The 72089-nt window shown below is 46.9% G+C and overlaps 1 protein-coding gene across 1 annotated transcript; it reads right to left on the reverse strand.

Moving 5' to 3' along the window:
- Nucleotides 1-2891: 2891 nt before the first annotated feature.
- On the reverse strand, nucleotides 2892-36294 carry LOC139278112 (lamin tail domain-containing protein 1-like). The gene is made up of 7 exons (XM_070896768.1): nucleotides 35990-36294; nucleotides 21224-21410; nucleotides 20014-20133; nucleotides 18928-19118; nucleotides 12475-12644; nucleotides 9805-9896; nucleotides 2892-3041 (listed from the first exon to the last, which is right to left on the reverse strand). The coding sequence occupies exons 1-7, from the start codon at nucleotides 36292-36294 to the stop codon at nucleotides 2892-2894; spliced, it is 1215 nt and encodes a 404-aa protein (XP_070752869.1).
- Nucleotides 36295-72089: the final 35795 nt, after the last annotated feature.

A 72089-nucleotide genomic window follows, 5' to 3' on the forward strand; every position in this document is an offset into this window, starting at 1 on the left:
TGAGATGTTAAACAGAGGTTCCGTCTTCCCTCTCAGCTGGATGTAAAAGATCCCATGGCACTTTTCGAAGAAGAGCAGGAGAGACATCCCCGGTGACCTGACCAATATTTATCCCTCAATCAACACAACAAAAACAGATTATCTGTGTGCATTGCAACAGCGACTACACTTCAAAAAGCTTCTTATTGGCTGTAAAACGCTTTGGGACATGTTGAGCTGATGAAAGGCGCTATAGAAATGCAAGTCTTTCTTTTTTCTTTCAAATAATAGTGAAATCCTGTTAATTGAATGACATATTTAGCACAATGAGATGTTTACTTGTTAAAAAACAACTCCAAACTAACAGAAGTTCACATAAGAAATCAGAAGAACATAAGAATTAGAAGCAGGAGTAGGCCATTCTGCCCCTCGAGCCTGCTCCACCATTCAATGAGATCATGGCTGATCTTCTACCTCAACTCCACTTTCCTACACTATCCCCATATCCCTTAATTCACTTAATATCCAAAAATCTATCGATCTCTGACTTGAATATACTCAACGACTGATCCTCCACAGCCCTCTGGGGCCGAGAATTCCAAAGATTCACCACCCTCAGAGTGAAGAAATTTCTCCTCATCTCAGTCCTAAATGGCCGACCCCTTATGATACGTCCTTACTATACAGTACAAATGCACACGAGGCCCATACTAGAGAGAAGGTTACTCTGTGACCAGTAACCTTTATTAGCCAGCACTGAAGATGAGAAGTTGGGTGGAGCTTCCCCTTTTATACCTGAACTCCAGGTTAGGAGTGTCTCCCACAGGTTCACCACCGAGTGGTCAGTGTTCTCACGGTGTACAACTTAGGTCAGCTTATACATGAATTACAATGACAGTTGAATACATGACACCTTATTCAGAGACTGTGACCTCTGGTTCCAGACTCCCCAGCCAGGGGGAAACATCCTCCCTGCATCTACCCTGTCAAGCCCTGTAAGTATCTTGTATGTTTCAATGAAATCACCTCTCATTCTTCTAAACTCTAGAGAATATAGGCCTAATCTACTCAAACTCTCCTCATAGGACAATCCCCCCATCCCAGGAATCAATCTGGTGAATCTTCGTTGCACTCCCTCAATGGCAAGTATATCCTTCCTTAGATAATGCCATCGCCTGAACACTGCCCAGTAGGCGTTAAAATGAATGTATCTCCTTTCAGTGTGGTGTGAAATTGATCACCTCTTGGGATAACCAGAGCGCCTTGTCTCGACCTGATGGTTTCCCGCGTGCCACTCGGTGACAGAACCATTGCATCTTTGTGCAGGTAACATGAGTTAGAAGATGCAGGTGTAACGCGGTCCATTGTCAAACCCCTGCCTGGGTGTAAAACCGATCCTGTGGCTCGACCACCCGTTACACAAACTGCCCGATTTGCTGTACCGCTGGTTTGAAGCGAAATTGAAATCGGGATGTGTCTCTGGAACAGGCCGGCGATCTGCAACGCCAGCTTTACGCCCGGCGCTGAGGTGGAATCTAAAACCTACGTATTGGCGGCCTGTTGGTAGATTTCTGTCCTTGCTCGGCATCATGAAGCTAAGAGTCTCAAGCTGACTCCACGGCTCGCTCACAAATGTACTTGGGTCAAGAAGGCCTGGTGAATTTACATAGGTGTGACCCAGAGCTTCCGGGTGTCTGTCACTATAATTCTCCGCTCCACTCCCACTCTGACCTCTCTGTCCTCGGCCTCCTGCACTGTTCCAATGAAGCTCAACGCAAGCTCGAGGAACAGCACCTCATCTTTTGTTTAGGCACTTTACAGCCTTCTGGATGCAACATCGAGTTCAACAATTTCAGACCGTGACCTCTGCCCCTATTTCCCCCCTTTTTTTTCTCTTTCCCGTGGCAGCTGGTGATCATTCTACCATTCACACCCCATCTAGACTCATCTTTTGTTTCCTAACTTGTGCCATTACCATCTCATTTTTGTTCATCATCCCTTTTGTCTCTCTAATCTCTCCTGTCTTCCACCCGATCACAGACCTTCCCTTTTGTTCTTTCCTCCCCTCCCCCTTTCCCTACCCCGGCATGTCGTTGGACTTTTCCAGTTCTGAGAAAGGGTCACAGACCTGAAACGTTAACACTGTTTTTCTCCACAGATGCTGCCTGACCTGCTGAGATTTCCAGCATTTTTTTCACTTAACCCTTGCTGGCCTGACTTCAAGATGGCAGCACATGAAGAAGGGTAAAAAGCAAAAGCCATGACTAAAGCACCTTATTTGCTTCTAATGATCGGCACTAAAAATAAATACAATACCAGCAAAGGGCTCAATATCGAAGGTGGGGTGAGAATTTTGCTCTACGGTTTCGGTTTAGAACTATACATGGGTATCCAAAAGTGGAGTTCAGCTGTAAGCTACTGAGAAAACATTTGCACAGTTTAAGTAGCGTCTGATTGGAACAAATGCGGCATAATTTTATGTGTAAACCTGGGGACATGGGTTCAAATCCCACGGCAGCTGGGGAATTTAAATTCAATTAAATAAATCTGGAATTTAAAAATGAAAGCTAGTATCAGTAATGCTGAGCATGAAACTACCGGATTGTCAGAAAACCCAGCTGGTTCACTAATGTCCTTTTAAGGAGGGAAATCTGCGGCCCTTACCCGGTCTGGCCTACATGTGACTCCAGACCCACAGCAATGTGGTTGAATCTTCACTGCCCTCTGAAATGGCCCAGCGAGCCACTCCGTTCTTCAAGGGCAAGTAGGGATGGGCAATAAATGCTGCCCTTGCCAGCGACGCCCACCTCCCGTGAATGAGTAAAAAAATATATATATATTTCTCTCTCTCCCAGATATATGTGTACAATTTTTAAATATCTTAAAGCCTGACCTGCATTCATGATGGAAGTTCACCAGGATGCGACTGGGGGAGGACGAGGCAGTGGGGGCTGGAATGCCAAGTTCTGCATGGATTGTAAATGCTGCAAGTCTGTGCAGCTTTGCTGAACTTGGGACGGCAATGTCCTCGGAGCAAAGCCTTTCAGTTGCCCTGAACTATTCTGTAAATAATAAGACAACACTTGTAAAAATCCTCTAGCGCAAATTCAACTGAACGTCTTAAGATCACAGTGAGGGGTTTTTCCAGATGATCATGGAGTGGTACAGTACAGAAGGAGGCCATTCGGCCCATCCCATGTTTGCAGTATAAAGGAGGAAAGAAGATTTGGGTTTAGTTCCAAAAATAAATCTGGTAGTGGGTAGGTTGGAATGAAGGCAAAAGTATTGGAAGATTTACTTCCCATCTGCCTTCACTTAGGAAGGGAATGTTCGCCCCACCAGATATGGAGAAGGGTCACCCGGCTCTCCCTGGGGTAGCCTGGCTCATAGGAATCACAGTCCGGGGAGTTTGGTCTAACAATGTCTCCCTGTCTCCAACCAGTGCTCCTTTCAAGTGTGGCGTGCTTGCTTGGAGGGCAGGGCCATGGATGAGCCCGCAGGTTTACGGGAGTGGTAGAGGAGGAGCTTGAAAGTAACAGTGGATTTGGCAGTACAAAGGTTGGGCACTTAAAGTAATGGAGATACCCGTTCTGGACACCCTGCACCCACGAGCCTTAAAGGATTGAAATTAGTGAACATTTAACTTGAAAGTTAGCTAAATTAAGGAAAGAGTTCTAAAGTTTGGAAAACAACTAATATAACTACACTATTCAAACCAGAGATAAAGCAAATCGGGCGGTTTGTGTAACGGGTGGTCGAACCACAGCATCGGTTTTACACCCGGGCAGGGGGTTGACAATGGACCGCGTTACACTTGCAGCTTTTAACTCATGTTACCTGCACAAAGGTACAATGGTTCTGTCACCGAGAGGCACGCAGGAAACCATCGAGTCGAGACAAGGCATTCTGGTTATCTCAAGAGGTGATCAATTTCACACCACACTGAAAGGAGATACATTCATTTTAACGTCTATTGGGCAATGTTCAGGTGATGGTATTACCTAAGGGGGGATACACTTGTCCAATGAAGGTTCACCAGACTGATTCCTGGGATGGGGGGATTGTCCAATGAGGAAAGATTGAGTAGACTAGGCCTATATTCTGTAGAGTTTAGAAGAATGAGAGGTGATTTCATTGAAACGTACAAAATTCTTACAGGGTTTGACAGGATAGATGCAGGGAGGATGTTTCCCTCTGGCTGGGGAGTCTGGAACCAGGGGTCACAGTCTCAGAATAAGAGGTCGGCCATTTAGGACTGACTTGAAGAGAAATGTCTTCACTCAGAGGGTGGTGAATCTTCGGAATTCTCTGCCCCAGAGGGTTGTGCAGGTTCAGTCTTTTATATATTCAAGACAGAGATCGATAGATTTTTGGATATTAAGGGAATCAAGGGATATGGGGACAGTGCAGGAAAGTGGAGTTGAGGTAGAAGATCAGCCATGATCTTATTGAATGGCGAAGCAGGCTCGAGGGATTGAAGGCCTACTCCTGCTCCTAATTCTTATGTTCTTATGATTTCTTATGTGATTTTCTCAGTCACCCTCAAATGGTCCATTGCATGACTCCCACCACTTACTATATTTTTGGTCTCCTTGTAACTTTTAAAATATTTGCCCCTTAGGCGAGTTTTGAGTTCAATGCCAAGTTATGATGTCATGTTATATGGGTGCAACACAATAGAAAGAGAAGGGGTTTGTTTAAGCCCCATTGATGATTGAGCAAGTTTCTTCAGTATGTAGTTGAAGGATACAGTGGGGCCGAAATTGCCCCCCGCCGAAAACGCAGCGCACCTAACGTGTTTCCAATGTTTTCACCGTCGCGGTGGATGTGATGGCCTCTTGTGCGAATTCCGTTCTTTGGCTTTTTTTTCTAAGCGACCCGGAGGTTGATCATAATGGGGGCGAAAGTTCGGTCAGTGGAGGGGCGGCGGAGTGTCCGGCGCTGATGATGTCATCGCGCTGACGCGTCACCACGTCTCTCCCCTTCATGTAAAGACCGCTGCGAGCTCTGCGATTCTTTAAGTGTAATGGGTCATTTCGTACATCCAGACATTTAAAAAAATAAATGCAGCAATCAGAGAGTTCATTTATGCAGCCCAGCCATCAGTTATCAAAAGTCCAAAACTGGTTCAAAATCAGGCTTATGCCCATCGTACATAGAAACATAGAAACATAGGAAATAGATGCAGGAGTAGGCCATTTGGCCCTTCGAGCTTGCACCACCATTCAGTAAGATCATGGCTGATCATTCACTTTGCTGGTCCGGTCCATTCTCGGTCCCAATTTTCCCGGTACAGTCCCATTCTCGTTCCCCGGGACACACACAGTGCAGTCGGTCACTCTCACTCTCTCTCTCTCACTCTCTCTCTCCTGTGTGTGAACCTGGGACCAGACAGCCTTCAGGTGGGATTGGAGTTAAGTTGCTGCTATGTGTTTTTCAGTTCTCCCAGTGTGTCCGGGCATCTGCTGCGCCAATTTCTGAACAGGAGGAGGCCATCCAGTTCCTCAAGCCTGCTCTGCCATTCAATTAGATCATGGCGAACCAGCTCCTCAACTCCATTTAATCACCTTTGCTCCACATCGCTTGATAACTTTACTTGCGAGTGACCCAGGATGATTCACCGCCAACCTTTAACCTCGCTCCCTGTATACAACAGCCAAGCCTCCCTCCTCCCCTCAGTGGTTTTCCTCCAATGACATGGCTGAGATCTGGAATGTACCATTTCAGAAACCAATGGAGTGCACCATCTCGCAAATAGGGAAGGGAAATTCGAACCGGACTGTTCTTGTGGCGCCCCGGGAGCTGATTACAGATTATAATTGGCAGGGGAATGGGACGAGGTAGTTTCAGCTGAAGAAAGGTGTGTGGTGTGGGAGAAGGTAAGGGACTCAGATAGGCTGGGTCAAGAGCTGGGTCTGTACAGATGGGAGAAGAGTATAGACTCAAGGGTGATTTGAATGAGGTCTATAAAATAACAAAGGGACTCGATTGTGTGAAAGCTGACATTATTTCAATGAGATAGTTTCGGGAGGTCAGGGGTCATGTATATATCATAGGCAGTCCCTCGGAATCGAGGAAAACTTGCTTCCATTCTAAAAATGAGTCCTTAGGTGACTGAACAGTCCAATACGAGAGCCACAGTCCCTGTCACAGGTTGGACAGATAGTCGTTGAGGGTAAGGGTGGGTGGGACTGGTTTGCCACACGCTCTTTCCGCTGCCTGCGCTTGATTTCTGCATGCTCTCGGCAACGAGACTCGAGGTGCTCAGCGCCCTCCCGGATGCACTTCCTCTACTTAGGGCGGTCTTTGGCCAGGGACTCCCAGGTGTCAGTGGGGATGTTGCAGTTTATCAGGGAGGCTTTGAGGGTGTCCTTGTAACGTTTCCTCTTGTCCACCCCTGGCTCGTTTGCCATGAAAGAATTCCGAGTAGAGCGCTTGTTTTGGGAGTCTCGTGTCTGGCATGCGAATAATGGGGCCTGCCCAACGGAGCTGATCAAGTGTGGTCAGTGCTTCGATGCTGGGGATGTTGGCCTGGCCGAGGACGCGAATGTTGGTGCGTCTGTCCTCCCAGCGGATCTGCAGGATCTTGCGGAGACATCGTTGCTGGTATTTCTCCAGCGAGGTCAGGGGTGATGTGTATAGGCTAGATGTTGGACCATTCTTCTTTTCCCAGTGAAGAGTGGAACCATGGAACAAGTTGTGCGATGAGTGCTGATTCAGAGTATGTCTTTAATAGATCACATCACGCAAGAGATAGGTGCCAAATAATATAAGTCCTGGTCAATGAGGACTCTTGGTCTCGTTTCGAGCGCCTAAAGTGATCAGGGAGGAATTTTCCAGATTTTTTTCCCTCCCCATATTAGACTGGAGTTTTTGCCTGGCTTTTCACCTCTCCCGGGAGACCAAAGGGCAAGGGGTCTCGTGACCTGATGCACAAGAGGTTTTTAATTTTTTTTTAATTCAATTTTAAGTGGCTGGAGTAGTATTAGCGGTGCTCAACAACATTCCTGTGTACATAAGAACATAAGAATTAGGAGTAGGAGGAGGCCATTCGGCCCTTCGAGCCTGCTCCCCCATTCAATGGCTGATCTTCGACCTCAACTCCACTTTCCTGCACTATCCCCATATCCATTGATTCCCTTAATATCCAAAAATTTATCGATCTCTGTCTTGAATATACTCAATGACTGATCCTCCACAGCCGTTCGGGGAAGAGAATTCCAAAGATTCACCACCCTCTGAGTGAAGAAGTTTCTCTTCATCTCAGTCCTAAATGCCCGACCACTTATTCTGAGACTGTGACCCCTGGTTCTAGACTCCCTAGCCAGGGGAAACATCCTCCCTGCATCCATCCTGTCAAGCCCTGTAAGAATTTTGTATGTACCAACGAGATCAGGAGACGGAGAGCTGAATATTGCTGCTGTGTCTCTGAATTATATGAATGATTTGTTAGAAGCAAGGTTAGGCTCAGTATAAACCTACAAAACTGGAGTTCTGGTCAGTCACCCAACTCTGAAAATAGCGCTAACGTGGCTGTTAATCGGAGGGAGCTGATCGCCCGCCCATTATCATCATCATCATAGGTAATCCCTCGAAGCAAGGATGACTTGCTTCCAGGCCAAAAAGGGATGAGTTCACAGGTGTTTCAATGAAGGACCTAATATTCCAGGTCCCGAACTACATCTTAAAGGGTGGAAGATGCCTGTGCGTGGATTTTTTTAACGTGTGGTGACCGTTGCACACCAGCCACCACACGGGCTTGACAGAGCTAGGTCTTGGTCCAGTGGCAAGGATTACCCAAGACGACTGGAGACCAGCTCTGCTGCACGGGCCTAGTGCGCACACATATCGCAGTGTGGGCTGACCCGTGCTGCCCCTGGGCCCTCGCCTCTTCTGAGCCCCAAACACACACCTCTTCTGGGCCCCGGTCACTTCCCTCTACAAACTCTTGCCTCAGCACTGCACTGGGGTGGGACTGGAATCCACAACCTTCTGACTGAGAGGCAAGTGTGCTACCCACTGAGCCATGGCTGACACTGTGCAAACACAAAGATTTACGAGGCCGATACCAGAACTGAGGGGTTATATGTAATCGGAAAAGTCTGAACAGGCTGGGTCCCTTTTCTCTAGAAAAGAGAAGGCTGAGGGGTGACCTGATAGGAGCTCTTTAAAATTATGAAAGGGTTCGATAGGGTAGACGTAGAGAAGATGTTTCCACTGACACCAAGCAATAACTTGAGGACAGACTCTTGGGATGACTGACTTACGACACTTGAAAACGGAGACACCTATGCTCGTTGGACTTGTGTCGTTAGATAGAATGTAGTGCACATTCGGCCCAATGAGCCCATATCGGTGTAAATGTTCCACACGAGCCTCCTCCCACCCCTCTTCATTCCACCCTATCAGCATATCCTTCTATTCCTTTCTCCCTCACGTGTTCATCCAGCCTCCCCTTAAATACATCGATACTATTCGCACCAACCACTCCCTTTGGCAGCGAGTTCCACACTCTCACCACTCTCTGGGTAAAGAGGTTTCTCCTGAATTCCCTATTGGATTTATTATTGACTGTCTTATATTGATGGCCCCATAAATGCTGGTCTCCCGTCCCTCCCGAATGTCATTCCCATTGAACATGCGGGAGAGCGGGATGCCCACAGACCCCAGTTCCCAACTGTAAGGGTGGGGTCATTCACAATCCCAGGGTGGGTGGCTGGTGCCCGTAAGGCACCCACATTAATGCCAGCGGGTAAATCAGAGCGATGCCATGCCACTCCGCAACAGCCGAACTGAGGTCCAGGAAGCTGCTGAAGGCAACAGGGTGGCAAATGGTGTAAAATCCACCCGAGGGGGCAAATAGCCACATGTAGCAAGGCAATCGATTCCAGTCTGAGGATCCATCACCTCAGCCAGGAGAAATCTGGTTATAGTCAGACCCTCAAACATTGGTTCTAATGGTGGCACAGTTGGCACCCTGGGATTTCCCCCCCTGGATGAACTCCCAAGATGTGGGGTAACGGCGGGCAGAAGACTCTAATTAGCATTGCCAGAAAGAGTCAGTGTGTGGAGCAGAAAAGGAAGGAAGGTAATCATGGTGGGTCAGGAATATTTGTTTTATTTTGCACTGCAATTTCCAGAAGGAAAGAAGGATCAGAAACGATATTAGTCCTGAGACCGACCCTATCTGCACATCAGTATGGCACAATAATTCTACCATCGACATGTGTGCGAAGAATGTATGCTTGGCCCACATCTTGTTGGAGCTTGGTGTTAAGAGTCAACCTGGCTTGTCACCTATTCGGAGGATGGGACAGGTGAGTTGCGGTTGCTAACCTGGATGTTCTGGTCACTTGACCTGTACTGACATTAGTCGATACCAGGCTGGAGACCGAGGACTAAGGTAGGCCCAAAGTGTGCCCAATGTTGGGCGAGGATGCATAAAAGCAGGAACCTCCTTTTCTGTAAGCTCCACAGACCCTAAGAAAGGGTCTGGATGGTTTTCTAGCAAAGAGTGCCCAATAAATGTTTGTTCAAATATTTTTCCAATTTGGTTGCGCCCAAGAACAAGGGCCTATCTTAGACTAGTGTGGGAGAAGATCACCTCAGCAACCAGGGGGTGAATTTCTTAAATGATAGAGTGATAGGGTGATTATCCCTTTGAGTGAGATCAATTCTAAGATTGTACGTAGAGGCTGATAAATGAGGAAGAATATAACTTGTTGTGACATGGTAAACACATAGTTTAGTGTTGAGATCTCTTGCGGCTCATGTCAAAAATAACCTCCCCTCTGTGAAGAGTTAGCAATTTGAGAGTTTGCTTACTGCTGTAGAGTGTGTTGCCGATTGTTTATCATTTTTATTGGAAGAGTTTCTCCTGCACTGGCTTGACGCAGTAGATCCTGAACGGAGGTTGTCTGTAAGAATGAATGGGAAAAAACATGAAAGGTTATAATGAGATGTTGCTAAAACACATAAAGGTAGGAAAGAACATAGGAACAGGAGAAGGTCATTCAGGCCCTCAAGCCTGTTCTGCCATTCAATTAGATTATGGCTGATTTGTATCTTAACTCTATCTACCCGCCTTGGTTCCATATCCCTTAATACCCTTGACTAACAAAAATCTATCCATCTCAGTTTTGAAATTTTCAATTGACCTCCAGCCTTAACAGCTCAACAGAGAGAGTTCCAGATTGCCATAACCCTTTGTATGAAGAAGTATTTCCTGACATTACCTCTGAATGTCCTAGCACTAATTTTAAGGTTATGCTCCCTTCTTCATTAGGACAGGTTCTGGGGAGGTGGGACCTGTACAAGCCGGACGGGTTGCACCTCAACACGGCCGGGACCAATATCGTCGCGGGGAGGTTTGTTAGGACTGTTGGGGAGGGTTTAAACTAGCATGGCAGGAGTATGGGAACCTGAGCGTAGATTCAGAAGGGAGGGAAGCAACGCTGAAAACGGAAGGCAGAAAATTAGTAAGTGTGTTTGGAAGGCAGAGGAAACAAAGGCTAGAAACTAGACAACAAGGGATTTGGCAGTGCTTAATGGTATTTACTTTAACGCAAGGAGTTTAGTGAATATGGCAGGTGAGCTGAGGGTACAGATAGATACGAGGAAGTATGATATCATAGCTATTACTGGAACATGGCTTAAAGAAGGGCAGGAATGGCAGCTCAGCATTCCTGGATACAGGTTTTCAGACAAGATAGAGAGCAATGCTCCCTTTAAGCTGCACGTCCGCACAGTGCTCTGGAGGTCCCGCGCAGCAGGGGAGCCGGGCTTTAAATGGAGAAACCACGCGGAATTTTGAATGGGCCGGGTGCCCCCCAAATAAATTAGAGGGAACATTGATAGAGGATGTTGCAATATTAGTTCAGGAAACAATTACAGCATTTAGGAGAGATGATATGCTAGAATAATTATCAAATGAGGCCATTTGGGTTGAACTGAAGAACAAAAGAGGGGTGACCACACTGCTGGGAGCATACTATAGACCCCCAAACAGTCCGAGGGAGATAGAAGAGCAAATATGTAGGCGCATTTCTGAGAAGGGCAAAAACAATAGGGCAGTAAAAGTAGGGGATATCACTGAAACAAGTATTAACTGGGCTAACATCAGTGTAAGAGGTACATATACCGCAGAATTCTTAAAATGCATTACCCGGTGTGTCACATGCCCAGCAAGAGAGGGGGTATTTCTAGACGTTTTAGAAAATGAAGCTGGGCAGATATGAATGGGTATCAGTGGGGGTGATTTTTGGTGGTAGTGATCATAATTCTGTTCGATTTAGCCTTGTATGGAAAAGGACAAAGATAGACCAGGCATAAAAGTTCTCAATTGGGGGAAAGCTAATTTTACTAAACTGATGTGATTTTGCCCAGTTAATATTTGTTTCGGTGAAATCCCCTACTATTACCAGTAATAGTAACCGGATGTTTACAAGGAGGTGTGTTTGCAAATGGTTCTAACACCCATGCAACCCGCAGGAGAGAAAGCACAAAAAACTCCTCTGTACGAATGAAATTTGTTCTGAGGCACATCTCGGCAACACAAACTTATTTTATATAAAAAGTTGTTTGATAACTTTCCATGTTTGACAAGGCAGAGGCTGTTAGCACAAGGGAATCAAACTCTGCCACTTCAGGCACTAAGCCTCAAATGCTCCCATACAAGGTACCCCATAGCCAGTTGCAGGCTAAAGCTCAGAATATTTGACCTTAATTAAAGCCTCTTACTGCACCAATGTAGCTTTTTCCACACCCCATGCCGGTCCTCTATGTGACACCTGAGTGTGAACATTGGTTAATACCAATTTAATGTTGTGGGCCCCTTAACTTTTAAAAAATTTGTTCCTGGGATGTGGGCGTCGCTGGCAAGGCCAGCATTTATTGCCCATCCCTAATTGCCCTCGAAAAGGTGGTGGTGAGCCGTCTTCTTGAACTGCTGTAGTCCATGTGGTTAAGGTGTTCCCACAGTGTTGTTAGGGAGGGTGTTCCAGGATTTTGACCTAGCGACGATGAAGGAACGGCAATATATTTCCGTGTCAGGATGGTGTGTGACTTGGAGGGGAACTTACAGGTGATGCTGTTCCCATGCGCCTGCTGCCCTTGTCCTTCTAGGTGTAGCGGGTTTGGGAGGTGCTGTCGATGAATCTGAAGAAACCTAAACTCACCTTACACATGGCCTTTCCAGCGAATGGTTGAGGGGAGGCAATGATTCCATCAGTATCAGCACAGTTAACTTGAGCTGAAGGGCAATTTGCTAAAGCCAGTCCGACAGATTTTTGCTAAACTTGTCTTTGCCTCAAAGAACCTTTTGGTGGTGCCCTAGTGCCACTTTGAGGAAAGAAATCTATCAGAACACGAGGGTTGCGTAGGAATGGGAAAGCTCACTGCAGTCTCTCTAGCCAATCCCAGCACCTAGCAAATATCAGATCCCATAGTCGCTCTCTGTTCAGGTACTTGTGCTTTGTGCAGAAACGTTTGCCTCACCTGGGATGGGGTCGGGCCTACTGGACTGTGAACGAGAGTCCCTGCTCAGACTGCTACCATCGTTGCCCAGGGACAGGGTCCTGAGCATGCTGAAATCCGGGTGTGTAGTCATAGCTGTACTCTGACCCCAAGGACATCGTACAGAAGGATGTACGAAATGAGGCTTCTGTCTGCAAAAACAAAGACGTTTTAGGAACATTAGAAAGTCCAAAGCAAGACACGGCCTGAGGACTACATTCTCTTTAAACATACAGGTTACTCTGATCATTATCATTAGGCACTGCTGAAAGATATGTGCTTCTTTTTCAGTTCACTTTATTTTTCATCTCCTCTCTGTTCTTCCCATTCTGTTTCCCAGTTGATCGGGAAGGCAGCTAACTGATTCCTAGAACTCTAACAATGGGCCGGAACGTTGGCAACGTTTACCTTCATTCCGCCGTTGAAACTGACCGCAACTTTGAAACCACACCTGGAGTATTGCGTACAGTTTTAGTCTCCTTATTTAAGGAGGGATATACTTGCATTGGAGGCAGTTCAGAGAAGGTTCACGGGGTTGGTTCCTGAGATGAGGGGGTTGACTTATGAAGCAAGGTTGAGCAGGTTGGGCCTGTACTCATTGTAGTTTAGAAAGCTGAGAGGTGATCTTATTGAAACATATAAGATTTTGAGGGGGCTTGACAGGGTAGATGCAGAGAGGATGTTTCCCCTCATGGGGGAATCTAGAGCTAAGGGGCATAGTTTCAGAATAAGGAGTCGCCCATTTAAAATGGAAATGGGGAGGAATTTCTTTTCTCAGAGGGTCATGAATTTTTGGAATTCTCTGCCCCAGAGAGCTGTGGAGGCTGAGTCATTGAATATGTTTAAGGTGGAGATAGATAGATTTTTGAATGATAAGGGAGTCAAGGGTTATGGGGAGCGGGCAGGGAAGTGGAGTTGAGCCTAAGGTCAGATCAGCCATGATCTTATTAAATGGCAGAGCAGGCTCGAGGGGCCAAATGGCCGACTCCTGCTCCTATTTCTTATGTTCTTATTTGGCGCATGCGCAGGTGGAAATCCTGAAGTTGTGGTCAGTTACTGACAGTTCTGAAACAGGCTGCGCTGTGCCCCCACCCCACACAGAGCCGGCAATCTGTGTAATCATCCAAATCATTGAAACTGACAAAAACATCGGCTCTTCCGCATTAAGTATGTTGTTAAATTCCTCACTAAGGCCCCAAGTTTCCACACGCTACAAAACGGGTGCCCCTCTGAGCTGGGCGCCCATTTTTCACGCCGGAAAACGGCGCCTGAAAAAAACCGTGCTATTCTCGAGCGCTTTGCAGCTCCATGGCAGCTTGGCGCGGCGCCCAGGGGGGTGGAGCCTACCACTCATGCCGATTTTGTAAGTGGGAGGGGGCGGGTACCATTTAAATTAGTTTTTTTCGTGCCGGCAACCCTGCGCATGCGCGTTGGAGCGTTCGCGCACGCGCAGTGTGAAGGAAACATTGGCACTCGGCCATTTTTGTAGTTCTTTGTAGCTGTTTAATTTTTTAACATTTTTTAATAAAAGCACATTGCCCTTCCATGATCAGCACTGAGGCTTCTTGCAGCAGTGAGAAGGCTGCAGGAAGCCTCAGAAGTTGAGGCAGCCGTTTCCCGACGGCCTCCCACCCTGCCGTCGGGAATGGCTGCCTCAACTTCTGAGGTTTCCTGCAGCCTTCTCATTGCCTCCTCCCCCCCGCTTGCCGTCGGGAACGGCTGCCTCCTCCCTGCCTCCCCCCCGCTGCGGTCGGTCGGGCCCTCACTCCCTTCCCCCCCCCTGCCGTCGGGAACGGCTGCCTCCTCCTCCCTGCCTCCCCCCCCTGCCTCCCCCCCGCTGCGGTCGGTCAGGCCCTCCCTCCCTCCCGTTCGCGGGAACGACGCCACACCGCTGAGCTGACTGAACCTGCCTGAAGCACTTTCACACAGGTAGGAAGATGGTTTATTTAATCTTTTCTTTGCTTATAAATGTTTATTCAGGTTGGATTTATTTGTATAATATTTGTATAAGTATAAATAAGGATTTATTGTAGAATTTAATGACTTCCCTTCCCCCCCTCCCCCCCCCACCTCGTTCTGGACGCCTAATTTGTGACCTGTGCCTGATTTTTTCATGTGTAGACAAGGTTTTTTCAGTTCTACAAAAATCTTCACTTGCTCCATTCTAAGTTAGTTTGGAGTACGTTTTCACTGTGGAAACTTTGAAATCAGGTGTCAGTGGCCGGACACGCCCCCTTTTGAAGGAAAAATTCTGTTCCAAAATGAAACTGTTCTAACTGACTAGAACTGCAGAAAAAAAAATGTGGAGAATTGCGATCTCTAAGATAGTCCGGTCTCCACCAGTTGCTCCTAAAAATCAGGAGCAAATCATGTGGAAACTTGGGGCCTATAAGTTAGACACAAAGGGATTCAGTCTAACTGGGGTTTTAACAGTGTTATTTCTGCTAAACAAATGTAAAAGGCCGGTAAAACTCCTTTTAATTTCATGCAATGTGAAATTTATCCATTTTAATCAAAGTTCACATTTTTAAGAAACTTTTCAAAAAGTAAAAAAACAAATGTTTTTTAAAGCTTGACCATCTTTATTTCAGGTTTTCCCTTCCCCCAGGGGAGAGGCCCAATCTTTGTTTTGCTCTCACTAACATTTTCAAAAAGTTTGAATTTTAAGAGCTCACTTCTGCCTGTTGCCGTCACAGCAGCTCGCACAAGGGAATCCCCACTAACTTCCATTGATTTGAATTGAAGGTTGGAAAAGCCGAAGTTCTTGACACAGGGATTGCGAGATCCTTGTGCAAAGCGTACTTCTGGGCCAGCGCCGTACACCTTCGTTTCGCTGCTGACTGCAAATTCCGGGCCATTACTTCTCTGTAACCTGACATGTGCGGCTTTTATTTTTAAAGCCGGCAGGCTGGCTGTGCGGGACCCCTGGCTTAAAGGGATTGTTGCTCCACTGCAATATTTGGGGAGCGTTGCATTGCCAGAGATTTAACATCTTTCGGATGAGACATTAAACTGAGGCCCTGCCTGCCCTCTCAGATGGATGTAAAAGATCCCATGGCACTATTGTGAAGAGCAGGGGAGTTCTTCCTGGTGTTCTGGTCAATATTTATCCCGCTACCAACATCACCAACATCATTATCTCATTGCTGATTGGAGGAGCTTACTGTGAGCAAATTGGCTGCTGCGTTTCCTACGTTACAACAGTGACTACACTCCAATAGTACTTCATTGGCTGTGAAATGCTTTGGGACGTCCTGGGGTTGTGAAAGGCGCTTTATGAATGTAAATTCTTTAATTTTCCTTTATTTGAGTTTAAAACAAACAACTATTCAGACTGGAGTGTTGAAATGTTTGTGCTGACTGGTTAAGCAACCAAAATTAGGATTGATTGAATTATTAGGTTGTAAAAAGAAAGTAATTTAATATGTATATATATATATATATATATATATGCATATATTTTAAAGAAGCCATTCTTTCTCTCTGATGAAATTGTTTTGTGGGAAGGGGAAATTCACTGACGCATCAACACCAGAATGCAAAGTATAAATGACAACCCCCCTGTCCCATTCCCCACCCTTTGACTCTGGTAACAGACCTCTGTAACTCCCAGCTATCTCCCCTGGCCTGCAAGCACTCTGGTGCATCTGAGTAAGAGAAACAGTGCAAACAGCTTTCAAAGACTTCTGTTCAATGCCATAAATTTGACTTGTGGCCTGTAGCGTAAATAAAGCTTCTCAGCTCAGATAAACTGCGCTCCCTCTTCTATGACGGCTGTGTTGGTGCAGTGCGTATACGAGTGGGATCGACCCTTTAATCTGTGACAACTCTCGTAAAGGCCGTGAGATGCCAGTGGGCAGACAATGGAGGGAGAAATTCAACCTCCCAGCATCCACTGCCCTTTGCGGGAGAGAGTCCCAGACTCCCACTACCCTTTTGTGTGAAAACGTGCTTTCTGATTCACTGCTGAATGGCCTCTCTCCAATTTTAAGACTGGGTTCCCTCATTCTTAATTCCCGGATCTGAGGAAATAGCTTCTCTGTATCCACCCTATTAACATTTAAAACACCTCAATCAGATTGCCCCCTCAACCTTCTAAACTCAAGGGAATCCAGGCCACGTTTATACAACCTGTCCTCATGATTTAACCCACTGAGCCCTGATAATATTCTAGTAATTCTGCACTGCACCCCTTTCAAGGCCAGTATATCCTTCCTGAGGTGTGCTATCCATCATTGAAGATAGTTACATAAAGAAACATAGAAAATAGGTGCAGGAGTAGGCCATTCGGCCCTTCGATCCTGCACTGCGATTCAATGAGTTCATGGCTGAACATGCAACTTCAGTACCCCATTCCTGCTTTCTCACCATACCCCTTGATCCCCCTAGTAGTAAGGACTATATCTAACTCCTTTTTGAATATATTTAGTGAATTGGCCTCAACAACTTTCTGTGGTAGAGAATTCCACAGGTTCACCACTCTCTGGGTGAAGAAGTTTCTCCTCATCTCGGTCCTAAATGGCTTACCCCTTATCCTTAGACTGTGTCCCCTGGTTCTGGACTTCCCCAATATTGGGAACATTCTTCCTGCATCTAACCTGTCTAACCCCGTCAGAATTTTAAATGTTTCTATGAGGTCCCCTCTCACTCTTCTGAACTCCAGTGAATACAAGCCAAGTTGATCCAGTATTTCTTGATATGTCAGTCCCGCCATCCCGGGAATCAGTCTGGTGAACCTTCGCTGCACTCCCTCAATAGCAAGAATATCTTTCCTCAAGTTAGGAGACCAAAACTGTACACAATACTCCAGGTGTGGCCTCACCAAGGCCCTGTACAACTGTAGTAACACCTCCCTGCCCCTGTACTCAAATCGCCTCGCTATAAAGGCCAACATGCCATTTGCCTTTTTAACCGCCTGCTGCACCTGCATGTCAACCTTCAATGACTGATGTACCATGACACCCAGGTCTCGTTGCACCTCCCCTTTTCCTAATCTGTCACCATTCAGATAATAGTCTGTCTCTCTGTTTTTACCACCAAAGTGGATAATCTCACATTTATCCACATTATACTTCATTTGCCATGCATTTGCCCACTCACCTAACCTATCCAAGTCACTCTGCAGCCTCATAGCATCCTCCTCGCAGCTCACACTGCCACCCAACTTAGTGTCATCTGAAAATTTGGAGATACTACATTTAATCCCCTCATCTAAATCATTAATGTACAATGTAAACAGCTGGGGCCCCAGCACAGAACCTTGCGGTACCCCACTAGTCACTGCCTGCTATTCTGAAAAGTACCCATTTACTCCTACTCTTTGCTTCCTGTCTACTAACCAGTTCTCAATCCACGTCAGCACACTACCCGCAATCCCATGTGCTTTAACTTTGCACATTAATCTCTTATGTGGGACCTTGTCGAAAGCCTTCTGAAAGTCCAAATACACCACATCAACTGGTTCCCCCTTGTCCACTCTACTGGAAACATCCTCAAAAAATTCCAGAAGATTTGTCAAGCATGATTTCCCTTTCACAAATCCATGCTGACTTGGACCTATCATGTCACCTCTTTGCAAATGCGCTGCTATGACATCCTTAATAATTGATTCCATCATTTTACCCACTACCGATGTCAGTCTGACCGGTCTATAATTCCCTGTTTTCTCTCTCCCTCCTTTTTTAAAAAGTGGTGTTACATTGGCTACCCTCCACTCGATAGGAACTGATCCAGTGTCTATGGAATGTTGGAAAATGACTGTCAATGCATCTGCTATTTCCAAGGCCACCTCCTTAAGTTCTCTGGGATGCAGACCATCAGGCCCTGGGGATTTATTGGCCTTCAATCCCATCAATTTCCCCAACACAATTTTCCGACTAATAAGGATTTCCCTCAGTTCCGCCTTCTCACTAGACCCTCTGACCCCTTTTATATCCGGAAGGTTGTTTGTGTCCTCCTTAGTGAATACCGAACCAAAGTACTTGTTCAATTGGTCTGCCATTTCTTTGTTCCCAGTTATGACTTTCCCTGATTCTGACTGCAGGGGAGCTACATTTGTCTTTACTAACCTTTTTCTCTTTACATATCTATAGAAGCTTTTGCAGTCCATTTTAATTTTCCCTGCAAGCTTTCTCTCGTACTCTATTTTCCCTGCCCTTACTCCCGATGGGAACTGACCAAAGCTCTGTACAACTCAAGCATAACTTCCTCCCCTTTGCATTCCAGCCCCCTTGAGATAAAGGACAACATTCCATTAGCCTTTTTGATGACTTTTGTACCTGCGCTCTAGCTTTTAGGGAGTTGTGTTCAGTGTAACGGTCCAGTGACTACAGTGTCATGAATATCACCTCCTTATCTCAGAGACACCTTTGAGCCAGCGGTATTGGTGTCACTTCAGGTAAGTAGGGCACGATGCTCATTGTCACATATACTTACTTTATTGATAAAACTGATGGCGAAAAGTAGCACATGTTCGAAGTAGTCTGATCCTTTTCCTTGTCTAGTTGAAGATTTACTCGACAATCATTGGTGGAGACCTGATGATCGCAGGTTGTGAACTGTTTTCCATCTTTGCATGGGTCCTTTAACTTTGAGTTCCCAGGAGCAGGAGTGAACCAAGCAATAGCCTAAGGGAAGGTCACAAGTCAGTAAGAGGTGATTACCCTGTTCTCATTTATGTTCACCTGTTCAATATATGATCCAAAATAGCCAAGCCCAACAAGTGCCCCCATCAGTGGGGTGACATTTGGTGAAGTCTACACTCATTATCAACATACTGCAAGGCCCTGTGACACTTTGCACCACAACCTATCCGCATTAATAGACTTCACTGCCATCAAACCACTCCAGAGCAATCGCAACGCATATCTCTCTTTATTGAAACAATCCACGTGATATAAAGATTATGCAAAGGCGGCACAAGCTTTTGTTCCCACTATCTGCCACTGCTCTTACTGCTGGGGTACAAGTCCACGGCCCACAGTTTGCCGCGTAAGTAGACGTTCTTCTTGTCTGCTGGTCTGGACAGGGTTTCTTTGGCAGGCTATTTGATTCTGAAGGCCATTGCAATCGTGACCCATCCTCTCCTCACTTGTGCGAGGGATAGAGGGGAAGGTTATTCCCTCTTGTTGCTGTGTGCAGTGACAGTGTAAACAAGTACAAGGAGATTTCCTCTGGCCAGTATGTCTAGTGAAATCACACACCTGGCTCTTTGAAGACACAACTACAATTTCACTTGAATCAACCAGAGGAAGATCTTCTGTGAACTATAGACGGGTCAGCTTAAAGTCAGTGATAGGGAACTTCCAAAAGGAACTGGATAAAGAGTTGAAGTGGAAACATTTGCAGGACTATGGGGAAAGAGCAGGAGAGTGAGACTAATTGGGTAGCTCTTTCAAAGCGCTGGCACAGGGACGGTGGGCCAAAGGGATTCATTCTGTGCTGTATCATTCTATGAAAATAGCCAGCTGTACGAATGCCATTAATACTTGGAATATTCAATGTAAAATCACAACCACTTGCCTGTCCATTGGGCTTACACAAGATCGTTATACATTCAGCACCCGTTCCAAACTTATTACATTCCTTCCATAAAAAGTCTTTTGGCGGATTATGAGGGACTTTTGCTCCAGCTGCCCAAACCTATAATGCAATGATTCACACTGTGTTAATGACTGAATTACAGAGTGATTTAAAAATACATATTCTTGGGGTGTGGGCGTCGCTGGCAAGGCCGGCATTTATTGCCCATCCCTAGTTGTCATGAGATAGTGGTGGTGAGCCGCCTTCTCCTTGAACCACTGCAGTCTGTGTGGTGAAGGCACTCCCACAGCGCTGTTAGGAAGGGAGTTCCAGGATGTTTGTGCCACTTTGGTCCGGGAACAATTGACAGTAACCCAACTGTAATCCTGGCAAAGGTCACTGATTGAGCACAGACCGGGGGGACAATTCTAGCATGGCGATGAAAGAATGACAATTTATGTCCCAGTCAGGCTGCCGTGCGACTTGGAGTGGAGCCATACACATGGTTTGGGGTTAAACATTGTGACATGGGCTGGATTTCCGGTCCGTTGCACTCCGTTTTCCACCCCGGAGCGGCGGCAATGGCAGGGGTGAGGTGTTCTGGGCGGGCGGTCAGCCTCCTGCGCCCCGCAGCGATCCTCAGGTCTGGTTTAGTGGCAGTGTGGAGCAGCATCACCAGGAAGAGCTGCCCTGGGTGTGCAACGCCCCTGGTTGTGACACCAGCGCGAGTTTTGATTCTTGACCAACCTATACACCGCAAAGCATGCCTTGCAACGACCGCCTGGGAAATCAGGGCAGACCAACCATCACATTGGCGAAGAGGTAAGGAATGGACTCCGAAGGTAAGTGAGATTGTTTTCTCTTTTAATTGTTTTTGCGATTTGTCTTGTGGTTGCGTGGGCAATGTCTTGGGAATGTTTTTGTGGTACTTTGTTAAAGTTTTCTTCCCCCACCCCAGACGTTATTCGGAGCACTCCTGGCCCGACTCTTTAGCTCGGGAGTTTCCCATCCTAACACCCCGAGAAAGGTGTACAACGCCTTCCTTAGCGCTGCGCCCCCTGACTCAGGGCCCAGCTGCCCAAACTTACCTACTGAGGCACAAACTATTCCTGGCCACTAACTTTCCCATCCTGCCGCCATTATCACTCCAAAAACATAAACGTCGATGAAACAGCCCAAGGAACGGAGTCTGTCGTTGATCTTTTCTTACCGTCACAACAGATCCTGCATTCACTCGTGTCCTGGGGGGGAAGGTGTACACTGTTACAGGATGGCCGCCAATATTCTGCTGCAGAATATGGTTTCCAATATCCTCCTCGGTGTCAACTGAAACATTTGAGAGTCGAACAAAGTGACCATTTGCAGCGACCTCGACTATTTTGATGTTCCCCAAGGAGCTGGAATAAAGAAAGAGTTTTGTGTTGTCACTTTTCCAGTAAATTTGGAGACGACGTTAAAAGTTGCAGATAATAATCAGTTGGTTTGTGGAAGGTTCTCCATTTTGGTGCATATTTCAGAAACAGGCAGCCATTTACAACCAGAGGATGGTTGCACGTACATAACAATGAATGTGCATCTCCATCGACATTTAAGCTGAAATCTTAAGTGGTCCATCTTTTCCATCAGTTAATATCTCTAAATTGCTACGGAAAAAATTCTGCAATTTAAAATGAATGAAAAGATAGAATATGGATCTTTAGTCATTGTTCTTCAAGTTAAGGTATATGTTGCAAACCGTTTCATATAGTATTGCATCAAAGGAAAGGGTACATTAACTTCTGTTATTTCCAATTCTAATTTTAAAATGACAACACATATACCATTCGCATGTAAACAACATGTAGGTGGATAGAGGATTGGCTAACGAACAGAAAACAGAGAGTCGGGATAAATGGGCCATTTTCCGGTTGGCAAATAGTGACTAGTGGGGTGCCGAAGGGATCGGTGCTGGGTCCTCAACTATGGATGAAGGGACCGAGTGTGATGTAACCAAGTTTGCTGATGATAGAAAGATGGGTGGGAAAGCAAATTGTGAGGAGGACACAAAAAACCTACAAAGGGATATAGACAGGCTAAGTGAGTGGGCAAAAATTTGGCAGATGGGGTATAATGTGGGAAAATGTGAGGTTATTCACTTTGGCAGAAATAATAGAAAGGCAAATTATAATTTAAATGGAGAAAAATTGCAAAGTGCTGCAGTACAGAGGGACCTGGGGGTCTTGTGCATGAAACACAAAAAGTTAGTATGCAGGTACAGCAAGTAATCAGGAAGATGAATGGAATGTTGGCCTTTATTGTAAGGGGGATAGTGTATAAAAGTAGAGAAGTCCTGCTACAACTGTACAGGGTATTGCTGAGGCCACACCTGGAGTACTGCGTGCAGTTTTGGTCTCCGTATTTAAGGAGGGATATACTTGCATTGGAGGCTGTTCAGAGAAGGTTTACTAGGTTGATTCCGGAGATGAGGAGGTTGACTTATGAGGATAGGTTGAGCAGGTTGGGCCTATACACATTGGACTTCAGAAGAATGAAAGGTGATCATATTGAAACTTAAAAGATAATAAGGGGGCTCGACAAGGTGGATGCAGAGAGGATATTTCCACTCATAGGGGAAATTAAAACTAGGGGACCTAGTCTCAGAATAAGGGGCCAGCTATTTAAAACTGAGATGAGGAGGAATTTCTTCTCTCAGAGGGTTGTAAATCTATGGAATTCTCTGCCCCAGAGAGCTGTGGAAGCTGGGTTATTGAATATAATTAAGGCGGAGATAGACAGATTTTTGAGCGATAAGGGAGTCGAGGGTTATGGAGAATGGGCAGGGAAGTGGAGTTGAGGCCAGGATCAGATCAGCCATGATCTTATTGAATGGCGGAGCAGGTTTGAGGGGCCAAAAGACCGACTGCTCCTATTTCTTATGTTCTTAAGTTCTGTTACTGAGTGAAGAAGATCCAGTGTCCATCTAGAGATAGTCTTCAATTCACTTTCATGGCAGCTTTTTTACCCAATGTCTCCAACACAGCTGGCTCCTGCTTCGCTGAAGAACAGAAATAAAATACCGCACAGTTCATTTGCTTCATTCCCCGCCCCCTTCATTCCCCGCCCCTTCATTCCCTGCCCCCTTCATTCCCCGCCCCTTCATTCCCTGCCCCCTTCATTCCCCGCCCCCTTCATTCCCCGCCCCCTTCATTCCCCGTGTTAAGTCCTGACTCTAATGTATTGACGAGACACATGCTGAAGTCAAGGTCACTCAGGACCTGCACCTTTAATTCCAGCTCTCCAGTGCTGCACTTGCCTGAGACCTCCCTTTATATACCACAGTGGGACAGGTATGGAGTGTCTCCTGCAAGTGCACCCCTGGTGGTAAGGTATGCTTATTGTTACAGGTCATATCCAGTTACAGTCATGTATAGCATGGTAAGATACAGTTATATACAGTAATGTGAGATACATGACATCACCCTCCCCCAAGGTCTTATTGTCTTTATAGATTCAGTCTCTCAGGCGGTCTGTGCTCTCGCGTGGAGCGTCTTAGTTGTGGTTCAGTTGTTTGCCTTGGTGTCTGTTTTTCGTTCGGTGTGATTGCTGTTATCTCGCCTGGGCTGTCTGTTGAGATTGCCCTTTCCTCATGTTGTTCCACCTGTCTGTCCACCAGGTGTGGTGTGAGTTCCACATTGTAGTCTGCCTCTGGTTCTTCAGTGTTATCAGTGAATCTACGTTTTACTTGGTCTACATGCCTTCCGCAGGTTTGGCCATTGTCTATTTGTACAACCAGTAGCCTGTTTCTCTTTTTGTCTGTTACTGTCCCTGCAAGCCATTTGGGACCCCGGCCATAGTTTAGCACAAACACGTTGTCCCCTATCTCATTCCACCTCCCCCTCGAATTTCGGTCATGGTACCCAGTTACTTTTGACGCTTAGCCTCAACAATTTCATGCATGTCTGGGAGGATTAACGAGAGCCTGGTCTTTAAGGTTTGTTTCATCAATAGTTGCGCGGGGGGAATCCCAGTCAACGAAAGCGGACGAGATCTGTATGCCAGCAGCAGTCGCGACAGGCAGCTCTGCAGCATGGGACCTTGGATTCTGAGCATGCCTTGTTTAATGATCTGCACTGCTCGCTCCGCCTGGCCATTGGAGGCCGGCTTGAAAGGTCCGTCTTAACGTGATTTATACCGTGGTCAACTATAAAATCGTGAAATTCTGCGCTGGTGAAGCACGGACCATTATCACTGACCAATATGTCAGAAATGCTGTGCGTTGCAAACATGGTTGCAAGGCTCTCCACAGTGGTGGAGGTGGTGCTCGAGTTTAAAATGGTGCACTCGATCCATTTTGAAAATGCATCAACGACTACGAGGAACATTTTGCCCATGAATGAGCCCGCATAGTCTACATGCACCCGCGACCATGGTTTGGTGGGCCAGGGCCAGGGGCTTAGGGGGGCCTCCCTGGGGGCATTACTGAGTTGGGCACAAATGGTGCACTGACGGATGCAGAGCTCCAAGTCCTTGTCAATGCCAGGCCACCAGACATGAGATCTGGCTATGGCCTTCATAAGAATGATCCCCAGGTGCTCACGGTGGAGCTCCCGGACAAACGCCTCCCTGTCTCATGAGGGCATAACTACTCGGCTGCCCCACATCAGGCAGTCTGCCTGTAGTGAGAGTTCATGCATGCGCCTATGGAAGGGTTTGACCTCCTCGGGGCAGGCATCGCAAGCCTCTGCCCAGTCACCGGTTAAAACGCATCTTTTAACTAGAGATAACGTGGGGTCGCTGGTCGTCCAGGCTCTGATTTGGCGAGCCGTCATGGGCGAATCTGTGGATTCAAAGGCATTGATTGCCATGACCATCTCACAGTCCTGTTTGTCGGACCCTTCTGTGGTCGCCAGGGGTAGCCTGCTAAGCGCGTCGGCACAGTTGTCTGTGCCTTATCGTGTAGTCGTAAGCCGCCAGCATGAGTGCCCACCGCTGAATGCGCGCCAAGGCGTTGGCATTGATTGCCTTGCACTCGGATAGTAGGGACGTGAGGGGTTTGTGGTCAGTTTCTAATGCAAACTTGGCCCTGAAAAGGTATTGGTGCATCTTTTTGACACCGTACACGCACGTGAGCGCCTCCATCTCAACCATACCGTACCCGCGCCCTGCCCGCGAAAGTGACCTGGAGGCATAAGCAACGGGCTGCAATTTACCCGCATCATTGATGTGCTGTAAAACGCACCTGACCCTGTACGGTGATGCATCACATGTAAGGACTAACTTTTTACCTGAGTCAAAAAAGACTAAAACACTGTTGGAACACAGAAGGTTGCGTGCCTTATTGAAGGCGCATTCTTGGGCCTCCCCCCAAAACCAATCGCACCCCTTTCTGAGTAGCACATGGAGAGGCTCCAGCAGCGTGCTCAAGTTCTGCATAAAGTTCCCAAAGTAATTGAGTAGCCCGAGAAAGGCGCGCAGTTCTGAGACATTCTGGGGCCTGGGTGCCAGGCGAATTGCTTCGGTTTTGGATTCGGATGGGCGGGTTCCATCAGCGGCAATCCTTCTGCCCAAAAATTCAACCTCAGGCGCGAGAAACAGACACTTGGATTTCTTAACTCTTAGGCCTACCTGACCCAATCGACTTAATACTTCCTCAAGATTGTGGAGATGAGAGTCGGTGTCCCTGCCCGAGATGAATATGTTATCTTGAAACACAACCATCCCCGGAATGGACTTGAGCAGACTTTCCATGTTGCGCTGGAATATAGCAGCTGCCGACGTGATGCCGAATGGGCATCGATTGTACATGAAAAGGCCTCGATGTGTGTTGATGGTGGTGAGTAGCTTCGACTCATCGGTCAGTTCTTGCGTCATATACGCAGATGTGAGGTAAAGTTTCAAGAAAAGTTTTCCTCCAGCCAACATGGCAAATAGGTCCTCCGCTCTGGGCAGCGGGTATTGGTCCTGTAGGGAGACTCTGTTTATGGCAGACTTGTAATCTCCACAGATTCGCACGGATCCATCAGGCTTCATGACGGGGTCGATGGGGCTTGCCCAGTCGCTGAATTCCACGGGAGAAATTATGCCTTCCCGCAGAAGCCGGTCCAGTTCGTTTTCAATCTTTTCCCTCATCACATAAGGCACAGCTCTAGCCTTGTGATGGACCGGTCTGGCATTCTGTGTGATGTAGATTCTAACTTTAGCCCCTTTGACGGTGCCCACACCTGGCTGAAAAAGATGTTCAAAATGGCTTAGAACTGTTGAGCAGGAGGTCCGTTCCTCTGATGACATGGGGTGAACATCATCCCATTTCCAATTTAGTTCTGCTAGCCAGCTTCTCCCCAACAGGGCTGGGAGAATCCGGGGACAATCCACAGGGAAAGTCGGTGCACCATCACTTTGTGTGTGACTGAGAGCATGGCGTTGCCAAGGACTGGGACGATTTCTTTAGTATAGGTCCTTAGTTTGGTGTCGATCTTTGTGAGTTTTGGTCTGTTGCTTTTGTGCGGCCACAGCTGTTCAAATTGTTGAACGCTCATGAGGGATTGACTGGCCCCCGTGTCCAGTTCCATGTTGATGGGTATCCCGTTGAGTAGAACCCTCATCATAATTGGAGGCGTCTTGGTGTAAGAACAGTGGACATTGATCATGTTAACCCGCTGTACCTCGGCATCCCGTGCACTGTTCCAATCGTCTTCTGGTCCGCTTTCCGATCCTTCCGATTCGTATATCAGCCGAGCTGCTGTTTTTCTGCACATGCGAGCCAGATGCCCTGTGTAGTTGCAGTTTCTGCAAACGGCATGCTGAAATCGACATACCCTGGTTGAGTGCCTTCCCCCACATCTCCAACACAGACCGTTTCCATTGTTTCTGAAGGATGAGGGGCGTCTGGCTGATCTCCCTTGAGCTTCTCTCAATCTGTTGTTGATTGCTCGCATTGTGGGTTGATGAGATGTGATCGGCCGTTCATGTGGCCCTTGATTTTGATGGCTTCTGGTGCCACTGTCTGCTGTTGAAGGCCTGCTCTCCTGCCTTTGTCTGTGTGTGGTAGCGGTTTGTTTCACAATGTGAACCCCTTGTTCCGATGCCTCTTGGTTGTCGTACCCGAAGTATAGATCTGCCTCATTTCTTCTTCGCCTGCCAAGAACGTCTGTGCGACCAGTGCTGCTGCTTCTAGAGTCAAGTTCTTAGTCTCTATAAGCTTTCGGAATATGCCCGCGTGGCCTATTCCTTCAATAAAAAAGTCTCTCAGTACTTCTCTCCTTAGTTCATCGGGGAACTCACATGAACTACTGTTCTTACACCAAGACGCCTCCAATTATGATGAGGGTTCTACTCAACGGGATACCCATCAATATGGAACTGGACACGGGGGCCAGTCAATCCCTCATGAGCGTTCATCACATACCATCGGATTGGAAAGCAGCTAATGTAATGCCTCTGTTTAAAAAAGGGGGCAGACAAAAGGCAGGTAACTATAGGCCGGTTAGTTTAACATCTGTAGTGGGGAAAATGCTTGAAGCTATCATTAAGGAAGAAATAGCGGGACATCTAGATAGGAATAGTGCAATCAAGCAGACGCAACATGGATTCATGAAGAGGAAATCATGTTGAACTAATTTACTGGAATTCCTTGAGGATATAACGAGCATGGTGGATAGAGGTGTACCGATGGATGTGGTGTATTTAGATTTCCAAAAGGCATTCTATAAGGTGCCACTCAAAAGGTTACTGCAGAAGATAAAGGTACATGGAGTCAGAGGAAATGTATTAGCATGGATAGAGAATTGGCTGGCTAACAGAAAGCAGAGAGTCGGGATAAATGGGTCCTTTTCGGGTTGGAAATCGGTGGTTAGTGTTGTGCCACAGGGATTGGTGCTGGGACCACAACTGTTTACAATATACATAGATGATCTGGAAGAGGGGACAGAGTGTAGTGTAACAAAATTTGCAGATGACACAAAGATTAGTGGGAAAGCGGGTTGTGTAGAGGACACAGAGGCTGCAAAGAGATTTAGATAGATTAAGCGAATGGGCTAAGGTTTGGCAGATGGAATACAATGTCGGAAAATGTGAGGTCATCCACCTTGGAAAAAAAAACAGTAAAAGGGAATATTATTTGAATGGGGAGAAATTACAACATGCTGTGGTGCAGAGGGACCTGGGGGTCCTTGTGCATGAATCCCAAAAAGTTAGTTTGTAGGTGCAGCAGGTAATCAGGAAGGCGAATGGAATGTTGGCCTTCATTGCGGGAGGGATGGAGTACAAAAGCAGGGAGGTCCTGCTGCAACTGTATAGGGTATTGGTGAGGCCGCACCTGGAGTACTGCGTGCAGTTTTGGTCACCTTACTTAAGGAAGGATATACTAGCTTTGGAGGGAGCACAGAGACGATTCACTAGGCTGATTCCGGAGATGAGGGGGCTACCTTATGATGATAGATTGAGTAAACTGGGTCTTTACTCGTTGGAGTTCAGAAGGATGTGGGGTGATCTTATAGAAACATTTAAAATAATGAAAGGGATAGACAAGATAGAGGCAGAGAGGTTGTTTCCACTGGTCGGGGAGACTAGAACTAGGGGGCACAGCCTCAAAATACGGGAGAGCCAATTTAAAACCGAGTTGAATCTGTGGAATTCTCTGCCCAAGGAAGCAGTTGAGGCTAGCTCATTGAATGTATTCAAATCACAGATAGATAGATTTTTAACCAATAAGGGAATTAAGGGTTATGGGGAGCGGGCGGGTAAGTGGAGCTGAGTCCACGGCCAGATCAGCCATGATCTTGTCGAGGGGTGGAGCAGGCTCGAGGGGCTAGATGGCCTACTCTTGTTCCTAATTCTTATGTTCTTATATTCTTATGTTCTTATGAACTAGCTAGCCTCCGAAGTTCCGCCACGAAGTCGGGTATGCTTTGGCCCACACAGCGTCTGCAGTTGTAGAACCTGTGTCTGGCCATGTGTAGGCTGCTCGCTGGTTTCAGGTGGTCTCACACCAGTGTGCTCAACTCCTCAAATGACTTGCTTGCTGGTTTCTCGGGTGCCAGCAGGTCTTTCATTAAAGCGTATGTTTTCGAGCCACAGCTGGTCAAGAGATGGGCTCTTCTCTTGTCTGCCTTATCGTCGCCCAGCCAGTCTTTGGTCACAAAGCTTTGCTGGAGCCTTTCCATAAAGTCATCCCAATTGTCTCCAGCATTGTATTTCTCATCTGAGCTGTTGGTAACCATTCTGTGGATTCTGTGATCCCGTAACTCGTCGCCACTGTTAAGTCCTGACTCTAATATACTGACTTACACGAGACACATGTTGAAGTCAAGGTCACTCAGGACCTGCACCTTTAATTCCAGCTCTCCAGCGCTGCACTTGCCTGAGACCTCCCTTTATATACCACAGTGGGACAGGTATGGAGTGTCTCCTGCAAGTGCACCCCTGGTGGTAAGGTATGCTTATTATTACAGGTCATATCCAGTTACAGTCATGCATAGCATGGTAAGATACAGTTATATACAGTAATGTGAGATACATGACACCCTGCCCCCTACATTTCCCGCCCCTACATTCCCCACCACTTAGCCCCTCGAGCCTGTTCTGCCATTCAATCAGTTCAGGGCTGATCTACACCTTAATGCCATTTTCCTGCCTTTGCTCCCTATGTTTTGATAGCCTTAACTAACAAAAATCTGTCAATCAAAGTCTTGAAAGCTCCAATTGACCCCTTGCAGTCAAAGCCTTTTGGGAGAGAGAGTTCCAGATTTGCACCACCCTTTGTGTGAACATGCTTCCTGGTTTCACTCCTGAATGGCCGAGCTCTCATTTTAAGATTGTGCCCCCTTGTTGCAGATTACTTTTTAATGTAGTCACTATTATACTGTCAGAAACATGGCAACCAATTTACACACAGCAGGATCCAACAAATAGCAATATGATAATGATGTTGGTTGAGGGATATATATTGTCCAGGACACCGGGGATAACTCCCCTGCTCTTCTTCAAAATAGAAATTTACGACAAAGAAGGAGGCCATTTCGGCCCTTCGTGTCCGTCCCAGCTGATAAAGAGCTAACCAGCCTAATCCCACTTTTCAGTACTTTGTCCGTAGCCCTGCAGGTTACGGCACTTCAAGTCCATATCCAAGTGCTTTTCAAATGCTCTGAGGGTTTCTGCCTTTATCACCCTTTCAAGCAGTGAGTTCCAGACCCCACCACCCTCTGGGTGAAAGAATCACTGTTCAAATCCCCTCTAAACATCTGTCATTGGGAAAATGCTGGAGTCCATTATTAAGGAATCAGTAGCGGGACATTAGGAAACGCATAATTCAACCAAGCAGAGTCAGCATGGTTTTATGAAAGGGAAATCATGTTTGATAAATTTGCTGGAGTTCTTTGAGGATGTAACGAGCAGGATGGATAAGGGGGAACCAGTGGATGTGGTGTATTTGGATTTCCAGAAGGCATTCGATAAGGTGCCACGTAAAAGGTTACTGCACAAGATAAAAGTTCACAGGATTGGAGATAATATATTAGCATGGATAGAGGATTGGCTAATTAACAGAAAACAGAGAGTTGGGATAAATGGGTCATTTTGCGGTTGGCAAACAGTAACTAGTGGGGTGCCACAAGGATCAGTGCTGGGTCCTCAACTATTTATAATCTATATTAATGACTTGGATGAAGGGACCGAATGTAATGTAGCCAAGTTTGCTGATGATACAAAAATGGGAGGAAAAGCAAACTGTGAGGAGGACACACAAAATCTGCAAAGGGATATAGACAGGCTAAGTGAGTGGGCAAAAATTTGACAGATGGAGTATAATGTGGGAAAATGTGAGGTTATCCACTTTGGCAGAAAAAATAGAAAAGCAAATTATAATTTAAATGGAAAAAAATTGCAAAGTGCTGCAGTACAGAAGGACCTGGGGGTCCTTGTGCACGAAACACAAAAAGTTAGTATGTAGGTACAGCAAGTGATCAGGAAGGCTAATGGAATGTTGGCCTTTTTTGCAAGGGGGATAGAGTATAAAAGCAGAGAAGTCCTGCTGCAACTGTACAGGGTATTGGTGAGGCCACACCTAGAGTACTGCGTGCAGTTTTGGTCTCCATATTTAAGAAAGAATATACTTGCATTGGAGGCTGTTCAGAGAAGGTTCACTAGGTTGATTCCGGAGATGAGCGGGTTGACTTATGAAGAGCCCTGCGGAAACCCACCGGGAAAAGCCTTCCAGTCACAAAAACACCCATCGACCATTACCCTTTGCTTCCTGCCTCTGAGCCAATTTTAAAACCAATTTGCCACTTTGCCTTGGATCCCATGGGCATTTACTTTCGTGACCAGTCTGTCATGTGGGACCTTATCAAAAGCCTTGCTAAAATCCATGTTCATTACATCAAATGCACTACCCTCATCAACCCTCCTGGTTACCTCCTCAAAAAATACAATCAAGTTAGTCAGACACGATCTTCCCTTAACAAATCCATGCTGACTATCCTTGATTAATCCGTGTCTTTCTAAATGAAGATTTATCCTGTCCCTCGGAATTTTTTCCAATACATTTCCCACCACCGAGGTTAGTCTGACTGGCCTGTAATTCCTCGGTCTCTCCCTTTCTCCCCGTTTAAACAACAGTACAATGTTAGCACAGCGAGAATCGTGTGCCAGCTCTAGACTTCGGAGTGATGAGCTAAAAGGAGGCAAACCGTTCCAGTCAGACATTGGGGCCGCATTCATTTTAGGCGCTTCGCAGCTGAGGGGAGGAGTGTGCCCTCCGCCCGTCCGCTGTCACCGCCACAAAGCCATCGTGGGCCACCCCGACCTGTGGGGGAACACCATCGCATGTCGGAGCTATGGATAGAGCTGGAGCGCCGGGCCCTGGAACATCGTGGGTGAAGGTGTGGCGAATGAGGGTACAGGGCCCAGAAGAGGCGTGGGCCCAGGGGCAGCACGGGCCAGCCTACACTGCGATATGTGTGCACACCAGGGGGTCTGTGCAGCAGAGCTGGTCTCCAGTCATCCTGGTTAACCCCTGCCACTGGATAAAGGCCGAGCTCTGTCAAGCCCGTGTGGTGGCTGGTGAGAACGGTCGCCACATGTTAAAAAAATCCACGCACAGGCATCTTTCACCCCCTCAAATGGAGTTCAGGACTGGAACATCGGGTCCTTTATTGAAACATCTGTGAACTCATGTGCAAGCAACTCATCCTCATTCGAGGGACCGCCTATGATGATGAAGCCAGTTTGAGGCCTGGCCCTTGTTCACATGTTGCCGCGAGATGCCAGCTTCACACCCGCGCTCCGAGGCAGCTGAGGTGAGAAGGTTGAGAACTCCAACCTGGAGGGATAGTGGCAGGGTGAGCTCGGGCAGGCAGTGGGCCGGAGGGTTTTTTGTGGCAGTTCTCTTGCCCCTCCTGGCTCCAGGAAAATAGAAGGTAGAAATTAACTCATCTTTTTTTCGAGCGGCCTCCAGATATCTCTTTAAGGACCCTTGGTGTCTCTCTCTATTTCTCTTTGTGACTCATAAAAACATAAGAAATAGGAGCAGGAATAGGCCACTCCAAGGGTTATGGCCCACTCCATATAACCCTTGACTTCCCATTGTTCAAAAAAATCTGTCTATCTCCATCTTGAATATATTCAATGACCTAGCCTCCACAGCCCTCTAGGGTAGAGAATTCCAAAGATTCACGACCCTCTGAGAGAAGAAATTTCTCCTCCTTGACAAATCTTCTGGAATTTTTTGAGGATGTAACTAGTAGAGTGGACAAGGGAGAACCAGTGGATGTGGTGTATTTGGACTTTCAAAAGGCTTTTGACAAGGTCCCACACAAGAGATTGGTGTGCAAAATTAAAGCACATGGTATTGGGGGTAACGTACTGATGTGGATAGAGAACTGGTTGGAGACAGGAAGCAGAGAGTCGGGATAAACGGGTCCTTTTCAGAATGGCAGGCAGTGACTAGTGGAGTGCCGCAGGGCTCAGTGCTGGGACCCCAGCTATTTACAATATACATTAATGATTTAGATGAAGGAATTGAGTGCATTATCTCCAAGTTTGCAGATGACAGTAAGCTGGGTGGAGGTATGAGCTGTGAGGAGGATGCTAAGAGGCTGCAGGATGACTTGGACAGGTTAGGTGAGTGGGCAAATGTATGGCAGATGCAGTATAATGTGGATAAATGTGAGGTTATCCACTTTGGGGGCAAAAACATGAAGGCAGAATATTATCTGAATGGCGATAGATTAAGAAAAGGGGAGGTGCAACGAGACCTGGGTGTCATGGTTCATCAGTCATTGAAAGTTGGCATGCAGGTACAGCAGGTGGCGAAGAAGGCAGGTGGTATGTTGGCCTTCATAGCTAGGGGATTTGAGTATAGGAGCAGGGAGGTCTTACTGCAGTTGTATAGGGCCTTGGTGAGGCCTCACCTGGAATATCGTGTTCAGTTTTGGTCTCCTAATCTGAGGAAGGATGTTCTTGCTATTGAGGGAGTGCAGCGAAGATTCACCAGACTGATTCCCGGGATGGCTGGACTGACATATGAGGAGAGACTGGATTGACTGGGCCTGTATTCACTGGAGTTTAGAAGGATGAGAGAGAATCTCATAGAAACATATAAAATTCTGACGGGACTGGACAAGTTAGATGCAGGAAGAATATTCCCGATGTTGGGGAAGTCCAGAACTAGAAGACACAGTCTAAGGATCAGGGGTAAGCCATTTAGGACTGAGATGAGGAGAAATCTCTTCACTCAGAGAGTCGTTAACCTGTGGAATTCCCTATCACAGAGAGTCATTGATGCCAGTTCACTGGATATATTCAAGAGGGAGTTAGATATGGCCCTTACGGCTAAAGGGATCAAGGGGTATGGAGAGAAAGCAGGAAAGGGGTACTGAGGCGAATGATCAGTCATGATCTCATTGAATAATGGTGCAGGCTCGAAGAGCCGAATGGCCTACTCCTGTACCTATTTTCTATGTTTCTACGTTACCGCTGTGTTAAATGGGCAATCACTTAATCTGAAACTACATCCCCTAGTTCTAGATTCTCCCATGAGGGGAAGCATCCTCTCTGCATCTACCCTGTCAAGCCCCCTCAGAATCTTATATGATTCAATCAGATCACCCCTCATTCTTCTAAATTCCAATGAGTATAGGCCCAACTTGTCAACCTTTCTTCATTATACAATCCCTTCATCTCAAGAATCAACCTTGTGAACCTTCTCTGAACTGCCTCCAATGCAAATATATCCCTCCTTAAATAAAGAGACCAAAACTGTATGCAGTCTCGCAATCCTTGTCAGTCACTTTCTTTATCCCTCTCTGTCTGTCTTTCCCTCTTTGCCTGTCCATCTGTCTCTTTCTTCCTTTATCTCGGTTTTTCTCTCTGTGTGTCTCTCCCTCTCTAACCTTCTTTCACTCCCTCGCCCTGTTTGTTTTTCTCACATCTCTTTCTCTTTCTCTCTGTCGCTGTGTGTCTCTCGAACGATGTGAATCTCTCTCTCTCTCTGCCTCCACCTCTGTAGAGGTTGCTCCTTGTCCCTTTTTAATCTCTCTCCCTCTGCCTCTCTCTGACCGTCTGTCTATCTATTTTCCTTTGTGTCTTACTGTTTTGTCTGCCTGTATCTCTGCTGTCTCAGTTTATCTGTCTTTCTGTCCCTTTCTCTTGCTCTCTCTCTCTGTGAGAATGTACATGAAAGAAAATAAATGTACCATGGAGGGAACGTCCAAGTTGGATTTGCTTAATTGAGCCAAACCGATCAGGGCAATCCTGGAGAGTTGGCAACCCTAATGCCAGCAAAATGTAAGCAGTGCGGAGACTCCAGTCACCACGGTAACCAGAGGAGGAAGCAAAGACAGGTCGCACTTGAACACTGAAAAGACACGCACATCTCCCAGGCAACACATAACATCGCCATTTACAATACACCCTCAGACACATCACATCTACAGTCTACTTACTGAATCAACTCTACACAAGAATATTCTAGGTTCATTAATGCTTTATAATTGTGTCAGCTCTCCTCTAACAGTGTAATCTCTTGATTCTCTACTACATTTCGCAATAGAATCTTACAGCACAGAAGGTGGGTCATTCGGCCCTTTGGGCCTGTGCCAGCTCTTTGGAAAAGCTGTAAAATTAATCTCACTCTCTCACCCTTCTTCCATAACTCTGCAAAATGTTCCCTTATCAGGTACTTATTGAATTCCTTACTATTGAATCTGCTTCCACCTCTCTTTGAGGCAGCACATTCCAGATCGCAACAAATCGCCGTGTAAAATAATTCTCCGGATCTTTTGCAAATGATTTTAAATCCGTATTCTCTGGTTACTGAGCCTCCTGCCACTGGAAACAGTTTCTCCCTATCTACTCTGTCGAAACCCTTCATAATCTGAACGCCTCAATTAAATCTTCCCTTAATCTTCTCTGCTCCAAGGAGAACTCCAGCTTCTCCAGTCACTCTAGTCAGCTAACAGCTAGTAAGGGCAGTGTAGTGGTTATGTTATTGGACTCGTAATCCAATGGAAGAAGAGATCAAAATCTCAACCATTAGTATGAGAATTTAAACTCATTTTGTTTTTAAGTCTGCAAATGATTTTAAAATGTCGGCGTCAGTAAAAGTGACCATGAAGCTGTCGGATTGCCGTAAAAACCCAACTGGTTCACTAATGTCCTTCAGGGAAGGAAATCTGCCACCTTTACCCGGTCTGGCCTACACATGCCAATCCCACACCAACGTGGTTGATTCTTAGCTGCCCTCTGAAGTGGTCCAGTTGTGTCAAACTACACCATCTCTCTTCCTCTCTCTCACGCTCACTCGAACAACTGGCAATGAATGCCAGCAACGCCCACATCCCATGAATAACTTCTTGTTTAATGCCAAAAAGCCCTCCAAATCCATACCACGGCAAGGCACTATTAACATAGAGATAAGCTTCCAGTGTAATAAGAGGTCAAGGTTCGATATAAAACAGTGAGCCAACTCAATCTTTGGTTATAGAACAAAATCTGGGTTTACCTGGCGGTAGGTGTGTTAAGGTCGCACGCAGTCCCGAGGGGCTTGCAAATGGGGAGCACGTTGATTGCGCTGTTCCTCTTGAGTTCCTTAAACATGGTGTTGAAATAGTCTTTGCCTTGGCCAAATTTGCAGCTGTTTAGAGAATGGGTTGGAGGCTTTGAGCAAAACCCCTGTGGCTCATCGCCATTCAAAAGTTCCATCGCTGTAGAAGAAGAGATGTCAGTGTAGGTGCTCCCAACAGCCTCACGTCCTAAACAGCTGTCTCTGCTTTTTTTTGGTACATGGCTCTCGTCACAGGCGAACATACGTTTCTAAGCAACGACCCTTTAGAACGCTCGCGGCCTGACAAGGAGATGGCGTACTATTATTTGGAGGGGGAAAGACTGCCGAGCGAGCAAGGGTTCAAGGGACAGACGAAGGGAGGCCAATGTGTAGGGCAGTCCCTTCCTACTCACACAACAGAAACTGTTCTAAAACCTAGATGGGGCAGAGGGGTATGCACAAGTATCGAGGGGAGTGGTGGGCACAAGTCCGCAGCCAAGATCTCGACTGTTTTCCTGGCCGTGTGTGTGTGGCACTGCGGCAATCTGCAAGGTGGAGGTCAGCTGTGTTTCTGTAGAAAGAGACCGGGTAAAGGATTCCCTCCCCCCCTGCCCACCCCAGGCTGTTCTCACACCCCACCGTGGTTCTGGGTGCCATCAGTGGAGTGGATTATGCTTTTGGATGGCGGGGAGCAGAGGGCAATCACGAGGAAGGGGAAAGGGAGGAAATAGAAAGCACCATTCAAAAATAAAGGAGTCTTGTCTGTTCTGTCCTGATAAACACTCAGGGCTAGATTTTAAGCCCCTGTCAGCGCCCCGGAGGGGCAGCAATGGCGGCAGAAACCATTTCCGGGTGGGCGGCCAGCTTTCAGCACCCCGCCGGGGTTGTTGGGGCTGGTTTCAACAGGACGCGGAGCATTACCGCCCGGAAGAGGCGAGCCGGTGTGCAGTGACCCTGATTGCGACACCAACTCGATTTTTGGTCAGCCAACCCTTAATGCTCCGTACAGCGCCGTGCTGGGACCGCCAGTGAAAGGGGGCACTCTGAACTGTAGCGGCTGCAGTGAGGTCAGTAGTGTCCACCTCAGGTAAGTGTGATTGGTTTTTTGCAATTCATGTTGTGGTGGCGTGAGTTATTTATTGGGAATGTTTTTGGTGTTTTTTTTTCCAGGTTTCCTCCCCCCAGCCCCAGGCCTCTCTCAGAGCGCTCGCTCAGGTGCTCAGGTGGCCCAGCGCCCTGAGAGAGGTGCACAACGCCTCCCTTAGCATCCCCGCCCCAGCTGACGAATATTGCTGACTGAGGCGCAAACTGTTCCCGGGCGCAAACTTTACCGCCATTACCGCCCGGAATGAGCAGAACCGAAAATCCAGCCCTCAAGTTTGTGCGGTGATATAACAGCTGCTTTTGTATTATAGACCCTGAAACATTCACACCAAATATATCATATTTGGTAACAAGAGAAGACCTTGGAGCGTCATTGCTACAGGGTGCTTACTCCCATCAGGGGTTGCTCTCCAGTGTTCAATTAACAATACGCGGGTAAAATACCCACTCCAAAAAAAAATTCCAATTTTGTTTTAAAAAGCACACAGAAACCCTTGCATGAGCTTGAAGTGCTCTCACCCGGAAATAAAGCGTTTCCGTGGTGCTCACAAAGTAAAACCATGTTTTGTTCATTTGAATATTTACATTAAGGTCGCAAACTTCAATTCATTTGAAATTAGGTTGAATCTAGTCAACACGTGTGAAGTATTATAAGTGTGTAGAGTGAGTGTTGACAACTCTCCAGGATTGGCCTGGAGTCTCCAGGAATTATAGATTAATGTCCTGGACACTGCTGGAGAAAGACCACAGGGGCATTAAACAAATTGTGTGGTGTCTTCTTGGTTCTTAATTATAGAAATATTAGAGATGGGGAGGAAAGTTGCTGTTTGACTGGAGGTAGGAGCCTGTGTGATGAAACCTCCAGGAATACGCCCGACCGGAGTTGGCAACCTTGACGTAGAAGGAGTTGGTGTTCCGCAGTCCTGTGGGACTGGTTCCTGCCTCTCTGCACATAGAGTGTAGAAAATGCTTCAATTATCCGTTAAGTTAAAAATTGTAGAGGTTGAAGCTTAGAAATGGCTGCTGTCGGTACTAGTGGGCAGCCACGTAAAGCATCCTTGTGACACTCCCCCACCCCCACCTGCACTGTAACACAGGCGCTAGCGTGTTTACCTTTTATTGTAGACGGAGGGCTGTGGCCTGAGCATGTTGACCATGGCAGGGAGGCGGGGGTGTTTGGATTTTACCTCGGGGTGGTGGGATCAGTGTGTGTGTGGGGGCCTGGGGCAAGCGACAAGCCCCCCCGGGGGGCCCTCCACAACATGCGGAGATTTAAACTCCAAGGCCCCCCTTTAAACTGAGCTTGTCGGACTCTCGCTGGATCCCGCACCTGGCCGGCGGGGGAGGCAAGCAGGACTTTGGGTGGCAGGAGGCCCACATGCGGAAGATACACACCAACACGGACTGGGCCAAGTGGCCTATTTCCGTGGGGTAAATTCTACACAGCTTTTCTTCTTTATCTCTATCTTTTTCACTCTCTATCTCTGCTTTTTCACTCTCTTTTTTGATGTCTGTCACATGCCTGATCTCTTTAAGGGAGGGCTTTCACTACCCCGAGGAAGGTTGTCACGACCCTGCCCTGTTCTTTCGTCTCACTTTATTCTTCAGCAAGAGGAACATAGGAACAGGAGGAGGCCATTCAGCCCCTCGAACCTGTCCCGCAAGTCAATTAGATCATGGCCGATCTGTATCTTAACTCCATCTACCTTGGTTCCGTGACCCTCGATGCCCTTGAGCAACAGAACACTTGGAAATGACTTGCGGCAGTGTGTATATAGGGCACTGGACGAATGCAGGAAAACTGGTAGGGCTGCATAACAACGTACCGAGGACAAGCCTAATGACTCTGTCGTGTTGCGAATGGCATTTTTGTAATGTATGTACATAAGGTCTGCCAACCACCAGGGGGCACTACCATCGGAAGTCCTAGGGTCATAGGTACACTTGTGCTGGGCCCGGTATATAACCTGAATTTCACCTTTGTATCTTCACTTCTGGAAGCCATTAAAGACTGACCAGGTTACACCTAGTCATTGGCTCACAGTATGGAGTTCATTGTATCATTTCATACACAATAACTGGCGACGAGGAAAATACGAACCCTCGTAAAAGTATGGTGAGCACAGCATGATCGAATACTGTTGTAATTCTCGAGAGTTTCAATGAGGGAGAAGATTGGGGATATTTCACGGATCATCTTGACCAGTACTTCGTAGCAAACGACATAAACAAAGACGAGGATGCAGAGAAGCGCAGGGCAGTTCTTCTCACTGTCTGTGGCCCCACGATCTATGCACTCATCAAGAATCTGCTCTCACCCACTCTTCCTACAGAAAAGGATTACAAAGAACTGTGTGCTCTAGTTCGGGAACACCTTAAACCCACGGAAGGAATCTTCATATCCAGATATTGCTTCTATACACACGTTCGTCCAGAAGGCCAGGACGTAGTAGCATTTGTTGCCGACCTGAGACGTCTTGCAGGGACTTGCAAATTTGGGCCTGTGTTGGAAGACATGCTGTGTGACTTTTTCGTGATCGGGGTCAACCACGAGGCGATCCTAAGTAAGCTGCTGGCTGCGGAGACGCCGGACCTCAGCAAGGTCATCATCATCGCCCAGGCTTGCATGTCCACACAGAAAAGCACGAAGCAGATATCGCGACAAAACAGGAACTCCACAGCAAGTACTGTGTACAAAATTGTATCGATGGCCGGCAGTGCTGCACATGGCAGGGCCTACTCGACTGCGTCTGCAAGGCTGGGAGCCGCTCAAAGTTCGCCATCGAGGGCCTACTCGACTGCATATGCGAGAACGGGAGCCGCTCAAAGCCCACCATCGGGTGCAAATCCGAGCTCAACGTGTTGGCGTTGTGGGGGCAATCACCGACTCCATCAGTGTCACTTCAGGCAGTATGTATGCAGAGGGTGTGCAAAGACGGGGCTTCTTCAGCGGACGGGTACGCAGCGGAGCAAGCGAGCTGCGACACACCACGAGGATGATGATCAATTCAGCAATGCAGCCCGAGACATTTGAGAGCTCCGAGGAGGAAGTGTACAGCGGACGTGCGTTCCTAACAAAGAGCCAACTGATAATGATGGAGGTAAAATTAAACGGCGTGCCGGTATCCATAGAATTAGACACGGGTGCGAGTCAATCGATAATGAGCCAGAGGACTTTTGAAAAGCTGTGGGAGACCAAGGCAGAGGGACCCAAGCTGAGTCCGATAAATGCGAAGTTGCGTACCTACACCAAAGAGCTCATACCAGTGATCGGTAGTGCAGCAGTAAGAGTGTCATACGAGGGAGCGGTTCATGATCTACCATTATGGATTATCCCGGGCAACGGCACATCGTTATTCTGCAGTAGTTGGCTCAAGAAGATAAAATGGAAATGGTAGGATATCAAAGCTTTGTCACCAAGCTCAAATGCTGAGCAAATTCCCCTCAACGTTTGAACCTGGAATTGGCAGCTTCAGGGGAGCCAAGGTTCAGATTCACCTAGGCCCAGACGCAAGGCCCATCCATCACAAAGCCAGGGCGGTCCCGCATATGATGAGAGAAAAGGTCGAGCTCGAATTGGACAAGCTACAACGCGAGCGGGTCATCTCACTGGTCGAATTTAATGAATGGGCCAGCCCCATTGTTCCAATGTTAAAGAGCAATGGCACGGTCAGGATTTGTGGAGACTACAAGGTCACGATCAACCAAGTTTCGAAACAAGATCAGTACCCGCTCCCAAAAGCTGATAACCTGTTTGCAACGCTAGCCGGGGGAAAATCGTTCACCAAATTGGATCTAACATTGGCCTACATGACACAGGAAGTGGTTGAATCATCAAAGAAACTTCCGTGCAACAACACGCACAAAGGACTGTTTATTTACAACAGGTGCTCTTTTGGCATTCATTCGGCGGCAGCCATATTTCAGAGAAACATGGAGAGCCTACTGAAATCTGTCCCCAGGACCGTGGTATTCCAAGATGACATCCTAGTCACAGGTCATGACACCGTCGAGCACCTGCGCAATCTGGAAGAGGTTCTGCGTTGTCTGGACAAAGTAGGACTCAGGCCGAAACGTTTTCATGGCACCTGAGGTCGAATTCCTTGGACGAAAAATTGCTGCAAACGGAATCAGGCCTACTGACGCGATAACAGAGGCCATCAAAAATGTGCCCAGGCCTCTTATTGTGACGGAGCTGCATTCGTTCCTGGGTCTTCTCAACTACTTTGGTAACTTCTTACCCAAATTGAGCACAGTATTAGAGCCTTTGCACAAGTTGCTCAGGAAGGAGACAACTGGGTGTGGGGTGAACGTCAAGACAGAGTCTTTGAGAAGGCTAGAAATCTGTAGTGTTCCTACAAGCTACTGGTACTGTATGACCCATGCAAGCGTCTAGTTTTGACCTGTGATGTGTCGTCCTATGGGGTCGGCTGCGTACTCCAGCAAGCCAATGAGTCAGGCAAACTACAACCAGTTGCATACGCGTCTCGAAGCCTGTCCAAAGCGGAAAGAGCCTACGGCATGGTAGAGCATGTGTTTATGGAATTAAAAAAATGCTCCAGTACCTATTTGGGCTTCGCTTCAAGCTGGAAACCAATCTCAAGCCGCTTATATCGTTGTTCTCGGAACATAAAGGTATCAATACCAACGCATTGTCCCGCATCAGAGGTGGGTGCTGATATTATCTGTCTATGATTATGTCATTTGCCATAGACCAGGCACCGACAACTGCGCTGATGCATTGAGCCGGTTACGTTGCCCACACCGGAGGTGGAAACGCCAATGCCCGCAGAGCTACTCATGGTCATGGATGCCTTTGAGAGTGAAGGGTCGCCTTTCACTGCTCAACAACATAAGACCTGGACCAGCCAGGATCCGACCCTATCGGTTGTAAAATGTTGTGTTCTTAACGGGGACTGGTCGATAATCCCCAAGGAAATGGGTGATGAAACCAAACCGTACAACCGTCGCAAAGGTGAGCTTTCCATTCAGTCCGACTGGTTACTGTGGGGTAATTGTGTTGTAATGCCCAAGAAAGACAGGGCGAGATTTGTACAGGAGTTACATAGTATGCATCCCGGTATTATCATGATGAAGGCCATCATCATATCCCAAGTTTGGTGGCCTGGCTTTGACTCAGACTTAGAGTCATGCGTGCATCAGTGCAGCACTTGCATGCAGTTAAGCAATGCCCCAAAGGAAGCTCCGCTCAGTCTGTGGTCATGGCCATCCAAACTGTGGTCTAGAATCCACATCGACTTTGCGGGTCCCTTCCTCGGTAAAATGTTTTTTGTGGTGGTGGATGCATCTCCAAAAGGATAGAATGTGTGATCATGTCATCCAGCACTTCCATTGCTACCATTGAGAACCTAAGAGCCATGTTTGCCATACATGGTCTGCCAGACATCGTTGTCAGCGACAATGGACCGTGTTTCATGAGCCTGGAGTTCAAGAGTTCATGAAATGCAACGGCATAAAACACGTGAGGTCAGCCCCGTTCAAACCCGCGTCCAATGGTCAAGCGGAGCGGGCAGTTCAAGCTATCAAGCAGAGCCTGAAACACGTAACTCACGGTTCCTTGCAGACACGCCTGTCACGCATACTGCTCAGTTACAGGACAAGGCAACACACGCTCACCGGGGTCCCACTTGTGGAACTATTGATGAAGAGAGGCTTCAAAACCAGGCTCTCTCTAGTCCATCCTAACGATCATGTCGAAACCCAACGTCAACACCGCAGTGTCACGCAACATATCTGTAAATGACCCAGTGTATGTACTTAACCATGGTCAAGGGCCCAAGTGGCTCCCGGGCAATGTTACGGATAAGGAGGATAACCGGGTGTATATGGTTAAGCTCATGATTGGCAGATGTGCAGGAAAAGCATTGATCAAATCAAGCTAAGACACACTGATGAATCGGAACAGTTGGAAGAAAACACAGAGAGCTTAGACAACCAACCAACTCACATCCAGCCATCAGAAGAACCCACTGTGGTCAACGCCCAGCCCCAAGTCGTGAGCACTCGGAAAGCACTGGGATTGTACTGAGATGGTCAACCAGGTAGCAAAGGGCTCCAGACCGTCTGAACTTGTAATATGGACTTGTGCCAAGAACTGGGGGGGGAAATGATATAATGTATGTGCATAAGGTCTGCCCACCAACAAGGGGCACTACCGTCGGAGGTCCTAGGGTCATAGATACACTTGTGCTGGGCCCGGTATATAACCTGAACCTTCACCTTTGTATCTTCACTTCTGGAAGCCATTAAAGACTGACCAGGTTACACCTGGTCACTGGCTCACAGTACATTGTATCATTACATACACAATAGTATTGCTGCCAGGCGACTGGAGGTTCCCACACCACAGGACCAGGAATGTAACTGCCGCTGTCAGCTTGGTCCCTTGTGTTGAGCGCGGGACTCCCACTTCCCACCGTCGAGGAAGATATCCTCAGTGTGATTAGTGCGGCCGACACATAACACGTTAGGCCTCTCCGCCCATAGTGCACAGAGGAGATATTCCTCCGTGCAAGACACAGTCCACTTCACACTTTGCACCTGTTGCAGTGCACATTTAAAACCACGTCGGGCCAACTTTAGAAGCTTCTCGTTTGAAGGCAAATCTGGTCGGGGAGCTTTAAAAAGATCTAGGGGCCCAAAACAAGCTGCACCTACCGCTCTTGAAGTGTTCCAGCCGCCCCAATGCACGGGGGCGGCCAAACCGGAGAAATCCACCACTTTGTGCTTTTTTTTGGAGCGGGGCGGAAGTGGGGGCGGGGTGAAATGGCCGTCACTAGCAGGGCAGAAGTGGGGGCAGGGCGCTCCCCTTATAGAAAAGGGCAATTTCGGCCCCCTAGAGTTTGACGTTCTATCTGCTGTGTCCCCAACATTGGAAATTTCACTACTAGTCAAAGGCAAGTGAGCAGAGAGCATCATGGGCAAACTCAACACTGCCCATTGGCATCGAGGCCAAATTCACATTGGGGCCAAGCTATTAGGTGCACCAGAAATATGTTAGCATTCCAGCTAATGTTAATTGGATAAGCCTTATAAATCACCGAGGACTATAATGTGTACTATAATGACTAAGTGAGGAAAATAGACAGTCCAGGAAAAAAAACCCTTTGACTTCACATTTGTCAGATATTAATCTATTCCACAATCATAGTAACAGAATACTAAGTCTTCATCATCTTACCCCTACATTGTTCAGGTCTAAACCTCGGTACTTCAGGTGGGTGACAAGGTTTTGGATGTGCTACTTGAGCTGCAGAGTATGGGCGAGTTGATGCGGGTTTGCAGTTTTCTGCGGGGATTTTAGGGGGGCATGAGGTCAGAGGGGGAGGCGAAGGACACCGGGGTTGGTTATTGGAAGAGCCCAAGGCCAGAGGGGAAGGCGCTGGAGAGCCCAGCCGATTGGTAGGAAGGCAGGTGGAGAACAGAGGGGAGGATGGTGGACAGGTGAGCTGAGCCATCGGAAGGCAGGAGGGGATGAGCGGGGAGGATGGTGGACAGGTGAACCGAGCCATTGGCAGGGAGGAGAGCACAGGAGCAGAGGGCGGACAGTTCGGCCGAATGGTAGAGAGGCAGGAGAGCAAAGAAGCAGGCAGTGGACAGCTTGGCTGATACAGAGGAAGGCGTGTGCTCAAGGCAGAAGATGGTGGGCAACACGGTGGGATTGTGGGAGTCCAGGGGATCGGAACTGGTTTCGGGCATGGCCGGTATGCAGGCTTGGATGGAATTGAAATAGGAGGCGGTGGGCAAGATTGCAGATTCTTTGGAGTGCACGATGGAGTAGGAACCCATGGACAACAAGGCTGGTTCATAGGAGTACTTAATGTCCGAGGCGAAGGGGAACAGGGTTTGCATGGAGAAGTCTTCTTGCAGCACTGGAAGGAGCTCTCTTTCATCCTTTACAAAACAAAGAACAATTTGTAATTGATTCTATTTATATACATGTACTCAAATACTGTCTAACATTTGCTACATTAATATATATATTATATTGTCTCGGGTCAACTTTTATGGTGACCCACACCAAAAAGAATTTGGAACCATGGGCGGGGGGTGGGGGAAGGGGGGAGGGGGGCGGCACTCCATGATGCCAGGCACTGGTACACCCAAAAAACTGTGCTCGCAAAATAGTGCCTTTAATGTTGCAAAATGTCCCAAGGTGTTTCATCGGAGCGTAATCAGATGTAATTCGACAGCGGGCCACTCAAGGAGATATTAGGACAGGTGACCAAAAGCTTGGTCAAAGAAATAAAAAGCGTCTTAAAGGAGGAGAGAGAGCTAGAGAGGCGGAGAGGTTTAGGGAGGGAATTCTAGAGCTCAGGACCAGGCAGCTGAAAGCCCGGCTGCCAATGGTGGGGTGAAGGAAATTGGGGATGCACAAGATGCCAGAATTGGAGGAGCGCAGAGATCTCGGAGGCCGTGCAGCGCTCTGGAGGATCCACGCGACCCGCTCACCGGCTTTTAAATGGGAAAAACCGCGCATGCGCAGAATTGTGAATGGGCCATGAAGCCCATTAAAAGGGCCGTGCAACACAAAAAGAAATCAGAGGGAACATTGGTTGTAGGGTCACCTGACCTAATATCTCCTTCTTTGGCTTGGTGTCAATTCTTTGGTCTGTTTAATGCTCGTGCGAAGCGCCTTGGGACGTTTTATGACGTTAAAGGCGCTATACAAATGCAAGTTGCTGTTGTTCACATGAATGAGTGCCGATTCAGGAGCGGCTTTCCTGTTGACATGAGCTGAAGCAGTGCAGCAGAAAGCTGTGAGGCTTCCACCAGCCTCCTTCCGCCCACAGGTATGCTACCCGCCTTGGGGATGGATATAAACAGGGCGCTGCCTGCAGTGTGCCAAAAACAAATGGGTTTGAATGGCAGTAAACGTCCTTTCCACTCAACATGAGAGCCACACCGTGCACTCAACCATTGGATCCACCAATAGGAGCCAGTTAATAACAGGCAAGCCCACTCCACTGTGCCAGTTACTTTAAAATTCAGCACCTAAATGGTTGTCAGCCAGTAGGCGAACATTCACAAGGTCTCCTGGCCACCAATTTGGCATCACCATCGGGTAGTGGTAGAGGAAGGAGTGGCAGACATGGGAAGATATAGGGAGAAGAACAGCAAGTGAATGCAGCGATAGAGAGGGAGGAGCAACAGACACAGGAAGTGATAGGGGCAGAGCAACAGACACAGGAAGTGATAGGGGAGGAGCAACAGACACAGGAAGTGATAGGGGAGGTGCAACAGACACAGGAAGAGCTAGGGGAGGAGCAACAGACACAGGAAGCGAGAAAGAGGGAGAAGCAACAGACACAGGAAGAGATAGGAGAGGAGCAACAGACACAGGAAGAGATAGGGGAGGAGCAACAGACACAGGAAGTGAGAAAGAGGGAGAAGCAACAGACACAGGAAGTGGTAGAAAGAGGGAGGAGCAACAGACACAGGAAATGATAGGGGAGGAGCAATAGACACAGGAAGAGATAGGGGAGGACACAGGAAGTGAGAAAGAGGGAGAAGCAACAGACACAGGAAGTGGTAGAAAGAGGGAGGGGCAACAGACACAGGAAGTGGAAGAAAGAGGGAGGAGCAACAGACACAGGAAGTGAGAAAGAGGGAGCAGCAACAGACACAGGAAGTGGTAGAAAGAGGAAGGAGCAACAGACACACAAAGTGATAGGGGAGGAGCAACAGACACAGGAAGTGAGAAAGAGGTAGAAGCAACAGACACAGCAAGTGGTAGAAAGAGGGAGGAGCAACAGACACAGGAAGTGGTAGAAAGAGGAAGGAGCAACAGATACAGGAAGAGATAGAGGAGGAGCAACAGCAAATATAGACAGAAATAGAGGAAAGAACAGCAAGCAAGGTCAGAGATGAAGTGAGTGAGGGTGGCAGTTGTGGGCCCACGGTTACCTCTTGCTTATACGACATCAGAAAGAGTAAAGAGAGAGGGGGAAAGAAAGAGAGCAACTCCAGAAACTAAAGGTTGTGGCGCAGTGCACTGTGACAAGTGGAACTGTGGCACCATTGGAATTATGACAGTGCCTGCCTGTAGCACGGAATAACAACAGAGATGTCCATCAACAGCTCCTCGTCCATTTTGCACAGCTATCAGAGACATTGGGGAGCATGAAAAACATTTACAATGTTCTCAAAAAAGGTTTCCGTTGTAACGTGTTTTTTTACATTCATGGGATGTGGGCGTCACTGGCTTTTATTGGCTATCCCTAATGGCACTAGAGAAGGTGGTGGAGAGCCGCCTTCTTGGACGACTGCAGTCCGTGTGGTGAAGGTGCTCCCACAGTGCTGTCAGGTAGGGAGTTCTGGGATTTTGACCTAGTTACCATGAAGGAATGGTGATTATGTGTCCAAGTCAGGATGGGTGTATGACTTGGAGGGGAACTTGGGAGGTGATGGTGTTCCCATGCACCTTCTAGGTGGTGGAGGTCGCGGGTTTGGGAGGTGCTGCCGAAGAAGCCTTGGCGAGTTGCTGCAATGCATCCTATAGATGGTTTACAGTGCACCATGTGCACCGGTGGCAGAAAAGACAGAAACAAACTGTAAAATGAGACTAAGGCAGCACAACGTGTGTGCATTACCAGTGACTGCTCACCTCCTTTCTTCTGCCTCAAGCATGCATTTAAATGTCGTAATGTCCCCTTGTAAAGAGGGAATGTTGGGATCTTTTTTACAACTAAGTTCCTTCATCTTGGCCAAGAGGAGATCCTCCATTTCCTGACCAGTAAATAAGAAATAATGTAAATGCACAACCCAAAAGGAACAACAAACATTCACGCTATATAATGAACCTTACACGTAGAACCACTTTCCAGACAGATTGTGGTGTTGGTAGAATCAATGGGAAAGGGCAATTGTCGCAGAACCCTTTGAGCACAGCAGTGCATCATAGGCAGTCCCTTGAACAAGGATGACTTGCTTCCACGAGTTCACGGGTGTTTTGATGAAGGACCCGATGTTCCAGTCCTGAACTCCAGTTGAGGGGGTGGAAAATGCCTGTGCGTGGATTTTTTTAACGTGTGGTGACCGTTGCACATCAGCCACCACACGGGCTTGACAGAGCTAGGTCTTAGTCTAGTGGCAAGAATTAACCAAGACAACTGGAGACCTGCTCTGCTGCACGGACCTAGCACGCACACATATCTATGCCCCCTATGAAAGGAAAAAGGTCTTTCGAATCCACTCTATAGAGGCCCCTCAATTTTATACAGCTCAATTAAGTCTCCCCTCAGCGTCCTCTGTTACAAAGAAAACAACCCAAACCTATCCAATCTTTCCTCATAGCTAAGATTCTCCACACCTGGCAATATCCCCGTAAATCTCCTCTGTACCTTCTCTTGTGCAATCACATTTTCTGTAATGTGGTGACCAGAACTGTACGCGATCCTCTAGTTGTGGCCTAACTAGCATTTGCAATTTGTTACCAGCCCCACTGCTCATATACTCCTTTCTATATGAGTTTTCAACAGTGCACAACTTTATTGAAACATGAAATTAGACTGTTTCTTAGCAAAGCATATAAGTCGGTGGTAGAGATTTTCCTGACTGGGCGTAAATCTGATGTATGCGGATAATCAGCTGTCTGTTATAGAAACCGTCCCTCATAGAAACCTTCCGATAGCAAATGAAATGAGAATGGGGCTGTTTCTGTTTCTGACCCTCATCATCAGTTTTACTCCTGGTAGCAAGTTACAAATCTACCCCAGGGGATGTTACAGTACATATGTGGTATTTTTTTTAAAAAGAGTCAGCAATACTTAGCAATGCAGAGGATGGTTACCAGTTGAGTACAAGCTTTAATAGTATGAATGTTCCTGTGGTATAATTACAGAAAGAACTCTATTAATACACCAGAGCTGATTTTAACATTAAATGTCAGAAACTTTGGATGTGTGAAGTGGATGGGAGGCCCTAACCCAGCCTAAGGTTCAGGAGGCGGCTTTTGGAGCGCAGTGTCAGAGCTAATAAACCTCCTGCTGCAAATTGCACTCTTCCTTTCCAATGTCAATTAGATTACAGCCGTTCTAGAATTACAGAGAATATACAGCACAGAAACAGGCCATTCGGCCCAACTGGTCTGAGCTGTTCTTTCCTCCCCGCACTTCCTTAAGAAGCTGTTACATCTCAAACATTTCCTGTTCTGACCAAGGGTCACAGACCCGAAACGTTGGCTCTGTTTCTCTCCACAGATGCTGCCTGACCCACTGAGATTTCCAGCATGATCTGTTTTTGTTTCAGATTCCAGCATCCGCAGTATTTTGCTTTTGTTGTAGTCGGTGCTGGTGTTTATGTTCCACACGAGTCTCCTCTCAGTCTATCTGCCTCATCTCAGCCTTTCACCAGATCTCTCTGTTCCCTTTTCTCTCACGTACTCGTCTGGTTTCCTATTGGAAGTATCTAAGCTATTTGCCTCAACCACTGCCTGTGGCAGCGAGATCTACCCCCCCTGTTTTCCTGTCCGACAAATATTGAATGTCCTGCCGGTGAACTAAGGAGGAAGGGATTACCACATTGTAACGTATTTCCACGCCTGAGCTGCTCGAGGCTGGTTTCTGTCTCCTGAAAAATGGTTTCCCAGAATATCGCACTTTCTCTCCTGGTGAGCACACAGATGGTAAAAGTTATTTTCAGACAGGGTGCTTGATCCAGAAAGCAACTGGGGAAGTGGTGCACACTGCCTGCTGTCCACTCGTGAAGCGATAGGTCCATTCTCAATGTGGATCCTTGAATGTGCTCAAGAAATGAAGAACTTGCATTTATATAGTGCCTTTTATGACCACCGGACATCTCAAGGCCCTTTACAGCCAATGAAGTATCTTTTGGAGTGCAGTACTGTTGTAATGTGGGAAACATGGCAGCCAATTTGCACACAGCAAGATCCCACAAACAGCAGTGAGATAACAACCAGATAGTCTGTTTTCAGGTGTTGGCTGAGGGATAGATATTGGCTAAGATAATGGGGGTAAATCCCCTGCTCCTCTTCAAAATAGTGCCATGGGATCTTTTACATCCACCTGAGCGGGCAGATGGGGCCTCGGTTTAACGATTCATCCGAAAGACAGCACCTATGACAGTGCAGCACTCCCTGAATACTGCACTGGAATGTCAACCTGGGTTATGTGCTGAAGTCCCTGGAGTGGTACTTGAACCCATGACCTTCTGACTCCACAAAGTCTCTTGCTCTGTCTGACTCCAGACAAATCCCTTGTTTATCACATGCCGAGCAGACATGGTACGACAAATAAAGCAAGCATTTATGTCTAAGATTTAACTTGGCATTTCCTTCATTAATTCTCCCACAGTGCAGCTTCACTCCCAGAAACGGTGCCCATCTCAACTTGATACAACAGATTCCAACAGTTAGTTAGTTTGCCGGAGGCAGGAGACCATGATATTCAATTCAAATACAAACATCATTTGGTGATTGATCAGATCTTTGTTTGATTGGCCGATCCTTTTGCTGAATTTAACCAACACATCATTTAAATCTTCTTGGTGATGGTCATTTTTGTGAAAGTATTTAAACAGCTGTCTCTTTCAAATCAAGGAATCTGCCTAAACCCTCGGAAGAGACAAGGCCAGACTTCGTAGACAGTGAGAAAAGGAAAAGGACCACTATATTACTCATCTTAATTTACCTCATCAAGAGCGAACAATCGGTTATTTGTTTAGCACATGAGCTAGTTAACATTAACGATTGATGTGAAAATAAAGGTTGCATTATTGCTACTAATCACTTGGGCCCAGGATTTCCGCAGGTGTTTTCCCGCTCTCCTGGCATAACTTCGGCGTAACCTCCGGAAAAATACCAGAATTGGCTGAATACCGCTGTCTACGGCATTTCTCCAAGTTTTGCCTATCACCCTTTGAAGCCACGGCATGGTGGATGCAGAGAGGATATCCGGGGGTTACGCCGAAGTTATGCCAGGAGAGTGGGAAATCCTGAGCCCAAGTGATTAGTAGCAATAATGCAACCTTTATTTTCACATCAATTATAGGGGAAACTAGAACTAGGGGGCATAGTCTCAGAATAGGGGGCTGCCCATTTAAAACTGAGATGAGGAGGAAATTCTTCTCTCAGAGGGTTGTAAATCTGTGGAATTTTCTGCCCCAGAGAGCTGTGGAGGCTGGGTCATTGAATCTATTTAAGGTGGAGATAGACAGATTTTTGAGCGATAGGTTATGGGGAGCGGGCGGGAAAGTGGAGCTGAGCCCATGATCAGATCAGCCATGATCTTATTGAATGGCGGAGCAGGCTCGAGGGGCCAAATGGCCTACTCCTGCTCCTATTTCTTACGTTCTTAAGTTCTTAAGATTGGGAGAGCTTTGTTCTGTGAATTTTTTTGGTGGGTGAAGTGTAAGTCAAGGTCGAACACAGTGCTGGTCAGTCGGCTGCTGAAGGTGGGGCAGATCACGTGACATCACACCATTATGATATATTCACAGAGCACAGCACACACAGCTTTCTATAATGGCAGACAGCATCCCTGAAGTTCTGGAAGCTTCTGGTCAGCTGACTCATTTATTCACCTTTAGTTGCAGCAACACAATACGTCCACATCCACCGTGTGGAGCTACAAACATTACAAGCTTACAGACATTACACTTCTCCCTCCTTAATGAAGAAGTTATTATAACAAACATCATACATAACTTGCATGTTTATGCATAACAAAGGATATGGACTTATTTTGCCATATTTACAAATTTAACTTAACCACTTGTTTTCTGTTTCAAAGAGGATACCTTCACTCTTGAACAGAACCTTTCAAACATGGTGTCGAATTTAAACTCATTCCTCCAAGTTTTCCTCCAAGGGATGCCCTTGATTTTCATTTGAACTCACTCTAACTTCAGGCTTTGTTTTCCTGACTCGGACTCAGACTTAAATTCTGATTTTCTCTTGGATTTGTTTCCAGTACGTTGGATGTAGGATATGCTACTGGTGTATCAAAACTATCTGATGAGTCAGAAATAATTGAATCATTCCCACCTTCAACTCCTTCCATGTCTGTAGGTAAAATATGATCAATGTGAACAAACCTAACCTGTCCATTATCAAACATCTTGACCAAATATCTTCACCACTCTTCCTGGTAACCACTTTAACCATTTATGGTGATGGTTCTTCACTCCCACCTTCTGATTTAATTTCACACTTCTCTCTTTTACTCTACCTCTATCATGATTCTCTTTCTGTCTTAATTGTGTCTCTTCTACACACTGTGCCAAATTTGGTTTTAACAATAAGAATCTGGTTCGTGGCTGTCGTTTTAGGAACAACTCTGCTGGTGTTCTACCAGTAGTTGTATGAGGAGTATTACGATACGTTATTAAAAAATTAGCCAATTTGTGGTCCAATGACAACTATCGTTTCTTTGGATTTGGATCTAACATTTGTTTTATGAGGGCACATTTTACAATTTGTACAGTGCGCTCTGCTGCACCATTCGAAGCAGGGTGGTACAGTGGAACCTTGGTATGTTTCACACCATTTTTGCTCGTGAACTGTGCAAATTCTTTTGAACGAAATTGTGGTCCATTATCCGAAACAATTTCTTCAGGGAGGCCAAATGAAGAAAATAAACTTCGCAAAATGTCTAATGCTTTACTTGTTATTTTCCACATTGGGAACACCTCGACTCACTTCAAATGGCTATCGATCACAATTGTTGGCCTTCTAGCTCAGCAAAATCACTATGTAGCCTTTGCCATACCCTGGGAGGCCATTTCCATGGCTGTAATGGTACTGATGGTGGTTGCTTGCTTACCGATTGACATGTCGTACACTGACTCATGATGTACTCTATATCTTTATCAAGACCTGGCCACCATAAGTAACTGTGTGCAAAATTCTTGGTCAAGCACATTCCCAGTTGCTGGTCATGGAGGTCTCCTAATAATTTGGATCTGAATTTATTTGTTATAACCACTCTTGCACCCCACATGATACAATCTTTATCGACTGATAATTCATTCCCATGAATGAAGAATGGATGAATATCTTTGTCTATTACCTGGTTTGGCCATCCATTTGCAATATAATCATACACCTTTGACATCACTGGGTCACGTTTGGTTGCTCTACCAATCTCTTCAGCTGTGACTTGCAGTTCATCAATGTATGAAAAATAGAACACTTCTTCCCTATCGGGTGTAACTTGTGATGGGGAAGGCAATCTAGACATTGCATCAGCATTACTGTGATCAGCTGATCGTCTGTATTCAATATCATATGTATATGCTGACAAAATCAAAGCCCATCTCTGCATTTGGGCTGCAGCTAATGTTGGAACTGGGGACTTTGGATGGAGGATTGCTGTTGGGGGCTTATGGTCTGTAACGATGGTAAACTTATGACCATACAAGTATTTGTGAAACGTCTTGACCCCAAAAATTAATGCCAAAGCTTCCTTTTTGATTTGCGCATAATTACTCTCACTGACACTGAGAGTGCATGAAGCAAAAGCAATTGGTCTCTCCTCCCCACTACGTGATACACGAGAGATTACTGCCCCAACTCCATATGGAGAGGCATCACATGCTAGCTCGATCTCCTGAGATACGTCATAGTGAACTAACATAGTGCTCTCTAGCAAGTTGTTTTTACACTCCTTGAATGCTGTATCGCATTCTTTTGACCATTTCCAATGGACCTGTTTTTTCAATAGTTCATTCAGTCAATGTAATACCTTGCAAAATCTGGTTCATCATCCCTTGGAATATGGCAGGGGTGGAAGACACTCGAAACAGTAGCCTATTAAATTGATATGGGCCTAGATGAGTATTTATAGTCAAACATGACTTGGACTCTTCATCTAGTTCAAGCTGTAAGTAGGCATTCATAAGATCCAGTTTTGAGAAGAACTGACCACCTGTCAGTGTTGTGAACAAATCTTCTACATTTGGCAATGTTTGGGGATATTTACCCTATAGAACCTGGTTTACGGTTACTTTATAATTACTACACAATCTTACCTTATCATCAGACTTAGGTACAACAACAACAACACCAATTACATCGATCTATCTTAGAAATAATGTTCTCAGTCTCTAGTCTTTTGAGTTCTTGCTCAACTTTTTCCTTGAGTTCATATGATACGGAACGTGGCTTGCAGTAAACTGATTGAGCGTCCTTCTGTACCCTGAAACTTACCTTGAAGCCTTGGATTGGACTGCCCATTTCACAGAACACCTTCAGATAACTCTTGATAACATCATCCATTGATGCAAATCTCGTTTCAACACAGAAAATCTCATTCCAATCCAGCTTCAGTGATCTCAACCAATTTCTTCCTAGTAAGGCAGGCTTGTCTCCTTTCACTACTATTCGAGGCAAGTTCTGAAATTGATCCTTGTATTTCACTGATACGGTGATACGACCTACCACAGGAATGTTCTCTCCCGAGCAGCTTCTCAGCTCCATCTTGGATTTCTCCAATGGAAAATCATGCAATTTGTTGAGGTATAGCGACTCCGGTACTACAATCATGGATGCACCCGTGTCAAATTCCATTGGTATCTTGAATCCCGCAACCTCTATGTGGATTTTGATACTTTTCAAATCGCTGTCCGTTAACCTCGTGCTCCTGAGGACTTGTAACTCTAACATCTCCTCGTCCTGTTGTTGTTCTTCCACGCTATGTAGTCTCTGGGGATTTCTACTCATAGCTTTGAAAACTGGATTCATAGCTTTGAAAGCTGGTTTACCCTTCAGTCGGCATGTCTTCGCAAGATGCCCAGTCTTTCTGCAGAAGAAACACTCTGCCTTCACATATGGACAACTTTGAGCAATGTGTTTTCCCAGGCTCTGATAGCATGACTTCAATGCTTTGTTACAATTTCCAGTTTCTGAGACTTGAGGCCCCCACCTCCTTTTACTTTGAACCTGTAGGCGATTCATCTCGGTTGACTGATGACTGTAATTATTATGAAGTTCTCAGGAATATTGATCGGCCATGCCCATCGACCTCGCTGTCTGATAAGCAATCTCAAAAGTCAAGTCATCCATCGTCAATAACTTTCTTCTGATCGCATCATTTTTCATCCCACAAACAAAACAGTCCCACAATGCTCGGTTTTGAAAGTTTCCGAAATTACAGTGAATAGATAGCTTTTTTAATGCTACAATGTACTCTCTGATATTTTCATCAGTCTTTTGATTTTGTGTACCGAAACGATAACTTTCAGCAATTTCTAATGGTTTGGGGTTGTAGTGCTTCTCCAGCGTCGTTAAAATCTCTTTAAGTGTTGTGTCCTTTGGCTCGTCAGGCACAAGCAGATTTATCAGCGTTTCATACAATTCTGGACCCGCTTCAGATAAGAAAATTGCTCTTTTACGTTCCCACACAGCCCGGTTCTGATCAGCATTGTCTAGAACTTTGATTATATTATTTGCAGTGAAATACATTTCCTTGAAACACAAACGCCTTAAAACTTTCCTGGTCGTGTTTATAGTCACCTAAGTGTCCCATTACTGCTATGGGTGCCGCCATTTTGCAGTGCAGACAGTGTGCTCGTTTTTTTTTTTACCTCGGATTTTGTAGCTATTTCCAAAGACAGAGAAGCTTCCAAAGTCTCTCTATCGGCTGGCTGAATCGTTCACCGACAAAATTTCACCATAAAGCCAGGAGCTGAAATAAGCTGAAGCGGGTCCTCGGTTTCCATTTCCTTCGACACACCACAGGGGTCATTTTAACTATGGGCGACAGTGTAAAATGGGCAAAATTGAATTGGCAGCCCATTGGACTACCCTCCCGATTCTCCCTTCCATTCACTCGTGTATAACGAGCGGCTAATTCGATATCGCCAGTTTTACATTGTCTTGCATGTATATAGCACCTTCAACAACAACAACAACAAATTGTATTTATATAGCGCCTTTAATGTAATGCAATGTCCCAATAGGAGTATTATATTAATAAAATTGACACCGAGCCGCATAAGTAAAAATTAGCACAGGTGACCAAAAGCTTGGTCAAAGAGGTAGGTTTTAAGGAGCGCCTTGAAGGAGGAAAGAGAGGTAGAGAGGCGGAGAGGCTTAGGCAGGGAGTTCCAGAGATTAGGGGCCCAGGCAACAGATGGTTCGACCGCCATTGGTTGAGCGATTATACTCAGTGATGCTCAAGAGGGCAGAATTAGAGGAGCACAGACATCTCAGGGGGTTATGGGGCTGAAGGAGATTACAGAGATAGGGAGGGACGAGGCCATGGAGGGATTTGAAAACAAGGATGAGATGACGTCCCAAGGTGGCTCAGAACCAATGAAGTACTTTTGGAGTGTAGTCACTGTTGTAATGTAGGAAATTCGGCAGCCATTTTGCGCACTGCAAGCTCCCACAAACAGCAATATGTTAATGACCAGATAATCTGCTTTATTGTTGTTAGCTGAGGGATAAATATTGACCTGGACATTGGGAGAACTCCCCTGCTCTTATTCGAATAGTATCATGGGAACATTTACATCCGCCTGAGAGGGGGCCTCGGTTTAACGTCTCATCGGAGATATGGCACCTCCGACAGTGCAGCACTCCCTCAGCACTGCTAAATTACCACCAACTGTTATCTATTTCTGAGTGAGCTTTTTAATTGCTGCTCCTGTACAAAGACAAGCCCAGCAACATGTCTTTCTTGTGTTTGATGTACAAGACGCAAGGCTGAATAGATTCTTCTGCAACGATCACACTTTACAAATAGACTTTTTATAACAACACTTGCATTTATAGAGCGCCGTTACCGTAGGAAAAATTTCCAAGGCGCTTCAAAGAGATGTAATCAAAATACTGGATGCCGAGCCAAAAAAGAGATATTCGGAGGGATGAACCAAAGCTTGGTCAGGGAGGTGAGCTTTAAGGAGGGAGATAGAGAGGCAGAAGGGGTCAACTATGGGGTCTAAATGCTGAAGGCACAGTGAGAGGATTTGAGTATAGAAGCAGGGAGGTCTTACTGCAATTGTACAGGGCCTTGGTGAGGCCACACCTGGAATATTGTGTTCAGTTTTGGTCTCCTAATCTGAGGAAGGAGGTTCTTGCTATTGAGGGAGTGCAGTAAAGGTTCACAAGACTGATTCCCGGGATGGTGGGACTGACATATGAGGAGAGACTGGATCGACTGAGCTTATATTCAATGGAATTTAGAAGAATGAGAGGGGATCTCATAGAAGCTAATAAAATTCTGATGGGATTGGACAGGTTAGATGCAGGAAGAATGTTCCCGATGTTGGGGAAGTCCAGAACCAGGGGTCACAGTCTAAGGATAAGGGGTAAGCCATTTAAGACCGAGATGAGGAGAAACTTCTTCACTCAGAGAGTTGTGAGCATGTGGAATTCTCTACCACAGAAAGTTATTGAGGCCAGTTCGTTAAATATATTCAAAAAGGAGTTAGATGTGGTCCTTACAGCTAAAGGGATCAAGGGATATGGAGAGAAAGCAGGAATGGGGTACTGAAGTGCATGATCAGCCATGATCTTATTGAATGGTGGTACAGGCTCAAAGGGCTGAATGGCCTGCTCCTGCACCTATTTTCTATGTTTCTATGTTACCAATGGTGGGGCAAAGGAAAGGGGGATTGTACAAGATAACAGGGTCAGAGGAATGAAGACTTCTGGGGAACCAGGCTGTAGGGCTCAAGGAGGTTAGAGATATTGGGGGCAAGACCATGAGAACTTTAAACTGCAGTTGTTGGGGCACTGAGTCAGTGTAGGTCAGCGAGCACAGGGGTGATGGGCGAGTGGGACTTGGTGGGGAATAGGATACGGGTAGCAGAGTTTGGTTGAGCTGAAGTTTACAGTGTGTGGAGGATGGGAGGCCAATCAGTAGAGCATGATAAAGAAAGCTTCACTTCCAATGTCCTTTTTTGGCTATGCTTTCAAGCATCTGACATTTAACTTTATTTGTCTGGTACAATATTCCATCGTCATGTGTAAAAATAATCTGATGTACTGAGCTCGATCACAGCAGCTTCAGCTCAATTGGTTGTTTTAATCCTTTTCTGGCAGACATGTTTAGACACAATAAAAACCGACATAAATGTCCAACATTCATACACACTTAATCTGTCAGAGTCAGGACCACATTAAAAGGAGGCCTTCATAGGAACATAGGAGCAGGAGGAGGCCATTCAGCCCCTCGAGCCTGTTCCGCCATTCAATGAGATCATGGCTGATCTACACCTTAACTCCATCTACCCACCTTGGCTCTGTAACCCTTAATACCCTTTGCTCACACAAATCTATCAACCTCAGTTTTGAAATTTTCAATTGACCCTCCACCCTCAACAGATTTTGGCAGGGGTGGGGGGGGGGGGGGTGGCGGGGGGTGGGGGGAGAGTTCCAGATTCCCACTCCCCTTTGTGTGAAGAAGTGCCTGAACAGCCTAGCTCCAATGTGAAGGTTACGCTCCCTTGTTCTGGAATCCCCCCACCAGAGGAAATAGTTTCTCTCTATCTACCCTAACATTGTTTAATCATCTTAAATACCTTAATTAGATCACCCTTTAATCTTCCGTACACAAGGGAATACAAGCCTAGTCTGTGCAAGCCAAGTCTGTCTTCTTAATTTAACCCTTTCAGCCCCGGTGTCAGTCTGGTGAATCTACGCGGTTTCCCCTCCAAGGACAATATATCCTTCCTGGGCTGCGGTGCTCAGAACTGAATGAAAATACTCTGAATGGGGTCTTTCAAAACCATTTCCTTAATAATAAGTAGCAGCTGCTGACTGAACCATGCAGAGCAGATTCTTTTGTCATTGAGCTTATGTCGTGAGTACATTATTGAGCAATCTCATGCTCATAAAAAGTGTGAAGGATAAGATATTAACAGTGCCTTTGCAAACATTCTATTTACTTTACCAGAGTCGGTGTACAGAACAGGACAGTAAAGTAACTGTATCTCAATACATCTATGTTTCATTAGTTCATGGGATGTGGGCGTCGCTGGCAAGGCCAGCATTTATTGCCCATCCCTAATTGCCCTCGAGAAGGTGGTGGTGAGCCGCCTTCTTGAACTGCTGCAGTCCGTGTGGTGAAGGTGCTCCCACAGTGCTGTTAGGGAGTGAGTTCTGCCGAAGCTTCCCATACCCAATTTTCAACTCCAGTCAAGACTCCGGATAGAAGGACAATTGTCGATGGGAGACTTTGTGCAGGCATTTCTGACATTCAGTCAAGAATATATGGGCACATTCAGCATGTCGTCTCTGCTGAGATGAGATATTTTTGAGGTGTGACACCCTGAGATCACGCATTCATGTGTGATACCTTTTCATGTGTGACACTTTACACTGTCAGTTGTGGCTCCGTCGCCTCTGAGTCAGAAGGTTGTGGGTTCAAGTCCCACTCCAGGAACTTGTAGCATATAAAAAATCTAGGCTGACATTCCAGTCTGCTCTCTCAGGTGGATGTAAAAGATCCCATGGTGCTATTTCGAATAAGAGAAGGGGAGTTATCCCCGGTGTCCTGGCCAATATTTATCCCTCAATCAACATAACAAAAATAGAATATCTGGTCATTAACACATTGCTGTTTGTGGGAGCTTGCTGTGCACAAATTGGCTGCCACGTGTCCCACATTACAACAGTGACTACACTCCAAAAGTACTTCATTGGCTGTAAAGCGCTTTGAGACGTCCGGTGATCATGAAAGGCGCTATATAAATGCAAGTCTTTCTTGATGGACGCACATTAGAAGCAAGGGTCATCAGAACTGATGGTAGGCATTTTTGAATTTGGCACTTATTGGCCCCAAGTTTCCACATGATTTGCTCCTGATTTTTAGGAGCAACTGGTGTAGAACGGAGTATCTTAGAAATTGAAATTCTCCACATTTAGTTTTCTGCAGTTCTAGTCAGGTAGAACAGTTTCACTTTGGAACTGAATTTTTTTTCTCAAAAGGGGGCGTGTCCGGCCACTGACGCCTGATTTGAACGTTTCCACAGTGAAAACGTATTCCAAACTAACTTAGAATGGAGCAAGTGAAGATTTTTGTACGCTTGAAAAAACCTTGTCTACACTTTAAAAAATCAGGTGCTGGTTACAAATTAGGCATCGGGAATGAGGTGGGGGGGAGGGGGGTGAAGGGAAGTCATTAAATTCGACAATCAATCCTTAGTTATACTTTACAAATATTATACAAATAAATCCAACCTGAATAAAAATTTATAAGCAAAGAAAAGATTAAATAAACCATGTTCCTACCTGTGTGAAAATGCTTCAGGCAGGCCTTTCAGGCAGCGGTGTGGCGTCAGTGTCTCGACGGCAGGGGCAGGCAGCAAGCAGCCTTGGTGCTGAGCTTCAGTGCTTGAGGCAGCGGTGTGGCGTCGGTCTCGGGGGCAGGCAGCAAGCAGCCTTGGTGCTTGAGGCAGGCCTTCATTCCCCGCGAAAATGCAGCACCCGGACGGACTTGAGGCCATGGGATTGCAGCGGCGTCAGTGGCTGGCCGGGAACAGCAGCAGCATTCGAGCTGTGAGGGGGACTGACTGAGGCCATTTGGACAGGGAGAGGCAGCCACATCGACATCTTTATATTTAAATTTGCAGAATGGGTGCACCACATATTATGCAATGGTTTGCTTCCTCATGCAAGAAATTCTTTGTTCTTGGTGGACGTTGATCCATTGCAAAGTTGAATTGGCACTCTTATTTCTCCAAACACACAGTCCTTAATTTGCAGGCACCGGTTCTGCAAGTTTAGCAGTGAAAAGCTGAACTCACTGATTTCAGCAGGTGATTTATTCAGTAGTGCTGCTAAAAGCACTCCCTCACACACAGAAATATCAAGAAAATTAAAATACAAGCCTTTGCAGGGGTCCAAGAAACAAATCTTCACTTTTTCTGCAGCACTTTTAAAAATGGCTGAGTGCCAATGTTTACTTCAGACTGCGCATGCGCAAACGCTCCAACGCGCACCCACAGGGTTGCCGGCACCAAGAAGCCTCATTTAAATTGTACCCGCCCGCTCCTACTTACAAAATCGGCGCGAGTGGTAGGCTCCGCCCCCTGTGCGCCACGCCAAGTAGACATCGAGCTCAATACCGCATTTTTTTTCAGGCGCCGTTTTTGGCGCGAAAAACAGGCGCCCAGCTCTGAAGGGCGCCTTTTTCGCTGCGTGTGGAAACTTGGGGCCTATGTTCCCAATATTGACTGGGAGACGTGGTGGGATGTTCGATATCATGTGGGGAACCCAGAAGTAACTTCAGTGCATCTGTCAGTGGCTTTTTAACTCAGCCACCTAATTATCATTTTACGTCCGAGTTTCCCGTCCAATCAGCAGCAGCAGACGTGATGTGGACCCGGATGTTGTGATCCCAACTCCAATATTTAAAGGGACAATCCACAAGAAGATAAGAGGGAGTCTCACAATGGAGTCCAGACGCTCAAAGTCTGCGCCCCGCTTCACTGGCATTTCCCTGGATGTGCTGCTGGGGGCTGTGAGGAGTAGGAGAGAGATATTCTTCCATAGCAACAGGAGGAGGAAGTCAGCAGCTGAAACCAAGAAGGTGTGGCTAGAGGTTGCCCATGAGGTCACCACCAGGAGCATTGTGCCACGCTACCGGATGCAGTGCAGAAAGCACTTTAATAACCTAACCAGGTCAGGAAAGGTGAGTACGTGTCACATTCCCCTACATCCTGCTGTGCACATCACCCCACATCCTCACTCTGCCTTCTCAAGCCTGCTCCATCACATCACTCCTCACACCCACTTACCTTGCAGGTGCATCCATCCCTCTCTGTCTATGCACTTCCTCACACCCCCACCTATCCATTCATCACTGCCATTCACCCTCATCCTTCTGCAATGTCATTGCCTCTCCCTGATAGTCACCCTCACCAAATGCACGGCATCTATTGGGTGAAGACATGTCATTACACTCACTCAAGAGTTCTATTCTTTCTGCTGGTGCAGGAGAAGAGAGCACAGAACATGAGGGAGAGGGAGAGGTTTTCCAGGTAACAAGTGCAGAGAAGGAGGCGTTGGAGACCAGTGAAGTTTCAGCATCCCTCGGAGATGGGGAGATGGGGCCCTCCCAGTAATTAAATATCAGCGACCCACAGGTCATACAACACTCAGTAATATTGACTTGGTTTTAACAGCAAGTGAAATATGACCATCTTCATAATGATAAGTTGCAATATTCTTACCTCGCCAGTATTAAGTCATATCCTTTATCTCTAACAGGGCTTTGATGCGTGTAGCAGCAGCAGTCGCTGGAGGTCGCGAGCGGCGATTCCTCAGAAAGCTGGATCCCTCTGAGGGTGCACCATCACCGGACTCGTGCTTACCCTGCACCGGCTCAGATACTCGCGCTTCGATGGGACCACATAGGCAGATAGTAGGGTTTTCACCTGGTGACTCACACTCCAGAAGGGAGCAAGAGCAGACACTGCTGGCAGGGGCAGCAATGGAGAGTCTGCGTCGGAGGGCCCAGCCCTCTCCAAGCTCTACTCAGCTGGACACAGATACTGTACCCCGGGGGCCGTCAATGATTAGGAGAATCGTTGAGCAGCAGCAGACAATGTGCGATGCACTGACTGACCTTCCAAGCACACTGACCACAATTGCAGGGAGAATGGAGGAATCCACCTCAATCATAGGCCAATGAGACAATGTCATCTTTCATGGATAGAGTGGCCTACTGCACGGAGCATCAAATGCTCCAATCAAATGCACGCCTTGACCACGGTTGTGCAGACTCTGGATGCCAACATGTCTGCCACCTTAAATAGTTTGACAGATGCCATAGTCTTGGCTTTACAGTGCCGCGCTGATCTGCAGCAAATGCTGACCAGCACAGTGGGAGCGGTGAAATACAGCTAGGCCGTGAGAAGGATGATGGCGAAAAGGGACATGGAAGTGGGGACATCACTCAAAATGCATCCATTTCTCACCTGTTGCCCCCTCCCCCTCCCCCCACCCCTGACATGCTGCCTCCTCTCCCACTGGCCCAGTCTGCCCCTGCACAGGTGCAGGTGGAGCAGTCTTTGGCGAGGCCCTCGGAGGCTCCAAAACCCAGGGGATGGTTTTCTAGACCAATATGTCGAGGAACCAACTAGGGGGGGAGGCCATCTTAGACTGGGTGTTGTGTAATGAGAGAGGATTAATTAGCAATCTCGTTGTGCGAGGCCCCTTGGGGAAGAGTGACCATAATATGGTGGAATTCTGCATTAGGATGGAGAATGAAACAGTTAATTCAGAGACCATGGTCCAGAACTTAAAGAAGGGTAACTTTGAAGGTATGAGGCATGAATTGGTAGGATAGATTGGCGAATGATACTTGAGGGGTTGACTATAGATGGGCAATGGCAGACATTTAGAGACCGCATGGATGAACTACAACAATTGTACATTCCTGTCTGGCGTAAAAATAAAAAAGGGAAGGTGGCTCAACCGTGGCTATCAAGGGAAATCAGGGATAGTATTAAAGCCAAGAAAGGCCAGAAATAGCAGCGAACCCGGGGACTGGGAGAAATTTAGAACTCAGCAGAGGTGGACAAAGGGTTTGATTAGGGATTAGGGCAGGGAAAATAGAGTACGAGAAGAAGCTTGCAGGGAACATTAAGACGGATTGCAAAAGTTTCTATAGATATGTAAAGAGAAAAAGGTTAGTAAAGACAAACGTAGGTCCCCTGCAGTCAGAATCAGGGGAAGTCATAACGGGGAACAAAGAAATGGCAGACCAATTGAACAAGTTCTTTGGTTCGGTATTCACTAAGGAGTACACAAACAACCTCCTGGATATAAAAGAGGTCAGAGGGTCTAGTAAGGAGGAGGAACTGAGGGAAATCCTTATTAGTCGGGAAATTGTGTTGGGGAAATTGATGGGATTGAAGGCCGATAAATCCCCAGGGCCTGATAGTCTGCATCCCAGAGTACTTAAGGAGGTGGCCTTGGAAATAGCAGATGCATTGACAGTCATTTTCCAACATTCCATTGACTCTGGATCAGTTCCTATCGAGTGGAGGGTAGCCAATGTAACCCCACTTTTTAAAAAAGGAGGGAGAGAAAACAGGGAATTATAGACTGGTCAGCCTGACATCGGTAGTGGGTAAAATGATGGAATCAATTATTAAGGATGTCATAGCAGCACATTTGGAAAGAGGTGACATGATAGGTCCAAGAGAGCATGGATTTGTGAAAGGGAAATCTTGCTTGACAAATCTTCTGGAATTTTTTGAGGATGTTTCCAGTAGAGTAGACAAGGGAGAACCAGTTGATATGGTACATTTGGACTTTCAGAAGGCTTTCGACAAGGTCCCACACAAGAGATTAATGTGCAAAGTTAAAGCACATGGGATTGGGGGTAGTGTGCTGACATGGATTGAGAACTGGTTGTCAGACAGGAAGCAAAGAGTAGGAGTAAATGGGTACTTTTCAGAATGGCAGGCAGTGACAAGTGGGATACCGCAAGGTTCTGTGCTGGGGCCCCAGCTGTTTACACTGTACATTAATGATTTAGACGAGGAGATTAAATGTAGTATCGCCAAATTTGCAGATGACACTAAGTTGGGTGGCAGTGTGAGCTGCGAGGAGGATGCTATGAGGCTGCAGAGTGACTTGGATAGGTTAGATGAGTGGGCAAATGCATGGCAGATGAAGTATAATGTGGATAAATGTAAGGTTATCCACTTTGGTGGTAAAAACAGAGAGACAGACTATTATCTGAATGGTGACAGATTAGGAAAAGGGGAGGTGCAACGAGACCTGGGTGTCATGGTACATCAGTCATTGAAGGTTGGCATGCAGGTACAGCAGGCGGTTAAGAAAGCAAATAGCATGTTGGCTTTCATAGCGAGGGGATTTGAGTACAGGGGCAGGGAGGTGTTGCTACAGTTGTACAGGGCCTTGGTGAGGCCACACCTGGAGTATTGTGTACAGTTTTGGTCTCCTAACTTGAGGAAGGACATTCTTGCTATTGAGGGAGTGCAGCGAAGGTTCACCAGACTGATTCCAGGGATGGCGGGACTGACCTATCAAGAAAGACTGGATCAACTGGGCTTGTATTCACTGGAATTCAGAAGAATGAGAGGGGACCTCATAGAAACATTTAAAATTCTGATGGGTTCAGACAGGTTAGATGCAGGAAGAATGTTCCCAATGTTGGGGAAGTCCAGAACCAGGAGTCACAGTCTAAGGATAAGGGGTAAGCCATTTAGGACTGAGATGAGGAGAAATTTCTTCACCCAGAGAGTAGTGAACCTGTGGAATTCTCTACCACAGAAAGTTGTTGAGGCCAATTCACTAAATATATTCAAAAAGGAGTTAGATGTAGTCCTTACTACTAGGAGGATCGAGGGGTATGGCGAGAAAGCAGGAATGGGGTACTGAAGTTGCATGTTCAGCCATGAACTCATTGAATGGCAGTGCAGCTAGAAGGGCCAAATGGCCTACTCCTGCACCTATTTTCTATGTTTCTATGTTTCTATGTATGTCGGCCAAGAGCATGTCAACAGTCAGAGCAGGGATGTGAGCAGCCGGCCTCTACCTCTGCAGAAGCCACAGGGGTTGCACCACACAGGTGCGGAAGGAAAAGGAAGAGTTTGGCTATGTAGTTGCACATGGGTGTGTGAGAAAATGTTGCGTTCTTTATTTAGCTCACATAAATGTTATTCTTTTTCACCACTTTCCCGTCTTGCCCATTCTCGGGTGTTGGGAGGCAAATCGCCTTCTAATTTGCTCGATGATGAATGGGAAGACATGAATTGATGGGTACCAATGGGGGGATGTTCAAGGGGTGGTTGGTTGGTTGCAGGACTGCTTTGTGTCAGTGGCATGGGGGGGAAGGGGGGAGAGGGAAGTTTGGCTGTTGCATTTTCTGGTGATGTGAGTTCACTGATGCAACCTAAGTGAACCTTGCATTAATAAGAGAATCCCAGGCATCCCGGGCAGCAATGTGAGCAGTTGGGGGTGCATTGCCCTCATCACCCTCATCCTTCTCCTCCTCTTCTTACTCCTCCCCCTCTGAATCTTCTGAGGAGGATCGGAACTGTTCGCCCTGTTCCTCCTGCAGGTCCAAGCCTCACTGCCACATAATATTGTACAGAGCACAGTGCACCACAACCATTCTGGAGCCCCTGGCTGGTGTGCACTGAAGGGCGCCTGCAGACATGTCCAGGCACCTGAAGCACATCTTCAGCATGCCGATGGTTTGTTCAATCACACATCTGGTGGTGAGATGGCATTCATTGTAGCACTGCTGGGCTTCAGTGTTGGGGTTTCTGACGAGTGCCCTGAGCCCAGTTTGCAGTGGGTATCCCTTGTCTCCCAGCAGCCACCCCTTTCGTCTGCTTCCGGGTCCTAAGAGATCAGGGAACCCGGACTGCCGCAGGACAAAAGCTTCATGACAGCTCCCCGGGAATCTTGCACACACCTGCAGAAACATCTGCTTGTGGATGCCCACCAGCTGCCCATTGATGGAGTGGAAGCCCCTTGCAGTTGACGAATACTCCTGGTCATTCTGGGGGGTGCCTGGATTGCCACGTGTGCGCAGTCAATGGCACTCTGCACCTCTGGGAAGTCAGCCAGAGCCGCAAACCTGAGCGCCCGCTCATTCTGACTGGCATCATCGCATAAAAGTTGACATAATTGGCGGCCCTGGAAAATAAGACCCAGGACAGCTCTGCACGCCAGCTTTCTCTGGCGGTGTCACGACCGGGCACTACTGGTGCAGCACAAAACAAATTTTGCATCCGTATTGACAACGGGAGTGTTACACTGGTGCGACGCTCCCAGGCGATACTCCTCAGTGCTGCCGGTATCGGCTCGCTCAATTTGCCAAGCACCGCGAAAGCCGGCGCTCCCGGCTGCAAACCCTTTAGCACCGTGGTTCCCATCCTCGTGAGGGATCGCTGTCCAGCCGAATTTCTGGTCCCATGTGCCTACAATACTGCCATGGAGATAATGGAGCCGGTTTAAGGAATTGCACACACAGGGAGCTGGTGTGCGGACATCACTCTCTCACGACTGCTTGTCTTGTCTTAGTTATTTTGGTGCGTGGCCTCTTCTTGAAGCATTTAAAATATATATTTATTAAGTCTCGGGACGTGGATGTCGCTGGCAAGCCTCGAGAAACTCAATATTTAAATTAATTTCAGATATACATTATGCATCAGCTGTGGCTCAGTGGTAGCAATCTCACCTGAGTCAGAAGGCTGTGGGTTCAAGTCCCACTTCAGAACTTTGAGCACATAAATCCAGGCTGACACTCCAGTGCAATGCTGAGGGAGTGCTGCACGGTTGGAGGTGCCGTCTTTCGGATGAGACGTTAAACCGAGGCCCTGTCTGCTCTCTCAGGTGGATGTAAAAGATCCCTTGGTACGATTTGAAGAAGTGCAGGGGAGTTATCCCCGGTGTCCTGGCCAATATTTAGGAAAGTCTTTCTTTCTTTGCCTTTAAAAGTCATGTTGATTGTTCAGTGTATTTAAGCTGGAATAAGTGGCCTTGAACAGACTAAAGTACTCCGACTCATGTTATGCTTCTCTGATCCTACGCTGGCTCATTCAGCACCCGATTAGTTCATGTTTTTGGAACCAAGTACAAACCATTTGTTACATTCCAAGGGAGTGAAGCCAGCAGCTGAAGGACTGGAACATGTCTCAATTTTCAACACACCAGATACCAGAGCTTGACACGACCACAAGGAACCATTAGCATAAAGGCCAGAGATAAGCAAGATTTTTTTTTTGAAGTCCTCGCCAACCTATTTTACTTTATCTTCTGAATAACCATGATTTCAAATCAGCAAAAGTTAACAGTAAGAATTTACATTCAAACTTATCTTGAGACTAACTATTGCATCTGCTACATCTGAAGGGAGAGAAGTAACAATCTATGCCTATTAACTTTAACTTTAAAATGACGCACCATTGGATATTATTTTAGTACAGTAGATGAATATTATATCATCTTTGGGCTAAAAATTTGTTATAGGTTGGTTTGAAGTGGTGACACCGCCTGGTAGCTAATGTTAACGCCTCCAACCGGGATATTCACTTTCAACACCGAGGGGAGTGGAGTGCTAACTGAAGCGTCCCACACTTCTCTTAGGGTGCTAACAGGGCGGGAGCGTGGGAACACGACTGAAGTTGAGGCGCTAGGATGTCGGCATCCTAGTGCCTGAAGAGGAGGTGAGGTGGACCAGGTAACAACTGCAAGGAAATGGAAGAAACGTTACCAACAGTCTTCTCGAGGTCAGAAAGGTGAGTAACTGTAAATGCAGTGCAATCTGATCACTTACCGGGCCAGCCCTTCAGCTATCGTCCCGGGATCCTCTGTGCAGTGCCTGCTTTCCCTGTCGGGAGCAGCGGCGGGTGCTGCGGCAAGCGGAAGCGGTCACGTTGGTGAAAGCGGCGCTAAGTGAGCATTGCACGTGCGTGATGTCACCAAATGAGTGGCGCCAGAATGCGCAGCACTAAATAGCAGCGTCGCCGCTAAACCAACAATGATGTTCGTAGCAGGCTCTCATAGCACGGCGCTCGTGCGGTAAGTGCTTCGTGGCCCCTTAGCGCCCCTCTCGGGCGGTAAACATCACGCGCCCCTCTCGGGCGGTAAACATCGCCCGCCCCTCTTGGGCGGTAAACATAGCCCGCCCCTCTCAGGCGGTAAACATAGCCCGCCCCTCTCGGGCGCTAACGGGTGGCACTAAACCAACGAATTTCTAGCCCTTTATATTTCAAAGTGTTTTGATCGTTTATGAATGAGTTATTGATCACGGGTTATCCTTTAACACATTAAAACACAGCATCATTGTTTGTGGAATCTTTCTTATCTGTCCAGGACAACATTAGGCATGGTTACTATATCTTTGACTACCAACAAGGCCACTGACTTATATCTAAGTACTGATATACTACTTTAAACATGTCCTGTTTTTGCCCCTTCAATGATTCTGAGAAGAAAAGCATTAATTTAAAAATCCCACCATTGATCCAAGTGTTAGAAGTCCGACCTTGGACCAGCACCAGTGTGGAAAACTGACCCAACCGACAAAAAACAGCAGAAGGACTCAAATGGTCGTTGCAGCTGTGAGGAGGAGGGTTGTTGAATTTGGATCAACATAATGAGAAGACTGACCAGAGAACCAATCTTTGACATAAAAGTGTAGCGGCACAATATTAGTTGGATGGTAATCATGCCACAGTGCATTTGGATGTTTCCACCCTGAATGCTGGCACATTGTCCGCAGTCCCAGAGATGCCGGTGGGGATAGCAAAAAGCTGACATTTGTCTCCTATGCCTGATATAGCCTCTTGTCAGGTGCAAAACACATTCTGGATGTCAACAAGTTCCCCGCTGGAGTGGAAGTAAACTACAGAACCAGTGGGAACCTGTTCAACCTTCGCCGTCTCCAGGCCAGGTCCAAGACCGCCCCAACCTCTGTCGTCGAGCTACAGTATGTGGACAACGCCTGGGTCTGTGCACATACAGAGGCTGAACTCCAGGACATAGTCGACGTATTTACTGAGGCATAAGAAAGCATGGGCCTTACGCTAAACATCCGTAAGACAAAGGTCCTCCACCAGTCTGTCCTTGCCGCACAGCACTGCCCTCCAGTCATCAAGATCCACGCTGCGACCCTGGACAACGTGAACCATTTTCCATACCTCGGGGCTTCTTATCAACAAGAGCAGGCATCGACGACGAGATTCAACACTGCCTCCAGTGCGTCAGTGCAGCCTTCGGCCGCCTGAAGAAAAGAGTGTTTGAAGACCAGGCCCTCATAACTGCCACCAAGCTCATGGTCTACAGGGCTGTAGTAATACCCGCCCTCCTGTATGGCTCAGAGTCATGGATCATGTACAGTAGACACCTCAAGTCGCTGGAGAAATACCACCAATGATATCTCTGCAAGATCCTACAAATCCCCTGGGAAGACAGACGCATTAACGTTAGCGTCCTCGACCAGGTCAACATCCCCAGCATTGAAGCAATGACCACACTTGAACAGCTCCGCTGGGCAGGCCACATTGTTCGCATGCCAGACACGAGACTCCCAAAGCAAGCACTCTACTCGGAACTCCTTCACTGCAAACGAGCCAAAGGCGGGCAGAGGAAACGTTACAAGGACACCCTCAAAGCCTCCCTGATAAAGTGCAACATCTCCACCGACACCTGGGAGTCCTTGGCCAAAGACTAAGTGGAGAAAGTGCATCCGGGAGGGCGCTGAGCATCTCGAGTCTCATCGCTGAGAGCATGCAGAAATCAAGCGCAGGCAGCGGAAAGAATGTGCGGCAAACCTGTCCCACCCACCCCTTCCCTCAACGACTATCAATCCCACCTGTGACAGGGGCTGTATTGGACTGTTCAGCCACCTCATTTTAAGAGTGGAAGCAAATCTTCCTCAATTCCGAGGGACTGCCTATGATGATGATGTAGCACACATTCTGGATGGTGTGGCATGCCCCCCCTGGAGAGGGTCTTATGAAAGATGTCAAGACCTCCGAGAGGGTGCAGAGGAGATTTACTAGAATGGTACCGGTGATGCAGAACTTCATACCTCTGCGGAGACTGGATAAGCTGTGGTTGTTCTCCTTCGAGCAGAGAAGGATAAGGGAAGATTTAACTGAGGTGTTCACAATTATGAGGGGTTTTGAGTAAAATAAAGAGAAACTATTTCCACTGGCAGGGAACTGGAGGACACAGATTTAAGATAATTGGCAAAAGAACCAGAGGGTGAGATGAGGTGATTTTTTTTTAAACAACGAGTTGTTGTGATCAGGAATGCACTGCCTGAAAGGGCAATGGAAGCTGGTTCAATAAAAACTTTGAAAAGTGAATTGGATAAATACTTAAAAGAGATAAATTTGCATGGCTGTGGGGAAAGAGCAGGGGGGGAGGGGCGCGGGGGAGTGGGACTAATTGGACAGCTTTCAAAAAGCCAACACAGGCATGATGGACCGAATGGCCTCTTTCTGTGTTGTATCATTCTCTGATTCTATGGTCAATCGAGAGGCGAACTGTCTGCCTGTCGCTCGGCTATGTAGTGTGGAATCTGGTCCCCGGCCAGCGTGTCTTTGGTGCTGGCTAGTTGTCTTCCCAATTGAAGTATGTGACAGCCACTTGGACCTCCATGCTGCCCTTCCCAGAATAATAACTGCTTCGGATTAACGATCAGATTCAGCAGCACTGAAAAGAATGCCTCATCTGCAGAGAACATGTTGCACTGTGGATGACTTTGGACTAAACATGCACTTGGAAATGTGAAAAGACATCCAGGAGACGCCAAAGAATCACAACATTGTATTCAGCTCAAGTGCAACAGTGAAAAGTGGACCTAGGACTTCCATGGTCTTACACGCTGATAGTAATAAGTGGATTAAGGAGGACGTTTAAAGTATTGTTTTCAAACTATTTCTATAAAATTGTTTAGTGCAGTTTTTGTGTTGGAAGAAGTGCTCTGATTAATCTGCCAGTAAATGAGGCGACGTTTCATTGATAACTTCATCATAAGTTCCTGCAGTACCTGTTACTTCTGCAGGTGGCACTGCGATAGTTATTTTCCCTGTGAACACCCAATAGCTGTTACTTTTGATAGTGAGAGTATATCACCCTGTGCTCGCACAATCTGGTCATCAAGTTCCCATTGATCGTCCAAAATTCTTTTTCACCCACCGTCGTTTCTCAGCAACTAAAATTTCCAATGACCAAAGTAAGGCTTTGAACATAGAATTACGTCGAATCTATCGCACAGAAACAAGCCTTTCGGCCCAACTGGTCTGTGCCGGTTCACACTCACCTCCTCCCACTCTAGTTACCCCTTCCTACCCTGCCGCCATACCCCTCGATTCCCTTCTCCCTCACGCATGCAAAATTCAAAGTTATATCTTTCCCAATGTCATTTAAAACTGAGATGAGGAGAAATTTCTTCTCTCAGAGGGTTGTAAATCTGTGGAATTCGCTGCCTCAGAGAGCTGTGGAAGTTGAGCCATTGAATAAATT

The sequence above is a fragment of the Pristiophorus japonicus genome, chromosome 13 (assembly GCF_044704955.1).
Source record: "Pristiophorus japonicus isolate sPriJap1 chromosome 13, sPriJap1.hap1, whole genome shotgun sequence".
Taxonomy (NCBI): domain Eukaryota; kingdom Metazoa; phylum Chordata; class Chondrichthyes; family Pristiophoridae; genus Pristiophorus; species Pristiophorus japonicus.

Coding starts and splice junctions, on each gene's coding strand:
- LOC139278112 (XM_070896768.1), bottom strand. CDS start 36,294: ATGTTCGCCTGTGACGAGAGCCATGTACCAAAAAAAAGCAGAGACAGC. Junction 21,411..35,989: donor CTTAACACACCTACCGCCAG/GTAAACCCAGAT, acceptor TCTTTATTCCAG/CTCCTTGGGGAACATCAAAA. Junction 3,042..9,804: donor CGGCAACACACTCTACAGCA/GTAAGCAAACTC, acceptor TATTATTTACAG/AATAGTTCAGGGCAACTGAA.